The 71822-nt window shown below is 44.3% G+C and overlaps 3 protein-coding genes across 5 annotated transcripts in view; 1 reads left to right on the forward strand and 2 right to left on the reverse strand.

Annotated features, from left to right (window-relative positions):
- Positions 1 to 5291: 5291 nt before the first annotated feature.
- retreg3 (reticulophagy regulator family member 3) lies at positions 5292 to 21320 on the reverse strand. Its single transcript, XM_033034811.1, has 9 exons — positions 21102 to 21320; positions 20130 to 20236; positions 15518 to 15548; positions 13903 to 14029; positions 13602 to 13686; positions 10751 to 10888; positions 9551 to 9630; positions 9142 to 9274; positions 5292 to 8750 (listed from the first exon to the last, which is right to left on the reverse strand). The coding sequence occupies exons 1-9, from the start codon at positions 21281 to 21283 to the stop codon at positions 8233 to 8235; spliced, it is 1401 nt and encodes a 466-aa protein (XP_032890702.1). The 5' UTR covers positions 21284 to 21320; the 3' UTR covers positions 5292 to 8232.
- A 2254-nt stretch (positions 21321 to 23574) lies between these two features.
- Positions 23575 to 55948, forward strand: tubg1 (tubulin gamma 1). Of its 3 annotated transcripts, none has more exons than XM_033034815.1 (12): positions 23575 to 23591; positions 23731 to 23795; positions 28940 to 29052; positions 36939 to 37106; positions 39094 to 39162; positions 43504 to 43583; positions 44946 to 45072; positions 45171 to 45257; positions 46494 to 46643; positions 50085 to 50237; positions 53716 to 53877; positions 54623 to 55948. In XM_033034815.1, exons 2-12 carry the CDS (start codon positions 23747 to 23749, stop codon positions 54818 to 54820), a joined length of 1356 nt encoding a protein of 451 aa, XP_032890706.1. In that variant the 5' UTR covers positions 23575 to 23591; positions 23731 to 23746; the 3' UTR covers positions 54821 to 55948. The 3 variants fall into 3 exon arrangements, with proteins under 3 accessions (XP_032890706.1, XP_032890704.1, XP_032890703.1); XM_033034813.1 differs by lacking the exon at positions 23575 to 23591 and adding an exon at positions 23634 to 23655; XM_033034812.1 differs by lacking the exon at positions 23575 to 23591 and adding an exon at positions 23644 to 23698 and having other exon boundaries at positions 23735 to 23795.
- Positions 55949 to 62951: 7003 nt separating this feature from the next.
- The window catches only part of plekhh3 (pleckstrin homology, MyTH4 and FERM domain containing H3), a 32365-nt gene continuing 23494 nt past the window's right edge, over positions 62952 to 71822 (reverse strand). The window contains exons 8-11 of the mRNA XM_033034762.1: positions 71578 to 71695; positions 69058 to 69492; positions 65067 to 65255; positions 62952 to 64101 (exon numbers count right to left, since the gene is read on the reverse strand). Of these exons, the coding sequence (XP_032890653.1) occupies positions 63931 to 64101; positions 65067 to 65255; positions 69058 to 69492; positions 71578 to 71695 (913 nt within the window). The 3' untranslated portion in view covers positions 62952 to 63930. The remainder of the gene's footprint in view (positions 64102 to 65066; positions 65256 to 69057; positions 69493 to 71577; positions 71696 to 71822) is intronic.

The following is a 71822-nucleotide window of genomic DNA, read 5'->3' on the forward strand; positions in this document are numbered from 1 at the left end:
CTTAAACTGTGACCCCTTGTTCTGGACTTCCCCAACATCGGGAACAATCTTCCTGCATCTAGCCTGTCCAACCCCTTAAGAATTTTGTAAGTTTCTATAAGATCCCCCCTCAATCTTCGAAATTCTAGCGAGTACAAACCGAGTCTATCCAGTCTTTCCAGTCATGTTGTGCAGTGTTCGAGAGGCTTGTAATTGCTGGGAAGAAGCTGCTCTTAAACATGGAGGTCAGTTTCCCTGCTTCTGTTGGCTTTTCACACTGGTAGGGCGTTGTGGATCTTTGATATTAGCTGCCTTTTGCAGGTAGCATCTCCTGTAGATCCCTTTGATGGTGAAGAGATCATCACCTGTGATGGACTGAGCAGTTTCTGCGTAACACATGCCTAACACCAACATCGTCACATTGTACAAGAACAAGGGAGTGCACCAACTACAGGGACATCTGACTTCTGAGTGTTACAGGAAAGGCCTTTGCCAGAGTGATCCTGCAAAGACTGCACAGACTCGCTGACCTGAGGCACAATGCGGTTTCCATGGAGGTAGATCCACACTGGACATGATCTTCTCCCTGCGTCAAATACAAGTAAAATATCAAGAGCAGCAAACCCCATTGTTCATCGCCTTTGTGGATGTTACGAAAGCTTAGAGGTGGTCATAAGTTTTGTGTGTGATTGCATTGATATGCTGGACCCAGGACAGATCTTCAGAGACATGGACAACCAGGAACTTGCAACATAACATTCTCCACCGCTGTGCCATGAATGAAGACAAGTTTGTGGATCATCGGCTTTCCCCTCCTGAGGTCATCGACCATCTGTCATGTTTCCTGTGATTGACCAGAGGACAATATCTGACGAGACCGCCATGGACCAGGGCTGGTACGCAGAAGCTTCATCACACCTGACCCTGCTGTGTTACTGAGGAAAATCTGGTGTCCCTGGGAATGTGGAGCTGATCTTCTGTAAACTGCCCTCAATGAAAGACCATGATGGAGATGTGTTTTTAGAGCTCGGCTGTCAGCGAAGGTGGAGCAGAAAACTGCTGGAGGAACTCAGTGGGTCAGGCAGCATCTGTGGAGGGAATGGACAGACGATGTTTGGATCAGGACCCTTCAAGACTCCATTCTTGTCTCATTTACCAAGTTGGATTATGATGACAGGAAATGGCCAAGAATGATGATCACCGTGGACTGGAGTGACAGATGATTGAAGATCCTGAAGGCCCAATCTTGCTCCACGTTCTCTGTGACCATCCACACCTGGAGCTGGAGAAGTTGTTGAGGAACAACTTGATGGGACTTCTTGTCAACGCGGATCTCCTCCAGACAGTGTGAAGGGGAAAGCATGAAACATCTGCCGACTCATGTGGTCGCCAGCTGTTCGCAAGGAACTTTCCCTCCGAAGACTTGCAGGAAAATGCCACTGGGGCAGATGATGAATCAGAACTGGACGAGTTTGACAAATTTCTTAAACAGCGTGGATTCTCCTGTGCAACCCCAAGAGGGATTGGATAGCAAGCAACAAAAGAGATGTCAGGAACCCGAGTGCTGTTCGTGTAAAACCATCGGATTTGAAGCCACATCGGTGGGGACCGCACCGGAATTTCTCACTCCGTCCAACAAAGGCCCTTTTAAGAGCCACCAGAAAGAGCTACAACCGCTTCCCCGCCCGCGGGGGTCTCGTCTGCATTTGGGATTTCATCATCAACATTTCCCAGTGCAACTGACAGCGATCTGTTGCACGTGAGAATCAACGCCGTTTGAGAAATTTGTCAAACTCGTCTGGCTCTGACTCATCATCTGCCCCAGTAGCATTTTCCTGCAAGTCTTTGGGATCTTCAATGTTTTGCCATTCAAGTCCACAGTGATCATCGACCTCTGCCACGTTCCTGAAATTGACCAGAGGACAAGATCTGAAGAGACGTCCATGGACCAGGGGTGGCAAGCAGAAGCTTCATCACACCTAACCCTGCTGTGTTGCTGAAGGAACCTCCCGGTGAGCGCCGCGCAGCCGTGCTGGAGCCGACCCGGCAGTTGTTATTGTTTTTCCCCCAAAAAACCCCAAAAAACATTTTAAAAAAAGCAAAAAGAATAATGATAAACATAACAATGGTATTGATACATAGGGATCAGGATTACATTAATAACAGGTATAACCTAATATGAGACCAGTGTCAAAATACACAATGAATATAGACCTCCCGGCCTCTATGTAAATATAGTTAAATCTTTAAAAGGAAACTTATAAATGTAAAAAAACCCACAAAGATAAAAAGACAAAAAGAAAAAAGGAAAAACAAAACCCCCCTAAACTAAAGAAAAAAAAGAAAAATTGATAATAAAATAAAAATAAAAATAAAATAAATTTAAAAAAAAACCAAAGCAAAGCAAAACCGAATCTGAACTGAGAATTTCAACAATGTAAGTCTGTTTGTCGTCAAGTCCGTTCCACCCTATAGAGGTAAAATAATTTTTATAACGGTTAAAGAGGGAGCAATTTATGTTGTGTGAAAGTGTTCAATAAATTTTCCCCAAGTCTTATCAAATTTAACCAAGGGTTCAACAATGTCACTCCTGATTTTTTCTAAATTTAAACATGATATCGTTTCGGAGTACCACTGGAGTGTGGTCGGAGGGTTGGAGTCTTTCCATTTAAATAAAATAAATCTTCTGCTGATTAATGTGGTAAAAGCAATCAACCGATGGGCGGAGCGGGACAAATGAATAGAATCTAACATTGGCAGCCCAAAAATTGCAGTAATAGGATGAGGTTGTAAATCTATACATAAGACTACAGAAATAGTATCAAAAATTTCTTTCCAATACTTTTCCAAAAGAGGGCAGGACCAAAACATATGGGTCAATGAGGCCACTTCAGTGTTACATCTGTCACAGGTAAGATTTATATGACCATAAAAACGAGCTAACTTATCTTTTGACACATGAGCTCTGAACCACCTTGAATTGTATCAGAGCGTGTCTTGCACACATTGACGAGGTATTAACTAATTGAAGAATCCTCTCCCATTTCTCTATAGATAAAAACATTTGGAGTACTCTTTCCCAGTCATTCTTAATTTTATCAAATGTATCTATTTGTAATTTCAAAATCAACTCGTAAATATTATTGATCCTTTCTGATAAGGGTTCAACTGTAATTTTCCCCCCAAAATTTCAGATTGATGTGGTAGCGGAAAAAGGGGTAGAGTAGCCTTCAAAAAATGTCTAATTTGTAAATATCTAAAAAAGTGTGAATTAGGTAAATTATATTTATTGGAGAGTTATTCAAAAGACATAAAACAACCATCCAAAAACAAATCACGAAAAGCTACTAATCCCTTCTTCTTCCATAACAAAAAGACTTGATCAGTACTAAATGGTTGGAAGAGAAAATTGGGTAAAATAGGACTCGATAAGATAAAAGCATTTAGTCCAAAAACTTACGAAATTGAAACCATATTCGGAACGTACGTCTTATTATTGGGTTAGTCGTATATTTATTCAATCTCGTAATTGTAAAAGGTAATGAGGCCCCTAGAATAGAAGTCAATGATAGCCCTAGCATAGAATCACGTTCAAGATTTATCCATCCTGGGTATTGGGTATCTTCCCAATTGCTGTCATGGGTCAGGGCATTCCACTCCCCTCTGAAATTACCATAAACACCATTCCGTTGGAAAATGGCTTAAATTCACCAACCTAGGATCTACGGTGACTGACAGCCACTCTCTGGATGAGGAAACTAATTCACGTACAGTAAAACCACCTTCCTCTACAGCACCCACCTTCGGGAGGCTAAGCAAGCGGACATAGAAGATCAGGAAACTCAATGAAGACCAAGGTAACTGTCTACAACGCGTACGTGTTGAACACGTTACTGTACAGCAGTGAAGCTCGGGCAACTTACCTACATCAAGATCGGTAAATGAATGAGAGAGGACCAAGAGAGGACCCGGCAGTGGGCAGCCTAGGATGGGCCCGCGGTGGGTGTCGGAGGTCGGTCGAGGAGTGATGTGAAGAACAATATGGGACCCGCGTCGGAACCAGGACAGATCTTCAGAGATATGAACGCCCAGGAACTTGAAGCAGGATCTTGGAACATAACTTTCTCCGCCACTGTCCCATCAATGAAGTCGAGTTTGTGGATCTGCGGCTTTCTCCTGAGGTCAACAAATAGCTCTGTGGTCCTGCGGACATTGAGAACAAAACGTCTGCACTGGCAGCATTCCCTCAGATTATCAATCTCTCTCCTTACAATGATGGGTAACTCGTCATTACCCATCATTGTCCAACAACGGTGGTACCGTCGGTGAAATTTAAAGACAGCATTGGAATGGTCTGGTTGTGCAGTCCTGGTCATAGAGCAGGGGACTGAGCACACAGCCTTGAGCTAGTCCTGTGTTGGTTATAGAGGAGGGGGTGTTGTCAGTTTATGCTGAGCTGGAGGCCTTGCTCGAGACTGACTTTGAGCCCCACCGCAGGGCCGTGGACTTGCCATCGGAGTCTGCGATCCCTTTCCTGGGATCCACACTCCAACCGCAGCCTGCGGATTTCAACATCAAAGAGCTCGCAATCTCGGCTAGAGACTGATGTCGGGAAGGTCCAAAGCCGCAGGAGGTTCAACCAGCTCCAACCTGTGGTCTGATCGCCTGGCGCGGGGGGAGCTGAGATCCCCCCGATGCAGGAGCTTGATCGCCCCGATGCGGAGGGTCAGGACTCTGAACAACTGCAGTGGGACCTCCTTGCTCCTATACTCAAATCCTCTCGCTATGAAAGCCAACATGCCATTTGCTTTCTTCACTGCCTGCTGTATGTACCTGCATGGTTACTTTCAGTATCTGATGTACAAGGACACCCATGTCTCGTTGCACCTCCCTTTTTCCTAATGTTGTGTTACAGTTGTACAAGGCACGTGAACCAGCAGGCAGGCAGCGCAGCCTGTAGGGGGGAAGCTGCCAAGTCGGCTGCTGGCCATCCCCTGAAGATGAATGAACGGGAGAGAAGGGGGCTGCTGGTCATCCCCTGAAGATGAATGACGGGAGAGAAGGGAGCTGCTGGCCGTCCCCTGAAGATCAATGACTGGAGAGAATGGAGCTAATGTCTCTCCATACTCAGTTGTTCTCAACTTCATTCTTCCATGGAATATTATTTATTTAGTTATTTTAGAACTTTTTTTATTTGCAGCCAACAGCAAGACGCATTCAATACTCAAATTCTAAAATGACTAACATCAACTAGATAGCAATTAGATCATGTAAATACAGAAACATTTGAAAATCAAGCCCTCAGAATTCCATTGACATTTTTAGAAAATCACTTTAATGAATGGTTCAAAAATAAAGTGACTGTTCTACAAAAAGAAATCCAAATGGATCAAGTCAATTCGTCTTTGAAAATGAACAGGTTGAAATACTTTAAGTACACAAAGTGCTTTTGAAGATCAAATAACATTGAAAATACAGTACACACAGATGCTGCATATTCCACATAACAGTTCAATCCATTTTGTATTTACAGATATTTTAATTGCCTGGGCTCAGACAGTTACAGAAGTAAAAGAGCTGTCGGCTTTGCCTCAAATTCTCAAAGCTTAAGCTCACTAACTTTCAAACAAAACTTAATATTTACATAATTTCAAACCATTTTCTAGAGGTTTGCAGGATCAACCCCATTCTTTACAGCTTTTAATTTAGGAGCAGTTGGAATCTGCTGATTTTCAGTTCTCCTTCACAATTGCTAACAGCTACCATGGATGAAATTAAAAGTGGCTCTGCCAAAAAAACTACCAGACCCAGTGAATATCACATTAAATAAATCTTGTCTGAAAACTAATCACACTGCTCTAAGTTTTATATTCATCGCACACAAGGCCAGGACAATAGATTTGCAGGAAAGGTTTTATAAACTGTCATGCACAACCACAATTTCACATATACATTACACAACGTCACTGATCACAATACCTGTGCTGCCAGTTGCTAATCCTCCACAATTAATATTACTATTACGCAATCTTTCAACTTTAAAGTTTAACAAAACATTTAGTGTTGAAAGGTTGAAGCTGAAATATGAACCATGTTGTTGACCTACCAAATATTTACACTTTTATTCAGATAGCCAACACCCCACTAGAACTTGAGTTTTATGAAAACGCATCAGGTCAAACTATAGTCCAACAACAATAAAGTTCTGTAAGAAGTCAAAATAATGAACATTAAAATATATTAAGCATTTGTCATGCAGAACTTTTGATTCTGGCATTAAATCCCACAAAATATCATGGCTCAAAATCTAGTATTATATTTCATTAACATTTTTATTTGTTTCCTCTGATCAAATAGATGGAAGCCATTTATTTACTGCTGAAAAGCAATGCAATACTATGCTGAGATCACCACAGTTAGGTCTACCTTTTTGCTCAAGGGAAGCTGCCAGATGACTTGTATACAATAGCATTGTTCTACGACAGACAATAGTGAACCATTCCAACTTCATCTGCCACCATTTTCTGCTACAACATACGTCAGGAACTAGAGAGCCACTTCAAAGCTATGTTTGGAAATTGACAAGCAGTAAAAAAGCTGTCTTTGGAAGAAAGTCTCGGGAAAATAAAACTTTCCATACAAGCTCCCAGCAGTAATACTCCATTGCCTCAAGATCACAGGAGTCATTGAAATTAATAAGCAATTGTTTCAACTGACACATGCAACCATACTCTGTTAAATGTAATGCCCAGCCTTTTGTATTTTTAGCTTGCAGTAAAAAATAAGCTTACAGCTATTAAAAATACCTTTAATTTTGAAAATCCTGTTGGGGTGATAAATAAAAGTATGAGTCTGCAATTCTCTAGCCCCGAGCCCCTTTTCCCCAATGACAGTTTTTGTAATTTAAGTGTTTTTAGGTACAGAAATATTGTGTTACGTAGAACTACCTGTACTTGTTAGTCTGATTGCCCCTAAACCAGACCAGAGACTTGCTGTCACCTTTGTATTTCAACCAGAATCTTAGGTTTGTACAAACCCAATTAGACTCACAGCCACACCCATAAACTGCCATAACACAGCCTAGATTATATCAAACTGTCTTCAAACCTGGCCTGGTCATTTGATACTGAGACATCAGCAACAAAAAAAATCAGCTTCTCAGAACTGAACTTTTGCACCCAAATATACTAGATAGCAATAACTTTTAAACAATGCTGTTTAGATAGCCACTGCCACAGGAATGAACGCCACAAATTTCAGTAAGATCAACTTATTACTGCTTAAAGATGGATAGTAAGTGCCAGCATTGTCAGTGATGTCCATATCCTGCAAACAATTTAATTTTTAAATAATTGAAAGGAGTTTGCAAAATTTGAGGTAATACAATTGAAACAGGATTGACCAATCTATAGCTGCAGAACAGTCATGAGCAAAAAGAAACAAGGTGCAGATAGATCACAAAGAAATTCTGCAAAACTCTTCAAGGATTAAACATCCCATTAGTTGGAAAGTAACAATTCCTTGCTGGTTTGTGACTTGTTGGTGATGAAGTAGCAATGTTTGTAATGAAAGGTCTTCCCACAGCAGCCCCTCATTTGACTTTGCCTCTCGTACACTGGCCCTGGGCCTCACCGCAAGGTCACAGCCTGAACCTGTTATTCTATACAAACTGCAGCATGCCTACTTGTATTGCTTATGAGTAAACATGCTCCAGTTCGGACCATGTTGCTTCACTCTATAACTTTAATCCAGCTGTTCAACATTAAATGCATTATGATACATTTTCTGGATGTCATGAGATCATAATCTAAACAAATGAAGCCTGACTTTCCTACATCAACTTTTCACATTGCACAAAAGCACAGTTTTATTAAATATGCCTTATTTACTGTGGGTACCTCATGAATACTTGCATAAACTCTGTCTCTTAAATACATAACTATACCAAGTTCATTCTACAACACATTAGTAGGGTAATTGTTAATCCAAGGGTCGGGTGGCTTCATTTTTTTTTCTGGGAAGTCACTTCAAATCCAAGGAATCAGAAGGAACACTAAAAGTAGCAATGACAAAGAAATAAAACCTACATCTCACTGACCTGTTCAAATGTATTCATTGTGAGAAAATAACTACTGAGCAAATCAAGATAATAAACTATGCAGATGTCATCAAAGGGGGGACTTTGGCAACCCACTCCCCTGCTAAATTACTGGGCCAGTGTGGTGTTATCTGAAAACACCAGCACCCATAAACCTACTGCTTTCGAAGAAAGTTTGATAGGAACCCTGCCTTTAACTGTTGTCGATTGCCCCGATCATGACTGGCAAGATTCTCATATTGATTCAGTTCCGACTGATCCAACAGTTCAAAATCATCTCCCTCTGCATCAGTGTCCACCTCTATGCTTCCGTGTTCATGCACAGTCTGAAAAGCAATCCTCAAAGGATCAATCATCAATTGGGTCTCATGAGCAGTGTTTGACAATGCTGCTGCCATCATCTTGTTGGCAATCGTTCCTGCTAGAGAAAGGCCCTGGCTGCCTGTAAAACTCAGAGGTGATGGCAGACCACTTTGGGATATATCTTCATCAATATCCTCTTGATCAGAAGACAGGCTGACATTATCGTGAAGCAGAGGCTGGTAGGATGCAGTGGGAATACCCAGGCTGGTGTCATCATCATCATCCAATCCAGTTGCATCAGGGTTTATTGATGGGAATTCTGGTAGATCTCTTGCAAATGACTCCTCGGGGTCACTATGGCGATCAAGATCTAAACAAAATCTTAGGTCAGTGTTATATTTCATAATTTCTTGACATGCGAGTGTAGGAACCTGGTCTTCGTCAGATATACTACAACCATTGTAACCCAGCCAGAAACTTGCACTGTTAATCCATTTTCAAATATATAGGAAAAAGCCAAGATGAATCTCAAAAATACCCTAACCCTTTACCAACTTTCTGCATCCCAAATGGAGCAAGCCAACTGACCGAGCATAAAGGATGATTTTATCATGTGTGGCACGTCATCAGTGTGCCCACCACATACCTGACTCAATTTGATTCACAGTTCAACTAATGAAAACAATTCTACTGCAAATGTGATTTCTAATAGTTGTATTAGAAAGATGAAGTACTGTCTTCATTAAAACTCCAGAACGTACCTTCAGAACCATCTGTATTTGGGGTCTGTCCCCGAGACAAGTTGAAGGTTCCATTCTCTGTGTACGATACCTCTGCATCGGAATGCTCAACATCAGAAATTTCCAGTTCCTTAGCGAACATAGAATCATCGAGCTTCATTGAGCAAGAAACAAAGTTAAGATTTGCACTATCATTTAATTTGATACAGTATATACACCAAGAAAATAGTTTCCGTATTTAGAACGCGTTACATTTATAGCCATTAATGATTTAGTTTACATTCATTGTGCAAACAGCAGAGAGAACAGCATTTATTTTGGATGCATTAACAGAATGACAAGTATCCTCAGCAGAATAATTGAACCTTGACAGCTTCATTTGGGGCATGAGGAGACATGAATATACAGCAGAAGGATCAGAAAACACTACCTTGGGGCAGAATGCAGCTAGTTCAGCTTCACTGTCACTTCCGTCATCTGCAGCTCGGACAGTAGTTGCTTGGCCACGCACTGAAACAAACCAAAGATAGAAACAAATGTAGCATGTGATGAGAAGCTGCAGCCTTCAGGCAGTGCCTGGAATTTGTGGAGGTGCACACCTTTGCTTTGAAATATTGTCTGCCCCAAGCGTATGGGTTGAGCCAATTTTGGGTCATCTAGGAAGCTATTAATAATCGGTTCAACGGGCCATTTCCTCAATTAGATTGAAAATTGAGAAGACAAGAATGAAGAATAAATGCGAGGAGAGATAAATAAAATACATCAGTAAGAAAGATTGGATTGAGAGAAGTGTAACAATAGGAACTTTTTGAGGATGTTACAAGCAGAATAAATAAGGGAGACACAGTGGATGTGGTGTATCTGGATTTTCAAAAAGCCTTTGTCAAGGACCTACACAAGAGATTAATGTGCAAAATTAAAGCACATGGTATTGTATTTAGGGTATTGACTGGTTGGCCAGCAGGAAGCAAAGAGTAGGAATTAACGGGTTCGTTTCAGAATGGCAGGCAGTGACTAGTGGGATGCCACAAGGCTCAGTGCTGGGACCCCAGTTATTTACAATATATATTAGCGATTTAGACAAAGGAATTAAATGTAACATCTCTAAGTTTGCGGATGATACAAAGCTGGGTGGAAGTGTGAGCTGTGAGGATGCTATGCACTGACTTCATGAAGAGGTCTGGTCTTCATGCCTAAGTATAGGCGAGTCCAGCCAAGGCTCACCAGATTTAGTCCCAATACTGAAGGTTTGGCGATTTCTTTAAGGCGATTTCATTAAAATGTACAAATTTTGCATTGGGATTGACAGGATAGATGCAGAGTAATCTGAGTCTGAAGAAGGGTTTCAGCCCGAAACGTCGCCTATTTCCTTCGCTCCATAGATGCTGCTGCACCCGCTGAGTTTCCCCAGCAATTTTGTGTACCTTAGATGCAGAGATTATGTTTTTCCTGTGTGGGTGTATAGAACCAGCATAAGTGTCAAAACAAGGAATCAACCATGCAGGTCAGGAGAAGCTGACAGGATAGGTAGGACAGAAATGAACATCAATGTTAAGGAACTCTAGGGGAACTGGGAAGGAGCAGTTTCATGTTAATTTTCAAATTATTACTAAGTTATCTTGTTACTCACTCAGTCGCTCGCGCTGTTTTGTCAATACATATCCCTTCACGCTGAAATCCAGACGCTTAAGCAAGGGCTCAATTCTGGCATAAACCTTTCTCCACAGTTGGTGATAAATGACCAAAGGGCAGAGCAGTAAGCTGATTACTGCGGGAAAGGAAAAGATTAGTGAATAAACAAGTGGGAATGCAGAGAAGCCTTGTTCAGAGGTGTCTCAGCTCTACACAATGTAAACATTACAGTATCTGACAAAGAATAAGCAAAATTATTACATATTTTTGTATTTCATGACATTGCAACCTTGCACAGAACCCAGTGTGCAGGATGTGGTCTTCCCCAAATTCATAAAATCAGAGAAAACAATCTAAAGTATATTTGGACCATCATTTTAAATTGGAAGAAAAATGGCCCATTGAATCTTCTAGCGAGGTACAGGTACAAGTACAATGAACATAGATGCCACCTTCTTAAGGAAATGCCTCATGGATGCTTTCAATGGAGGGGAGGGCTGTGGCCATGATGGACCGGGCAGAGTCCACCATGTTCTGCAGTCTTACATTCCTGTGTGATGAAATTGCCATACCAGGCCAAGGTGCAACAGTCAGTACAACTGTACAAGTGTGGTGTGTTAGTGTAGTTGGAGACATACCGACATCTTTAAATTTCTAAGAAAGTAGAGGCACTGAAGAGTCTTCTTTGTGATTATATCGATAGGGTTATCAGGACCTGTGGGGCTTATTTAGTGCACTATTGTATTCCCTTTAAAAACATGCATAAAAGGTGTTCCACTCATCCAGGTGATGCATTATTGCCATTTACATGACCAGATCTTGCCTTGTAGGAGGTGATGGCATGCAAGCCCCTACCACATCTGTCGAGCTTCCATCTCTGACCAGCTTAGGCTGAAATAGTCTCTTTGCACTCTTGGTGACCTTCAGGAAGTCACTCATAGACTTCTTGTACGATACTGGATTACCAGTCCCAAATGCCACAACCTAGCCCTCAGAATATTACAATCCGGCTTCTGGTTGGGGAATTCTCAGACCATTTTGTCAGTGCACACTCCTCCACACATTTCTTTATGAAGTCAGTGATGACGGCGGTATATTCACTCCAGTCACTAACAAATCCTTGAATATGGCACAATCCACAATGTCACAACTCCTATGTTCTGTGCCCCAATCTGTGAAGACACTCGTATCAAATGCTTTCTTCACCAACCTATCAATCTGCGTTGCCACTTTCAGGGAACTAAGGACATGCACCCCTAGTTCTCTATTCATCAACATTTCTCAGCACACTACCATTTACAGTACATGGCCTACACCAACTCGACTTCCTAAAATGCATCATCTCATTTCTTGGGATTAAATTATATCTGTTAATGCACCTCCCAAATTTCCAACTGATCTATAACCCAGTACAGCCTTGGATATCCTTCTCGCTATCCACAATACCAACAATTTTCATGTCATCCACAAACTTACTGATCAAACCTCCATCATTCACATCCAAGTCGTTAATGTATTACAAACAGCAAAGGTCCTGCAACTGATCCAGTGTTGCACCACTAGTTACAATTTCCAACCAGGAAAACATCCTATGTGCACATGCCTTTGTGCGAGTGTCTGAGTGTGTGTGTGTGTCTGTGTGAGTGTGTCTGTGTCTGAGTGTGTGTGTGTGTGTCTCTGTGTCTGAGTGTGCGTGTCTGAGTGTGCGTCTGAGTGTGTGTGTGTGTGTTACAATTAGTGTGGATGGCCATCTCGAATGGGCATGGAGAGGTAGTGGGCTAAACCAGCAACCACAACACAAGAGCTCCCAAGCAGCCAAAAGTTTAAAATACCTTCACAACCCAACCGAATCATCACAAATTTGGAGATTTTGTAGAGGTGCATAGATGTTTTGTTTTTGCCCGTGATACCTTACACTTGGATAACATACACAAGTGTTTAGCCAGGAATATTTATTGGGAGAACCTTTACACCAGTATATTGAAGTCGTGATGCAGAACATGTCAACTACACAATTATGTTCTTAAATCAGTGACCTATTTTTTAGGGGACCTGTAAAAAGACTGAATTGTGCATGCAGGATGAAGGGTCTGTACAAAGTTGTACAATATGTTAGCTAGACTACACCTGGTGCATTGTGTGCAGTTCTGGCCACCCTCTTGTAGGATGGATGTGCTCAGCATGAGAAGGTGCAGAAAGGAATCACCAGGATGTCACTGGGGCTGGAGGGTTTGGGTTACATGGAGATTCTAAAAGAACTAGGACCGTTTCCCTGGGAAGATATCCAAAATAGTTTATAAAATCATGAAAGACACAGATAAGGTGGGTGGTCAGTGATTTTCCCCCAGAGTATGGGTGTCTAAAACTAGACATTCCCCCTTTAATGCAAGAGGAAAAAAGATTTAAAGAGAACCTGGGGAGCAAGTTTTCGCAGTGTTATGGGCATGTGGAACAAGCTGCAAGAGGAGTGTGGGAGGAGGGTACAATTACAATGTCTAAAAGACATTTGGACAGGGACATGGATAGGAAAGCTTTGGAGGGATATGGGCCAAATGCAGGGCTAAGGGGACAGGCTCAGGGAGGCACTTTGGTCGGCATTTAAGAAGTAAGCTACTGGCCTATTTCTGCACTATACAACTCAATGATAGTATAATATTAATAGCTAATCAAAAGTCAAGAGTGATTTATGGTCATATGGACCAAAATGGTACAAATTAATTGATCAGTACTTCCTTGCAAATCTTCACCTGCTGAACAGTGAAAGATGAATTTTAAAGCAGCCAAAAGCATTACTTTATTTCAGACAACTTATCTAGAATAAATCGAGTGAACAAAGGCAGCAGACTTACAGCAGATGTAGCACAGGAGAACACCTGGGATGTAACGCCCAATCACAGCCAGGAATGTGAACACGCCACAAACTAAAAGACAAAACTGAACAAAATAATCCTGGTCAATTCATATCTTACACACTATCTTAGACAGGGAGAATTCCTTGTCATTCTTCACTGATTCTTATATAAACTGAAATCTAAAAGCTACTGGAAAATAAAGAATACATTTTAAATGGACACTTAAATTATGGAAAACTTCAGAAAGCTCAAACTATTGAAATCTGAAACAAGTGTAAAAATGTAATAATGTTCTTACCTTACCAGGATTCTGCTTTTTAAATAGATGCAAACTCTTCAGGAATCTCTCTGCACTGACAGAGAGCTCTGCCATTCTGTGACACAGTTCAGGAACACTGACTAGTTTCGGGTGAACAAGGCCCCAGCTACACAGGAATACAGACGAGGGACTGCATTAAAGTCCAATTTAAAACAAATAACCACACTTAGAAAATCTGATGTTGGGAATAGCAAAAATCGCAGAACAGAGTTTAAATTTGGTTTTGAATGTCTGCAATATGACAATTTCAGACTTTTAATTATATCAATTTTTTTCCAGGCGGTAAACTTTCTGTATTCCCACAATGTCCTAGCCCATCAGCTGTAACTGGTCATGGAGTAAGCTCACTACATATTCATGGCACAAACACAGATACATTGCTCTGAGAATTATAGTGGAGCACAGCCACACACACACAGCAAAGATAGGAGACAGAGCACTCAAATATTGCAGGCCTATGAAATAAGAGCTGCAGCAATTAGGTTGTTTAGAGTACAGAGGGTTGGATACGTGGATAACTCTGAAAACTAGTAGGAAGGGGATCTCTTCTGCAGTTCGGCTACTTAAAATCCTTATGAATTACTTTGAAGATTGGAATGAGTAACCAAATTGCAAATGACAGAAAGATAGATGAGCTGTGAAATGCAAGGCCAGAGAATGGGATAGGATGTAGATGGAAATGGTGGAGGGAAAGAAGGGAAAAGGGGTGACAGTGCGAGAAATAGGTGTGCATCCAGGTAGGGCACACCCTGTCACTCATCCTCATCATACTGTAACCTCAGACTATCTTCCTCATTATTGACACCACCTATTGCTCTGCCATCAACAAAATTACTATTCATATACATTACGTTTTTATATTGTTAACTAACACAAGGATCGCAGCACCACTTCCGATGGTATAACACTGGCCACATTTCCAATCACAAATATACAGTTCAAATGTTGGCCTTAAGCTTGGCTAGGATAGGAAGAGATGGTAGTGAAGTAGAGCTCAGAGTTCTGGCAGCACCTCCAGCTATCTAGGCAACCCACATTTGGAAGAATGGAATGGGTTTAGGCAGAGATGCAATCAGATTAATTGCTATGATAATTGAGGCAAAGAGAGTTATATTATGGCAGGCTGTACAAACAAGGATTGTTAAAGATTAAGATGCAATCTGAATGAAATGGAAAAAGATAATTTAATAGTTTAGGTACTCAAATAATTTCCTTTTCTATCAGAACCCAAAACAAACTGGCCAAAACTAAAAATCAATGACAGGGCAGAGGTGGTGGTCAGGGTACAATTCATTCAATGTGCAGTTGGATCTGCAACTCTTAAAAACAGACTGCCAGTTGACTGAAAACGGTAAAGCTTAAAGATCGTTTCGGTGAGGATATCAGATGTGGTAAGAATCACAGTTGTTACGGTTGGGAAGGAAGTTTTTTATCCATCAAAAAATAATGGTCAAACTGTACCTGCAGAAAATACCAATATGCCCAACTATGAAGTCAAAACTCAACCCAAACAAATAATTATTCATTCAATAGAGATCACGGTTTAAGCACCAGATTAAACTTAGAAACATATGCAAGAAAGTGATTTCAATACCTCTCAGCATCATTGTCCTCCATTTGTGCCACTTAAAAAAAAAGAACAGATTATTAATTCACTAATGCTGAAAATAGCTCCCCATTTTCCAACTGAACCAAGCCACATAAACCAGAGCATTCGTGAATTAATTAAGAGATTGGATAAGATGTAAAACAAAGTTGCCCTTGAAAGTAAAGGTTTTCATAAAAACAGCTTGTAGTGTAAGAGAGAGAGAGAGAGAGAGAGATACCTCTCTCAACATGCCTAATATTGTAAACACAAAATGCTGGAATAACTCAGCGTGACTGGCAGCATCTCTGGAGAGAAGGAATGGGTGACGTTTCAGTTCGAGACCCTTCCTCAGACTGATCTATATTGTTATATCGTATATCTATACTGATCTACAATGTCCAATGTTGTTACTGGCCAGCCCATATGTCCATAAACCTGCTGGACATGGGCATGAAATAGAACTTTACCTTCTATAATACAAGTTCAAGTGAGTTTATTGTCATGTGTCCCTGTATAGGACAATGAAATTCTTGCTTTGCTTAAGCACACAGAAAATAGCAGGCATTTACTACAAAACAGATAAATGTGTCCATATACCATGATATAAATATATACACACATGAATAAATAAACTGATAAAGTGACAAACAAATATACTTAAAGATTTCCCATCAGTGTGAAGCTGTGTGAACACAATATGATCCACACAACAATTAAAATCTCCCATCTTATCAGCAACCAGAAAAGGATGACAAGTGTTTAAGAAGGAACTGCAGATGCTGGAAAATCGAAGGTACACAAAAAAGCTGGAGAAACTCAGCGGGTGCAGCAGCATCTATGGAGCGAAGGAAATAGGCAACGTTTCGGGCCGAAACCCTTCTTCAGAAGGATGACAAGTGATTTAGCTGCATAAAAGTGAAAGTGAACATGGGTAGATAAAGCTGTAATATGACAATGGGTGGTTTGGGTACACATTGCATGTACAAGGGGAGGAAAGCAATGGGACAGAAGCCAGAACTTCTGGGATAACAAAGGCGAGGCAGGAAGAAAAGGAAACGGTAGCATAGCATGTCACCAGTGAGAATAAACTGTTTTGTGGTAAGCATTGAGGATACATTTCCCAAGAAACCCACTCACTGGATCCGTCGCCTGGCCTTGTGGCAGAGGGCATGGATCCTTCCAAGGACTCTTTAGCTACCTCCAAATGAGAATGGGAGTCACTCATCCACTGCTTAGATGCCCTATCCAAGGTACACACTGCTTTTGTAGGTGTATACAAGGTTTTGGAATCAGAAGACAGACTACATAAAGCAAGATTTCTCTCCCTCCAACCAGAGTGGTTATACAACCTAGCAGTTTCATGACCACTATAACTGAAACATGCATCTTGTGGTATGACTATATACAATATCGCACAGCGAGGCCAATTCAGTGCTTTGTATAGAGTGCCTTCATGACATGTTTACTTTAATTTCATGTCCACAGTAAGCATCACAACGTTAACAACTGTCAGGCCTCTGCAAACTATTTGCACAATTATCCCAAAGCTGGTAGATTAATTACACCTTTGCGTAGGTAAGCGAGGTGGTAGAAGAATGGCTGTGGCTAATATTGGACCTCTTTAAGAAAGACTCCAAGGGATAGCCTGGTGAGCCTTACATTGGCCCACAAGATGGCGCGGGCAGCCCTGTCCAGTCGCAGTCCTCGCAACTCCGCGGAAACTGCGTTTTTTTAACTTGCATGTTCTTTTTTAATTTATTTCTATTCTGTTATGTCGTTTTTTTTTTGCACAATCCGCAAGCATTGCCACTTTTCATTGCACTGCACATCTCGTATGCATATGTGATGAATAAACTTGACATTAGTATTTTTTTCGGAAGAGACGGGGAGAGAGAGAGAATGAACTTGATGGGCTGAATGGCCTACTTCTGCTCCCATCACTTCTGACCAAATTAGGCACAAAATTGGTTTTAAGGAGGTTGGTGATAGGAACATAGAAAATAGGTGCAGAAGGTGGCCATTCCGCCCTTCGAGCTAGCACCGCCATTCATTGCGATCATGGCTGATCGTCCCCAATCAATAACCCGTGCCTGCCTCCTCCCCATATCCCTTGATTCCACTAGCCCCTAGAGCTCTATCTAACTCTCTTAAACCCATCCAGTGATTTGGCCTCCACTGCCCTCGGTGGCAGGGAATTCCACAAATTCACAATTCTCTGGGTGAAAAAGTTTTTTCTCACCTCAGTCTTAAATGGCCTCCCCTTTATTCTCAGACTGTGGCCCCTGGTTCTGGACTTGCCCAACATTGGAACATTTTTCCTGCATCTAGCTTGTCCAGTCCTTTTATAATTTAATGTTTCTATAAGATCCCCCCCTCATCCTTCTAAACTCCAGTGAATACAAGCCCAGTATTTTCAATCTTCCCTCATGACAGTCCCGCCATCCCAGGGATCAATCTTGTGAACCTACGCTGCACTGCTTCAATCACAAGGATGTCCTTCCTCAAATTAGGAGACCAAAACTGTAAGCAATACTCCAGATGTCCTATACAACTGCAGAAGAACCTCTCTACTCCTATACTGAAATCCTCTTGTTATGAAGGCCAACATTCCATTAGCTTTCTTCACTGCCTGCTGTACCTGCACGCCAACTTTGCATAAGAAGTTGGTGATGCCGCATTTAGTTGTTCAGTTCTGGGCACCATGTTATAGGAAAGATGTCATCAAACTTGAAAGGGTACAGTGAAGATTTACGAGGAAGTTTGCAGGACTAGAGAGCCAGAGCTATAGGGAGAGGTTGAGTAGGCTGGGACTCTATTACATGGAGCACAGGAGGATGAGGGGTGATCTAATAGAGGTGTATAACATCATGATTTGAATAGATCAGGTTGAGTCTTTTGCCCAGAGTAGGTGAATCGAGGAGCAGAGGACATAAGGTGAAGGGGAAAAGATTTAATAGGAATCTTGAGGGATATATTTTTCACACAAAGGGTGGTAGGTGTATGGCACAAGCTGCCAAAGCAGATAATTGAGGCAGGGACAATCACAACATTTAAGAAACAGTTAGATAGGTACGTGAGTAGGACAGGTTTGGAGGGATATGGATCAAACGTGGGCAGGTGGAACTAGTGTAGGTGGGACATGTTGGGCCGAAGAGCCTGTTTCCACACTGTAGCACTCTATAACTCTATTTTTCCCTCTCAAACTCGTTTTCCTGCCTTCTCCCCATTACCTCTGACACCCGTATCAATCAAGAATCTATCAATCTCCTCCTGAAAAATGTCCATTGACTTGGCCTCCACAGCTGTCTGTGGCAATGAATTCCACATTTCACCACCCTCTGACTTAAGAAATTCCTGCTCATCTCCTTCCTAAAGGAACGTCTTTTAATTCTGAGGCTGTGGCCACTGGTCCTAGATTCTCCCACTAGTGGAATCATCCTCTCCTCATCCATTCCATCCAGGCTGGGACAGGCTGTAACAGCTTCACACCATGTCCCAAAGCTTGTGTCCTGTCCTGCATCACCCGAGGCAGCATAGACGTTATAGGAGAGGGCAAGCACTGTCACAAAGTAGCTCACGATGGTTTGGGTAACATTCAGGAATGTCTATACATGTCACATCATGATTATTACTGAAGAAGGGTCTTGACCCGAAATATAATCTATACCTTTTCTCCAGAGATGCTGCCTGACCCGCTGAGTTAGTCCAGCACTCAGTGAAGTATCACCTATCCATATTCTCCGGAGATGCTGCCTGACCCACTGAGTTACTCCAGCACTCTGAAACGTCACCTATCCATGTTCCCCACAGATGCTGCCTGACCCACTGAGTTACTCCAGCACTTTTTGTCTATTTTCCCTTCACCCATCTGCCCAAGCCCACCCTCCCCCCTCCTTTCCTATGTTCCTTTCCACCCATAAACCTCTCTCTGCCTTTACATTTCACTACCCTTTCAAATCTGCTCTACTTATCTACATGCATTTTTCTTCTTAACTTTTTAGTCATAGAGTGATGCAGTGTGGAAACAGGCTCTTCAGCCCAACTTGCCCACACCGACCAACATGTCCCATCTACACTAGTCCCACTCACACGTATGTGGCCCATATCCATCTAACCCTGTCCTATCCATGTACGTATCCAAATGTTTCTTAAACATTAGGATAGTCCCAGCCTTAACTACCTCCTCAGGCAGCTCATTCCATGCATCCACCACCCTTTGTGTGAAAAAGCTGCCTCTCAGATTCCCGTTAATTTCTGAAATATTGGTCATAAATTTGGTGCAAAATTGCTCCAAAATAAGTCTCAGAATCAGAGAGCATCTAAAACCCCAGAGCTTCCAGGACCCTTTGGCGGGTCCTGGACCCTGGCATCGAGCGACTTTGCGCTCGTGATTTGCACAGCGCGCACTTTATTTCACATTAAAATTTTTGTAATCCTGTCATGCCACCCTCCTTTTTGAAAAGCTTTGTACAGGCCTGATATCTCTATTTCTGAACATGCTACCATTATCAAACTAGAAACTATTCTGAATCAGGTGATTTATTAATATCTGACACTGATTCTTGACAACATTTCCTCATAAAAGTTAGTTTCATTGGACTGAATAGCAGGTTCCTACCTTTGACCTCAGGCCAGATTCTGCTCTTACAAGTGTCCAGACACACAATAATAATCAGACCAAATGCAACAAGGAATACCAGTCTCAGCGACGTCAGTGCCAGAAACCTGCCATGAGACACAAAGCAATCACATTACTAACCAAGAGCTGAATACCAATCCCTTAACATCTCAAAATAACCAGCAAGTGGATAGCGTCATCACTGGAACTAATTACACAGGAACTGCCCAGACATTCCAGGAGATGACAGAACCAAATGTGGGAATCGGAGCATCTGTGGAGGATCTGGGAAGTGGGAGAAGGAAGACAGGTGTCCACGCCATAGAGGGAGGCTCCAGGTGGTGGGAACGGAGGGGTGGGGGAATGGATGTGGTCTCAGTTCAGCCAAGATGCTGGGTGCGGGTGAGTGGACTGACTGAGACAGGGAGACCATGGGTGTAGACCCTGCCTTTCCTGGCCTCCTATGGAGAGACCCATACCCCAAGGTCTCTGTTCTCATAACTCTCCAATGTTCGGTGTCGTGTATCCTCCAGCCAGATCACGGTCATATATACGGTGGTAGTTTAAAATAAACAGAGCAAAATGTGCCCCTCCCCGGGGCCAGACCCCCCACCTCCCCGGGGCCCGATCCCCACCTCCCCGGGGCCCGATCACCTCCTCCCCGGGGCCAGACCCCCCTCCTCCCCGGGGCCCGATCCCCACCTCCCCGGGGCCCGATCCCCCTCCTCCCCGGGGCCCGATCCCCACCTCCCCGGGGCCCGATCACCCACCTCCCCGGGGCCCGATCCCCCTCCTCCCCAGGGCCCGATCCCCCTCCTCCCCGGGGCCCGATCCCCCTCCTCCCCGGGGCCCGATCACCCACCTCCCCGGGGCCCGATCCCCCTCCTCCCCGGGGCCCGATCACCCACCTCCCCGGGGCCCGATCCCCCTCCTCCCCGGGGCCCGATCACCTCCTCCCCGCTTGCCACTGACCAGAAGCCGAGGTTGGCGCCCAGGTGCAACAACAGGCTGTGTAGAGGCCGCTCCCACACCAACACGCTCTGGCAGAAGGTGAGCTGCGGCTCATACTGCCCCAGGGAGCGGAGCAGCCGCTGCAGGCGAGCCCGGTGCTCTGGGCCTAGACCCGGGCCCCAGCCGCCGCCCGCCGCCGCCATCTTAACTCATCAATATTAATGAGGCGCCTCCTCAAGGTCAAGGGTCAAGTGTTAAATCTTCTGTCCCGTGTTCTAACTTTCAGCAGCACAACGGGTCCGTAAACACATGAACACATAATAAAGCAATGAGAACAATACTTGTGCAAAGAAAAAAAACGACCTGAGCTCGACCAAAGCCAGTTTATATCTCAAGAAGTGTCCCTGGTTTAACAACTGTGTGTGGCTTAGTGATGTTTAGAGAGAATTGAGTAGGGCATTAGACCGAGCACATCAGCCTTGCACAGCATTAGACCGAGCACATCAGCCTTGCACAGCATTAGACCGAGCACATCAGCCTTGCACAGCATCAGACCGAGCACATCAGCCTTGCACAGCATCAGACCGAGCACATCAGCAGCTCCTGTGCTGATGGTTATCGAGGAGGAAATGTTGTTGCCAATTCGCGCTGGGTTTTTCCAAAACTAATTTTATTCGTTTTTTATTACTTCAGTCTGAAGAACCCGAAGCGTCACCCATTCCTTCTCTGCAGAGATGCTGCCTGTCCCGCGGAGTTACTCCAGCTTTTTGTGTGTATCTTCGGTTTAAACCAGCATCTGCAGTTCATTCTTACACATTGGATGGGCTGAGATTGTTATCACTGGAGCACAAGAGGCTGAGGGGACCTGAAACGTCACCTATTCCTTTTCTCCAGAGATAGACAATAGGTGCAGGAGTAGCCCATTCAACTCAGTATCCTGTACCTGCCTTCTCTCCATACCTCCTGACCCCTTTCGCCACAAGGGCCACATCTAACTCCCTCTTAAATATAATCAATGAACTGGCCTCAACTACCTTCTGTGGCAGAGAATTCCAGAGATTCACCACTCTCTGTGTGAAAAATGTTTTCCTCATCTCGGTCCTAAAGGAATTCCCCATTAACCTTAAACTGTGACCCCTTGTTCTGGACCTCCCCAACATCGGGAACAATCTTCCTGCATCTAGCCTGTCCAACCCCTTAAGATTTTTGTAAGTTTCTATAAGATCCCCCCTCAATCTTCTAAATTCTAGCGAGTACAAGCCGAGTCCATCCAGTCTTTCTTCATATGAAAGTCCTGACATCCCAGGAATCAGTCTGGGGAACCTTCTCAGTACACCCTCTATGGCAAGAATGTCTTTCCACAGATTTGGAGACCAAAACTGTACGCAATACTCCAGGTGTGGTCTCACCAAAACCCTGTACAACTGCAGTAGAACCTCCCTGCTCCTATACTCAAATCCTTTTGCTATGAATTAGTACCCCGTTCCTGCCTCCTCTCCATATCCCCTGACTCTGCTATTTTTAAGAGCCCTATCTAGCTCTCTCTTGAAAGCATCCCGAGAACCTGCCTCCACCGCCCTCTGAGGCAGAGAATTCCACAGACTCACCACTCTCTGTGAGAAAAAGCGTTTCCTCGTCTCCGTTCTAAATGGCTTACTCCTTATTCTTAAACAGTGGCCCCTAGTTCTGGACTCCCCCAACATCGGGAACATGTTTCCTGCCTCTAGCGTGCCTTGAGTTACTCCAACATTTAATGTCCATCTTTGGTATAAACCAGCTTCTGTAGTTCCTTCGTTTAAGAAAGAACTGCAGATGCTGGAAAAATCGAAGGTAGACAAAACTGCTGGAACTCAACGGGTGAGGTAGCATCTATGGAGAGAAGGAATAGGTGACGTTTCGGGTCGAGACCCTTCTTCTGTAGTTCCTGCCGACACCAAAGAAAATGGCAATGAAATAGACATGCTTGTGTTCATTGGCCGAGGCATTAAGTTTACGTATATAAAATTATGAGGGGGCATAGATTGAGTGATTACACGTATTTTCTTCCCAAGGTAAGGCCGAAATCAAGAACAAAAGGGGCAAAGGTTTAAGGTGAGAGGGGAAAGATTTAATATGAATTCAGAGGATGGTGGGTATATGGATTGGTCTGTCTGTGGAAGAAGCTGAGGCAGCATTAGGGTTAGGAGTAGCAGCAATATAAGGGCACGGACAGGTACATGGTAGGATAGGATAGGATAGGATATGCTTGGCGGGCCGAGCTGCCTGGTTCCCCGTATTGTGTTTGTATGTGAAGTTCTGATGAAGATTAGACATCCTGACAACTGGAACTGTCCACGGGGTGGTGCGCGGTCACGAGCGGCGCGCACCCGCGGCGTTGGCGGGCACGAGCGGCGCGCACCCGCGGCGTTGGCGGGCACGAGCGGCGCGCACCCGCGGCGTTGGCGGGCACGAGCGGCGCGCACCCGCGGCGTTGGCGGGCACGAGCGGCGCGCACCCGCGGTGTTGGCGGGCACGAGCGGCGCGCACCCGCGGTGTTGACGGGCACGAGCGGCGCGCACCCGCGGTGTTGGCGGGCACGAGCGGCGCGCACCCGCGGTGTTGGCGGGCGGGAGCAAAGATTATAGAGGATTATATAAGATCTTTGGGCAGGAGCGGCGGCGGCGACGATGCCTCGGGAAATCATCACCATGCAGCTCGGCCAGTGCGGCAACCAGAGTAAGTGGCCGCGTCTCCCACCGCGGGGCCTGCGATGCGATGCGACGCGACGGTGCACAGTAGTCTGGGCCGCCGGATTGTTGGGCAGTAGGCCCCGCGGTGGAAGAGACCGGGACCGGGGGCTGGGACCGGGGGCTGGAGCTGGGGGTGAGGGGGCCGGGACCGGGGGCTGGAGCTGGGGCTGGGACCGGGGGTGAGGGGGCTGGAGCTGGGGCTGGGACCGGGGGTGAGGGCACCGGGGGATTCGGTTCATAGACAGTGGGAGAGTTTCTACTATCGTACCCGTCGCTTCTCCATCGCGTTTGATAGAAACATGGAAAATAGGTGCAGGAGTAGGCCATTCGGCCCTTCGCGCCTGCACCACTTTGCTCTTACTATATTTATGGAACTTCTTAGGATTCTCCTTCACTTTATCTGCCATAGCTATCTTATGACTTATCCCTGCCCTCCTGATTTCCATCCTTGGTGCACTATCGTTGTATATATGTATGTATACATATACATACTGAAAAGGGTCTCGACCCGAAACGTCACCCGTTCCTTCTATCCAGAGATGCTGCATGTTCCGCTGAGTTACTCCAGCATTTTGTGTCTATCTATATTCACATATACATACACAAACATATAACCATATAATATAACCATATAACAATTACAGCACGGAAACAGGCCATCTCGACCCTTCTAGTCCGTGCCGAACACGTATTCTCCCCTGGTCCCATATACCTGCGCTCAGACCATAACCCTCCATTCCTTTCCCGTCCATATAACTATCCAATTTATTTTTAAATGATAAAAACGAACCTGCCTCCACCACCTTCACTGGAAGCTCATTCCACACAGCCACCACTCTGAGTAAAGAAGTTCCCCCTCATGTTACCCCTAAACTTCTGTCCCTTAATTCTCAAGTCATGTCCCCTTGTTTGAATCTTCCCTACTCTCAGTGGGAAAAGCTTATCCACGTCAACTGTGTCTATCCCTCTCATCATTTTAAAGACCTCTATCAAGTCCCCCCTTAACCTTCTGCGCTCCAAAGAATAAAGCCCTAACTTGTTCAACCTTTCTCTGTAACTTAGTTTGCATCCCAGAGTACTCAAGGAGGTGGCCCTGGAAATCGTGGATGCATTGGTGATCATTTTCCAATGTTGTATAGACTCAGGATCAGTTCCTGTGGACTGGAGGATAGCTAATGTAACCGCATGATCATATTGAATGGCAGTGCTGGCTCAAAGAGCTGAATGGCCTACTCCTGCACCTATTTTGTATGTTTCTATATAACTCCAATTAACTTTAGTAAGTTCCTGTCTAGTATCAAAGTTGGCCTTGTCCCAATTCAGAATTTTAACTGTTCAAGAAGGAACTGCAGATGCTGGAAAATCGAAGGTACACAAAAAAGCTGAAGAAACTCAGCAGGTGCAGCAGCATCTATGGAGCGAAGGAAATAGGCAACGTTTCGGGCCGAAGCCCTTCTTCAGAGGAAGTTTCAGTCTGAAGAAGGGTTTTGGCCCGAAATGTTGCCTATTTCCTTCGCTCCATAGATGCTGCTGCACCCGCTGAGTTTCTCTAGCTTTTTTGTGTACCTTCAGAATTTTAACTTGTGGGCTTACCCCATTTGTATCTGTAACTATTTAAAAGTTAATAGAACAGTGGTTACTGGTTCCAAAGGGTTCACAAAGGGCATTGTGGTCACTTGCCTTCCAAATTATTGAAGAGTAGATTAAGCTTTCTTCTATCCCATGTGGGGCCCTCTACATATTGTCTGAGGAAACTTCCCTGAACACATTGAACATAGAGTAGACTTGATGGACTGAATGGCCTACGGTTTTTTTTCTTCTAAAATCTTTTTATTAGTTTTTTTCGAAAACAAAACAAAAAAAAAAGATGAACATAACAATGATATTGATACATAGGGATCAGGATTACATTAATAATAGGTATAACCTAAACATGAGTCCAGTGTAGCCTTCAAAAATGTCTAATTTGTAATTATCTAAAGAAATGTGAGTTAGCTAGATTATATTTATTGGAGAGTTATTCAAAAGACATAAAACAACCATCCAAAAACAAATCACGAAAAGCTGCTTCCATAACAGAAAGGCTTGATCATACTAGAAGGTTGGAAGAAAAAAATTAGATATGATAGGACTCGATAAGATAAAATCATTCAATCCAAACTTACGAAAGTGAAACCATATTCGGAATGTATGTCTTATTATTGGGTTAGTCGTATATTTATTCAATATCGTAATTGTAAAAGGTAACGAGGCCCATAGAATAGAAGCCAATGATAGCCCTTGCATAGAATCACATTCAAGATTTATCCATCCTGGGCATTGGGTATCTTCTAAATCATTTGTCCAAAACGTTAGACAGTGAGCATTACCAGCCCAATAGTAAAATCTAAGGTTCGGGAATGCCAAAGCACCGTCTTTTTTTGATTTCTGTAAGTATATTTTACTTAGTCTGGGATTTTTATTCTGCTATATATATGAAGACATTTTGGAGTCAATAATATCAAAGAAAGATTTAACAATAAAAATTGGTATTGCCTGAAATAAATACAAAAAATTAGGTAGGATAAACATTTTAATAGCATTAATTCGGCCGATTAAAGATAAGGACATTGGTGACCATTTAGTAAACTGTTGTTTGATATGGCCAATTAGAGGCTTAAAATTGGCTTTAAATAGATCCTTGTGTTTCTTGGTAATCTTAATGCCTAAATAAGTAAAATATTCGGTAGTTAATCTAAATGGAAACTGTCCATAATTTGAAATTGGATTGATTAATGGAAAAATCTCACTCTTACTAAGATTTAGTTTATAACCAGAAAAATGACTAATTTGATTAAGTAGTGCTACTATTGTCGGAATAGATTTCTCTGGGTTAGAGATGAATAATAACAGATCATCTGCATAGAGAGATAGCTTATGTGTCTTATTCTCATGGACAATACAAAAAATATTAGGGGATTCCCAAATAGCGGTGGCCAAAGGTTCCAAAGCGATATCAAACAGTAAAGGACTTAAAGGATACCTCTGTCTAGTACCTCGAAAGAGCCTGAAAAAAGAGGATCTCTGATTATTGGTAAGTATAGAAGCCTGAGGTATATGATATATCAGCTTGATCCAAGACATACATTTTGGACCAATCTTAAGTTTTTCACGTGTATTGAATAAGTATTCCCAGTCTACTCTATCAAATGCCTTCTCAGCATCAAGTGAAATTACACATTCTGGAGTTTTATTTTACGCTGTATATACGATATTCATTAATCACCTAACTTTAAAGTATGAGTAACGATTTTTAATAAAACCTGTCGGATCTTTAGAAATAATTTGCGGTGAAATATTTTCCAACCTCATAGCTAATATTTTTGAAAGAATTTTGGAATCTACATTTAACAATGATATAGGTCTATGTGATGTCACTTCAGTAGGGTCTTTATCTATTTTAAGAATTAAAAAATTAGATGCTTCATAAAAGAATTGTGGTAATATATTCATTAAAAAGGCTTCTTTAAGAACCTTGCATAGCCAGGGAGACAGTAAACTTGAGAAATACTTTAAAAATTCCACTGTAAACCCATCTAAACCGGGAGCTTTACCAGAATTAATCGAAAGGATTGCTTTCTGTATTTCTTCCTCCGTGATGGGTTCATCTAACAACAGAGACTCATTATGTGGTAAATTTGGCAAATTCAGTTTCTTTGAAAACTCATACATTATATTGGAATCAGTAGGAAATTCTGATTGGTATAGGGAGGTATAAAATTCCTGAAAGGATTTATTGATTTCATCATGGTCTACTGCCAATGTACCATCCTGTTTACTCATTTTAATAAATCAACATCCCCTTTGCATGATCATCCGCCTTACCCATCAGGTTTCTTGCATTAAAATAAATGCAATTTAATCCAATTGTCATTCTCCATTCCCTGCCATGCCTCTGCTTGTCCTCTGAACGTTCATCACTCTGTATATTGACTTTTAGCTTTTCACCCGCCTCAGTCAAGCATTGGATCCCACCCAGTCAATCTACATAAACCAAACCTTGTAGATCTAGTAAGCCTGCCTGCAAGAATATTGGTTCCCCTCCAGTTCTGGTGCAAAAAAATCACAGTTGTCCATGTCGCCTCTGTACCAGAACAGATACCAATGGTCCATAAATCTGAAACCCTGTCTCATGCACCAACTGCTCAGTCACACATTCATCTGTCCTGTCTTACTGTTCCTATCCTCACTAGCACGTGGCACCAGGAGTAATCCGGAGATCATTACGCTAGAGATCTGGATTTTTTACCTTTTACCTAATTCCCTATATTCATTTTGCAGGACCTCGTCCCTTTTCCTACCCATGTAATTTATGCAAATATGCACAATGACTTCTGGCTACTCACCTCCCCCCTTGAGAATGTAATGCAACCACTTAGAGATATCTTGGCACCAGGAACGCAACACACCACACTGAAGCATTGATTGCTGCCACAGAATCTCCTGCCTGTTTTAGAGATGCAACGCGGAAACATGCCCTTCAGCCCAGTATGTCCGCACCAACCAGAGATCCCCGCACCCTCACACTATCCGACACACAATAGGGACAATTTACAATTTTACCCAAGCCAATTAACCTACAAACCTGTACATCTTTGGAGTGTGGGATAGCAGGAGTTTATCTGACTTACCACATCCTGCAGGAGGAACATTGCTCCATTCTACCTGCCATTATTACTGCACTAAAACCAAGAGGAGAAAAAGCACTGCAATCACACACTGACAAGAAACAGCACACATACTTTTACCTCCCGTCCCCTCTGCTCAACCCTTGCTCAGCCTTCTTGCTGAAGGACTTACTCTCCACACAGCAGTTGAGCCCCTTAAGTCAAGGCCTCACATTTACCCTCCACCCTATAACTCCCCTCCCCATCGGCTACTACAATACAGCTTGCGTTTTTACTGTCAACTCAATTTTGATTACTCAGCCAATCCAACGGCTGCATTTTGAAATTTCATTTGTCAAATTATTATTGAAGTATTGTCAAGTACAAAAAAAATGTTTTAATGGGCAAAGAAAGACAACTTTAATCCAAGTGTAAATGTGGAATTTTGACAGCGTCTTTCATTATAATCTTTCTGTCTTCACAGTTGGTTTTGAATTCTGGAAACAGCTTTGTGCAGAACATGGTATCAGCCCTGAAGGAATTGTTGAAGAATTTGCCACCGAGGGAACCGACAGGAAGGATGTTTTCTTCTACCAGGTATGGACAACTGGTCATTTATCTGTTCTTCATACTATAAGCAACAAAGTGTTTTGGAAGTTCCTGCTTTTGTTTACTTGCTGTAGTCATTCACAAATGATGCATTGTTACAGTAATTATATTTATTTTGGAGCCCAATAGTCATACAGCAAGGAAATAGGCTCTTCGGTCCAACTTGTCCATGCTGACTAGATAATAATAATAATAATACATTTTATTTATGGGCGCCTTTCAAGAGTCTCAAGGACACCTTACAAAAATTTAGCAAGTAGAGGAAAAACATGTAAGCGGAATGAAATAAATAGTAGAGACATGACTAGTACACAAATTAAAGACATAATTCAATTCAAAACACAATATGAGGCAATTCAAGCACAGATGAAAAGGGAGGGGGACGTGGGGCTAAGGATAGGCAGAGGTGAAGAGATGGGTCTTGAGACGGGACTGGAAGATGGTGAGGGACACGGAATTGCGGATCTGTTGGGGGAGGGAGTTCCAGAGCCTGGGAGCTGCCCTGGAGAAGGCTCTGTCCCCAAAACTGTGGAGGTTGGATTTGTGGATGGAGAGGAGACCGGCTGATGTGGATCTGAGGGACCGTGAGGGTTGGTAGGGGGAGAGGAGGTCAGTGAGATATGGGGGGGGGGGGGGCAGATGGTGGAGGGCTTTGTAGGTGTGGACCAGGATTTTGTAGGTGATCCGGTGCGAGATGGGAAGCCAGTGAAGTTGTTTGAGGACTGGAGTGATGTGATGCCAGGATTTGGTGTGGGTGATGAGTCGGGCGGCTGCGTTCTGGACCAGTTGGAGTCGGTTGATGTAGGTGGAGCTGATGCCAAGGAGAAGTGAGTTGCAGTAGTCCAGTCGGGAGGAGATGAAGGCATGGATGAGTCTTTCAGCAGCGGGAGGTACTGCCTCATCTACACTAGTCCTAACTACCTGCTTTTGGCTCATGTCCCTCTAAACCTTTTCTATCAATGTCATGTCCAAATATCTTTAGTACCTGCCTTATCTACCTCCTCTGGCAACTCGTTCCTTATTCCCACAACCTCTGGAAAAAGTTGCCCCATAGCTTCTTATTAAATCTTTCCCCACTCATCTTAAACATATGTCCTCTGTTACTTGATTCCCCTACTCTGGATAAATGTGCATTTGCCATAATTATTCCACTCGTACTGTTATACACTTCTGTAAGATGACTTGTCAACCTGTACACCAAGGAATAGAGTGCTACCCAACCTCTCTCTATGGCTGAGGCCCTAAAGTCTTGGGAATTGGGTAGTGCAGTGGTCGAGTTGCTGCCTTACAGCACCAGAGACCCAGGTTCGATCCTGACTACAGGTGCTGTCTGTATGGCGTTTGTACATTCTCCCTGTGACCACGTGGGTTTTCTCCGGGTGTTCCAATTTCCTCCCATACTCTGAAGATGTACAGGCTTGTAGGTTAATTGGCTTCAGTAAAACAAATCGTAAATTGCCCCTAGTGTGTAGGATAGTGCTAGTGTATGGGGTGATCGCTGGTCTGTTTGGACTCTGTGGGCTGAAGGGCCTGTTTCCGTACTGTATCTCTAAAGTCTAAACATCCTCATGAATCATCTGTGCACTCTTTCGAACATCCTATTGTAGGACGTCCAAAATTAAACACAGCTCTCCAAACACAGTCTCACCAACGTCTTGTGTAACTGTAACATAACATCCCAATTTCTATACTCAACAGGCCTTTCACTTAACTTTTTTTCCCTGTTGCCAGCTGGGCAACCTCGGCAGCTTTTTAGGTTGCCAAATTACAGTTTAGGTGGTCATTTAAGATGGCTTGCATGACGCGTGCGATAATGTACTCGGACGAAGTGCGTAGTTACCAGACGGAATTATGCTCAATGAAGCATTCACATATTATTTCTGCTTCAAATAAAGTCACAAACTAAACATATTCACCAATCAAGACATGATATATACCACAATGACATGCAGCAAAATTACAATACAGTATCTCATCTCAATACAATACAATACAGTTTATTGTCATTTGAACCACAAATGAAGTTCAAACAAAATTTGGTTTCTGCAGTCATACAACAAGAAAAAAAAACCAAGACACACAATTAACACAATTCACAGAAACATCCATCACAGTGAATCTCCTCCTCACTGTGATGGAAGGCAAAATCATTGTCTCTCCCCTGTTTTCCATTCTTCTCCCGATGTTAAAGCTCCCGGCGGGCGATGGCAAGTCCCACGGCCGTTAAGGCCGCGCCGGCCGATGTAAGGCCCTGCTCTGGGTCTTGATGTTGGAGCCCCCGGCGGGCGATGGCAAGTCCAACGGCCGTTAAGGCCGCGCCGGCGATGTAAGGCCCTGCTCTGGGTCTTGATGTTGGAGCCCCCGGCGGGCGATGGCGTCCCGCGGCTGTTAAAGCCGCGCCGGGCGATCTAAGGCCCCGCTCCGGGTTGTTTTCAACCCTGCAAATCGGGCGGGAGAAGTTGCCGTTGCGGGAGTTCCGAAAAGCGGTCTCCCACCAGGGACCAGCCAACTCCTGATGTCACCGTCCATCGGGTCTGCGGCTGGAGCCTCCGAAGCTCCGAAGTCGGGCCGCAGCAGCGAGCCACCACAGCTCTCCAGGCTCCGAAGCCGGCCAGCTCCACGATAGTGAACCCGCAGGCTCCATGACTGGAGCCCCCAGGTCGTTCCGGTTGGAGGCCGCTCCACGGTGCTAGGCCCCAACGACAACGGAGACCCGACAGGGAAAAGGTCGGGTCCCCCGTACAGGGAAGAGATTTAAAAGTTTCCCCCCTGCCCCCCACATATACACAGTTAAAAACAATATATAAACTACCACCAAACTATACACTCAACAGGACAAAAATGAAAAAAAGACAGACGGACTGCAGAGGCCGCTGCCGTGAGGCGCCGCCATCTTTCTCTTTACACTTTGCAATGAATGCAATTTCTATTATTTCTTTCCACTTCCAAACAAAAATCTGGTTGGATTATTCAGCGTATGATCAACCTCGGTGAGACCAAGTGCAGGCTTGGCGATCGCTTCGCACAACACCTCCACTCAGTTCGCAATAACCAACCACTTTCTATTCCTTGGCTTTTGCCCCTGCATGAGACTTTGCTCTTGTTTTAGTGTTTCTATTATTGTTTTTTGTTGTTTTTACTGTCTTTTAATGTTTTTATTGTTTTGTTTTATGTTTATGATTAGTCATGTACAGCACTTTGTTGCAACAGTGGTTGTTTTTAAAGTGCTCTATAAATAAAGTTCAGTTCAGGAAATGCTAGACTTGTCGCTTTACCTCCCCCCTTGACTCCATTCAAGGACCCAAGCAGTCTTTCCAGGTGCGGCAGAAGTTCACCTGCACCTCCTCCAATCTCATCTATTGCATGCACCGCTCTAGGTGTCAGCTGCTCTACATCGGTGAGACCAAGCGTAAGCTTGGCGATCGCTTCGCCCAACACCTCCGCTCGGTTCGCAATAACCAACCTGATCTCCCGGTGGCTCAGCACTTCAACTCCCTCTCCCATTCCGAATCCAACCTTTCCGTCCTGGGCCTCCTCCATGGCCAGAGTGAGGCCCATCGTAAATTGGAGAAGCAGCATCTCATATTTTGCTTGGGCAGTTTACACCCCAGTGGTATGAATATTGACCTCCAATTTCAGGTAGTCCCTGCTTTCTCCTCCGCTTCCCAGCTCTCCCTCAGCCCACTGTCTCCACCTCTTCCTTTCTGCTTCCCGCCCCCCCCACCCTCACATCAGTCTGAAGAAGGGTCTCGACCCGAAACGTCGCCTATTTCCTTCGCTCCATAGATGCTGCCTCACCCGCTGAGTTTCTCCAGCATTTTTGTCTACCCATTCACACAAGTTCTGTTATCCCACTTTCCTCACCCACTCCCTATGCATTCGGGGCAATTTTACAGAGACAAGTTGACCTACAAAGCCAATGCGTCTTTGGGATGTGGGAGGAAATCCACACGCTTGAGGGAGAATGTGCAAATTCAACACAGTGCCCGAGGACAGGATCGAACACAGATCTCTGGCGTGTGAGGCAACAAGTCCACCAGCTGTGCCACTATATATATAGACTGAAGAAGGGTTTCGGCCCGAAACATCGCCTATTTCCTTCGCTCCATAGATGCTGCTGCACCCGCTGAGTTTCTCCATCATTTTTGTGTACCTTCGATCTTCCAGCATCTGCAGTTCCTTCTTGAACAATTGTTGTAGTTCGTCCATGCAGTCTTTAAATGCCTTCCATTGCATATCCACCGTCAACCCTTTAAGAATTAATTGCCAGTCAATCTTGGCCAATTTACGTCTCATATCCTCAAAGTTACCTTTCTTTAAGTTCAGAACCATTGTTTCTGAATTAACAATGTCATTCTCCATCCTAATGAAGAACTCAACCATATTATGGTCACCCAAGGGGCCACGCACAACAAGAGTGCTAACTAACCCTTCCTCATTACTCAATACCCAGTCTAGGATAGCCTGCTCTCTCGTTGGTTCCTCTACATGTTGGTTTAGAAAACTATCCCGCAAACATTCCAAGAAACCCTTTTCCTCAGCACCCCTGCCAATTTGATTCACCCAATCTATATGTAGATTGAAGTCACCCATTATAACTGTTTTACCTTTGTTGCACGCATTTCTAATTTCCTGTTTAATGCCATCCCCAACTCCACTACTACTGTTAGGTGGCCTGTACACAACACCCACTAGCGTTTTCTGCCCCTTAGTGTTTCGCAGCTCTACCCATATCGATTCCACATCCTCCAAGCTAATGTCCTTCCTTTCCATTGCGTTAATCTCCTCTCTAACCAGCAAAGCTACCCCAACTCCTTTTTCTTTCTGTCTATCCCTCCTGAAAATAATATACTATATTTCTATACAAAATCAGTAGGCCAGGCAGTATCTGGCCAGTTGAAGTTTCTGGTTGAGACACTATATCTGGACTGAAAAAGCTGAGGGGAGATGGCTAGTATAACAGGGCGGGATGGGGCAAGTGATGTGGATCCTGTGAGGAGGGGTTGATTAGCAGTGAAATTGGGTGTGCAGGAAGGGTGGGAGATGGTGATAGAGGCTGTGTGGAGACAACAAAGGGCTTCAGATGATTGACTCTGCCAAGAAAGGAATACAGGTGCACAACCTTTTATCCGAAAGCCTTGGGACCGGACACTTCTCGGATTTCGGAATTTTTCGGATTTCGGAATGGAAGATTTTTAGCGTAGATTAGGTGGGTAGCGCGGGCGGCTTGAAAAGTCTGGAGCGGCTGCCTCCTCCCCGGAGACCGGGGAATCATTGTAAATCATTGCTTAAATGTTAGTCAGTTAGTTTGGAGGGATTTTATGTGGTGGGGGGGGTGAAGGGGGAAACTTTAATTCTTAGTCCCCTACCTGGTCGGAGAGGCGGGGAGCGGGCAATGCCTTACCAGGTCGCCGTGCAGTAAGCTCCGGAGCGCTGTGGCCGCCGACTCCCAACATCGCGGAGCTGGGGGCCGCGGGCGCGGGCGGCGCCGGTTGGAGCTCCGACCCCGGCAACTCTACCCCTGGCTGCGCGGCGCTCCAAATCCAGCGCGGCCCGCGGCCGGACGCCTGGAGCCCCAGCTCCGCGATGTTGGGTGTTGGCGGCCACAGCGCTGGGATACCAGCGGGGAGCGGGCAATGCCTTACAGGGTCGCCGTGCAGTAAGCTCAGGAGCGCTGTGGCCGCCGACTCACAACATTGCGGAGCTGGGGCTGCGGGCGTCCGGCCGCGGGCGGCGCTGGATTTGGAGCGCCGCGCAGCCAGGGGTAGAGTTGCCGGGGTCGGAGCTACAACCGGCGCCGCCCGCAGCCGGACGCCCGCAGCCCCAGCTCCGCGATGTTGGGAGTCGGCGGCCACAGCGCTCCGGAGCTTACTGCACGGCGACCTGGTAAGGCATTGCCCGCTCCCCGCCTCTCCAGGGTGAGGAAGCAGCCGCTACAGTAGTACAGACCTGGGTTGACCGTGGGTCGTTTCGGGTCAGGTTTGGCACCAAACGCGAGCTTTGGTGTGCAGACGACATCCTGGAAAAAATGTCCGGTTTTCGGAGCTTTTCGGTTTCCGGAACACCGGATAAAAGGTTGTGCACCTGTAGTGGAACCAAATAAGGGAGGATGGGAATTGTAGGGGTAGGGGACCCTTTGGGAGGAGTAGGTGAGGAAAGAAAGTGGGTGTAAGGCCTCTAACCGCCGTTCAATCACTCCTCACATCATCCCACTGGTTCTCCTTTATGTGGTTACATCTGCATTGTCCTTCTACACGTGGCCTTGTGTTGACACGTTGCCATGGAATTCCTACAAAAACTGCTCTCGTTTGGAGGCACAGTGCCAGTAGCGTAGTATTTCACATTTGTGATCATCAGGAGGCTAGAATTGGAGGAGTAGTTGGAGCAGGTGAAGTGTCGAAAGAGTCAAGAGTGTTTAATTATCATAATCACCGAGAATAGAACAATAACATCCTTATTTGCTGCAGCTTTACTTTAATGCAGGCCCATTAAAACAATAACACAACAAATAAATATACAATACTAATTACATGTCAAGTCGAGTCAATTTTATTTCTATAGCACATTTAAAAACAACTTTTATTGACCAAAGTGCTTTACATCAGTGCAGGTACTAACGTTCTACAAACAATGGTACATAGATCTAACAATACATACATAAATACATACATACAGCGCTCCCTCAGAGGACCTCAAGAAATGCTTGTGAGTAGAAATAAGACTTAAAAGAGTTGATGGAGGGGGTAGTTCTGATGAGAAGAGGGATGCTGTTCGACAGTCTAGGTGCTGCAACCGCAAAAGCGCGGTTGCCCCTGAGCTTATGCCTGGACGCGGGATGGTCAGTAACCCCAAGTCGGCCGACCTGAGGGACCTGGAGGTAGTATGGTGGGTTAGCAAATTTTTGATGTAGGTGGGGTCAAGCCCGTTAAGGGCTTTGTATACATAAAGGAGGAGCTTGAAATTGATTCTGAAGCGCACTGGGAGCCAGTGGAGAGTGGCCAGAATCGGGGTGATGTGATCCCTTTTTCGGGTGCCCGTCAGAAGTCTCGCTGCGGCGTTTTGGACCAATTGCAGGCGGGACAGGGATGATTGGCTGATGCCAGTGTAAAGGGAGTTGCAGTAGTCAAGGCGGGAGGTGATAAATGAGTGGATGATCTTTTCAATGTCATCAAATTGGGGGAATGGTTTTATTTTAGCTATCATGCGAAGCTGGAAGAAGCTAGCTTTTACCACGTCATTGACTTGTTTGTCAAATTTCAACGCGGAGTCAAATATTACGCCAAGGTTTTCAACATGAGGTTTGAGTAAGGGGGTAAGGCTTCCAAGGCTGCCTGCTATCGTTTTGATGGAGTCCGAGGGGCTGAGTAGGATGACCTCAGACTTGCTCTCGTTTAGTTGGAGGAAATTCTGGGCCATCCAACACTTTATATCCTCGAGGCAGTGCATATGGCTGAATAGATTTGATCGGTTGTTGGGTTTCAGGGGGAGGTAGAGTTGTGTATCGTCTGCATAGCAGTGGAAGGAAATGCCGTGCCTTTGAATGACTTGGCCTAAGGGGAGCATATACAGGGAGAAGAGAATGGGGCCTAGGATGGAGCTTTGTGGAACCCCGCAGCAGAGGCTAGCTGGGGAGGAGAAGGAGTTGCCTATGTTAGTAGAGAAACTACTATCTTTGAGGTAGGAGATGAACCAGCTCAGGGCAGTGCCATGATAAATGATCAGTAACTGGACCATAATAGTGCAAAGCGAAGTATACGGTGCAACCAATACAAAGTCCATCGTTTATGGATTAAATGCCTGTGGTTAATTGAATTCTTCTGTTATAAAATCTCTGCTTTTCATTAAATATTTGACTTTAATGTATATTTATGTAGGCAGATGATGAGCATTATATACCAAGAGCTGTGCTGTTGGATTTGGAGCCTCGCGTGATTCATTCTATCCTGAATTCCCCTTATGCCAATTTGTACAATCCAGAGAACATCTATCTGTCGGAGCATGGGGGAGGTGCAGGTAATAACTGGGCCAGTGGCTACTCACAGGTGAGTATGGCTGACATAATTACAACCATACATGGGTTATTTGACAATTGAAGTCTGCATTGTGTTTAGTTTCACACAAGGAAACTCAAGGCTTTGTACCTGTTTGCTTGAAATATTCATGACGGTAGATGAGATCGTGGCACAAATTGAGATGGAAAGCCATGATCTGATAGCTGTTACAGAGTCATGCTTACAATACCAAAACAGAGAACTAAATATCCATGGATATGCAATCCTTAGTTTAATTTAGTTTATTGTCATGTGTACCGAGGTACAATTGATAATATGTGCAGGAGTAGGCTATTCGGCCCTTCGAGCCAGCACCGCCATTCAATATGATCATGGCTGATCATCCATAATCACTTCCCTGTTCCTGCCTTCTCGCCATATCCCCTGACTCCGCTATCTTTAAGAGCTCTATTTAACTCTCGCTTAAGCATCCAGAGAATTGGCCTCCACTGCCTTCTGAGGCAGAGAATTCCACAGATTCACAACTCTCTGGGTGAAAATGTTTTTCCTCATCTCCGTTCTAAACGGCTTACCCCTTAGTCTTAAACTGTGGCCCCTGGTTCTGGATTCCCCCAACATCGGGAACATGTTTCCTGCCTCTAGCTTTGCCAATCCCTTAATAATCTTATACGTTTCAATAACATTCCCTCTCATCCTTCTAAATTCCAGAGTATATAAGCTCAGCCACTCCATTCTATCAACATATGACAGTCCTGTCATCCTGGGAATTAACCTTGTGAACCTACGGTGCAGTCCCTCAATAGCAAGAATGTTCTTCCTCAAATTTGGAGACCAAAACTGCACACAATACTTCAGGTGTGGTCTCACTAGGGCCCTGTACAACTGTAGAAGGACCTCTTTGCTCCTACACTCAACTTCTCTTATGAAGGCCAACATGCTATTAGCTTTCCTCACTGCCTGCTGTACCTGCATGCTTACTTTCAGTGACTGATGAACAAGGACCCCCAGATCTCATTGTACTTCCCCTTTTCCCAACTTGACACCATTCAGATAATAATCTGCCTTCCTGTTTTTGCTGCCAAAGTGGATAACCTCATATTTATCCACGCTAAACTGCATCTGCCATACATTTGCCCACTCGCCCAACCTGTCTAAGTCACCCTGCGTCCTTATAGCACCCTCCTCATAGTTCACACTGCCACCCAGATTAGTGCCATTTGCAAATTTGCTAATGTTACTTTTAATCCCTTCATCAAAATCATTAATGTATGTTGTAAATAGCTGTGGTCCCAGCACTGAGCCTTGCGGTACCCCAGTAGTTACTGCCTGCCATTCTGAAAGGGACCCGTTAATCCCTACTCTTTGTTTCCTGTCTGCCAACCAATTTTTGATCCGTCAATACCCTTAGAATAGATGCTGTTGCACCCGCTGAGTTTCTCCAGCATTTTTGTATACCTACTGGTAGGAAGAGCATAGATTTCCAAACGATAGCCACGTTTTAAGGAGTTTGAGATGAGCATTGCAATATTTATGGCAGACTTTAATCATCATATAGATGAGGTTAATTACGTTTGAAAAGGTAAGTATAAGAATAAAATTAATGGAGCATTTGGGATAATTTCCAAGAGCATTGTGTTGTTTCGGCAAGTAAGGGAAACAATTGTTCAGGATCTGATTATGGGTAATAAGGCAGAGCTAAAAATGAGTTGAGAGTAAAAGATCTGGTTGGAAGTAATAACCACAGCATGGCAGAATGTTCTATCATCTTGAGTGCGTGAAGATGTGGTTGTAAATATGTGTTTAACATAAATAAGTGGAATAACAATGGAATGGGAATATTTGGCTAAAGGGGATTGGGTAAAATTTAGATTTTGGGTGCAACTCGTTCTTTAAATTGCATGCTTTATTGTCCTTGTGGCAGATCACCAGATAGTTGTTTTATTTGTCACGTTAGCTGCCATGAAAAGATGTCCTTTTTTTTTTTAAGAGCTATATGATCGTCATTTTTTCTGCATAGGGTGAAAAAATCCACGAGGATATTTTTGATATTATTGATCGAGAGGCTGATGGAAGTGACAGTTTGGAGGTGAGTCCACACTTGAAATGTATTCTTCCAATCATACAGTGCGGATAGGGGCCCTGCTGACCTGTCTGGTGCTATTGCCATTTGCCTGCAATTGGTCCGTGTCTCTCTACCTTTTCTGTTGCAAATTACTTTCCAAATGACCTTGAATCATTTTGATTAGATCTGCCCCTAATCTGTCAACCATCACCTTCTGTGGAAAAATGTTCTTCTCAGGCTTCCTTTAAATTTTGTACCTTAATCCTGTGCTCACTAGTTCTAGACTTCCCTATCCTGTGAAAATGACCAAGTATCTACCCTATCTATGCCTCTCATAAGTTTATATACCTCTGAGCGAACTTTTTTTTCGCCTTCCATCACAGTGAGGAATGTGAGGGAGTCACTGTGGTGGATGTTTGTGTTAAAATGTATTTCATCTATCTTGTTGTTCTTTATTGGTATGACTGTAAGGCAAATCAAATTCCTCGTATATTGCAAAACATACTTGGCTAATAAAGCATGATTATGATTATCATAGCAATATCCTTCTGCATGCTATGTACTGGTGAGAATAAAGCTAATCTAATCTGACTTCCTGTAACCAGAGACCTAGATTCCAGGCAACATCCTGGTAAATCTCTTCTGCATTTTCTAGTGCTACCACATTCTTCCTATAATATGACGACCAAAATTATACATAATACTCCAAGCAAGGTCTAACCATTGTTTTGTACAACTGCAACATAATGTCCCAATTCGTACACTCCATGCTTGACCTATGAGGTCAAGCAAGTCAAATACCTTGAGTCTGAAGAAGAGTCTCGACATAAAACGTCACCCATTCCTTCTCTCCAGAGATGCTGCCTGTCCCGCTGAGTTACTCCAGCATTTGTATCTATCTTAAGTCAAATACCTTTTTCACTACGCTCTCCACCTGCGTTGTCTTTTTCAGACAGCTGTGGAATGCATTCACAAGGTCTCTGTGTACAATAATGCTCTGCCATTTACTCTACATGCGCAACCGGAGTTTGATTTTACAAGGCATTTATTAATTTAACTCTATGCAGTGGTTCAAATAAGTATTGTAGTTCACCAGCAAACACTCAACAGGTCCTCCACAGGTTCAGCAATGTTCCATTCCTGAGAATTATTTGTAACCCAAATACTTAAGTGGAAATGCAGTCATGAATTAAGAAGGTCCCTGCAGCAGCCAGCAAATCAATCCCATTGCTCTCTCAAAAACATTCTGGCATTCATAAGATGGGGTGGACCTATACCTGTTAATTGTTGTATCATTTTATTAAAACACACAAATCTTGCTTACAACCCAATGATATGAACATGAATTGTGCAATGTTAGATAACTAACAACCCCACCATTCCCCACATCCCTCTCTTCTCTGTCACTTCGCTGGATGCACACCCATTTATTTTGCCCTCGCCTTCTCACTCCGTTCCCATCCACCGATACCCCTTCCTCTGGCTACACATTTTACGCCACTCCATTCCTTATTTCACAGTCTTTTGTCTAACCTTTGTCCATCTGCCCATCAAACCCACTTCACATATATTCACCTGTCACTTGCCTGGAAAAAACCCATGAGGTTCTGGAGCGGGTCAAGCAGCATCTCTGGAGAACATGGATGGATAGGTGGCCTTTCAGGTCAGGACCTTTCTTCATACTGATTGTGGTGATGGGGAGGAGGAAGAGGAGAAGGACAAAGCCTGGCGAGTGATAGGTGGATGCAGGTAACATAGGCAGATGGTTGGACAGTGGGCAGAGATGAAAAGAGAAAAGAAGATAGAACAGCACAACACAAGAACTGGCCCTTCAGCCACAATGTCTGTGCTGAACATGATGTCAATAGACAATAGGTGCAGGAGTAGGCCATTCTGTTGCTCTTTAAACATTACCCAATCCTCTTGCTTCCAGCTCATCTTTGCTACGTTGTACTTCTTCTCTTTTATTTTTATACTGCCCCTGACGTCCCTTGTCAGCCACGGTCACCCCTTACTCCACTTGGAATGAACTGATCCTGCTCCTTCTGTATTATTCCTAGACATACCTGCCATTGTTGTTCCACTGTCATCCCTGCTAGTGTATCTTTCCAGTCAGCTTTGGCCAGCTCTTCCCTCATGGCCCCATAGTCCCCTTTATTCAACTGTACCCTCCAATCTACCCTTCTCCCTCTCCAATTGTAGATTAAACCTGACCATACTGCCTCCTAGTGGCTCATTAACCTCAAGTTCCTTTTATCAAATCCAGTTCATTACATAACACTAAATCCAGAATTGCCTTCTCCCTGGTAGGCTCCAATACAAGCTGCTCTAAGAATCCATCACAAAGGCACTCTACAAAGTCCCTTTCTTGGGATCCAGTACCAACCTGATTTTCCCAGCCTACCAGCATGTTGAAATCTCCCATAACAACCACAGCATTACCATTGCTACATGCCAATTTTAACTCCTGATTCAACTTGCACCTTATGTCCAGGCTACTGTTTGGGGGCCTCTAGATAAGTCCCATTAAGGTCTTTTTACCCTTACAATTCCTTAGTTCTATCCATACTGACTCCACATCACCTGTTTCAATGTCACCTCTTGCAAAGGACTGAATTTCATTCCTCACCAACAGAACTATCCCACCCCCTCTGCCCACCTGTCTGTCTTTTTGATAGGTATACCATTGAATATTCAGTTCCCAGCCCTGGCCCTCTTGCAGCCATGTCTCTGTAATTCCCACAACATCATACTTGCCAATTTCTAACTGAGCTTCAAGCTCGTCCACTTTATTTCTTATACTTTGCGCATTCATATACAACACTCTGACCTCCGTATTCACGTCCCCCCTCGCACTGCTCGCAATTGGCCCTGACCTTACTTTTTTATCCCTTCTCGAACTTTCCTTCCCATTAATTCGGGAGTCTTTTGTAATTTTTCCTGTAGCCACTTCCCTTTCAACTCCATCTTTATACTCCCAATTTGTCAATCCCTCTCCCCCACTATTTAGTTTAAACCCACACGTGTAGCCCTAGCAAACCTGCCTGCCAGAATGTCAGTCCCCCTCCAGTTAAGGTGTAACCCGTCCCTTTTGTACAGGTCACCCCTACCCTAGAAGAGACCCCAGTGGTCTAAAATCTAAATCCTTGCTTCCTGCACCAGCCCCTCAGCCACACATTCAGATCCCCTATCTCCCTGTTCCTGTCCTCACTAGCACGTGGTACTGGAAGCAATCCAGAGATAATCACCCCAGAAGTCCGGCATTTCAGTCTTCTTCCCAACTCTCTGAACTCGTGTTGCAGAACCTCCTTCCTCTTCTTCCCAATGTCGTTTGTGCCTACGTGCACAACTACTGTCGGCTGTTCATCCTCTCTCTCTCTCGAGGATGTTCTGAATTCGGCTCGTGACATCCTGAACCCTGGCACCAGGGAGGCAACAGACCATCCTCGCATCTAGTCTGCTGCCACAGAATTTCCTGTCTGCTCCTCGGACAATGGAGTCACCCACCACTATGGATCTGCCCGACGTTGGTCTCGCTGGTCAAGTCCCATCTCTAGGATTGGAGCCACCGATGTGTCCGCCGCTCGGACTGGAAACATCGTCTCCCCCGACAGTTCCCAAGAGGGCGTAACTGTTTTCATTATGCACATCCACCTGGGTCTCCTGGACTCCACAATGACCACCCTTTCTCTCAGTCATCTCTCATCTACGTGCACATAATCCATATCCTTCCATTACCTGCATATTCATATGTCTATCCAAAAGTCTTATAAATCCCACTATAGTATCTGCCTCAACCACCAACCCCGGCAGCACGTTCGTAGCGTTTATCAGCCCTTGTGTAGAAAAAGTTGCCCCACACATCTTCTTTAAGCTTTATCTCTCTCACCTAAAGCTATGCCTTTGAGTATTTGATATTTCCATCCTGGAAAATGGTTCTGACTGTCTACCCTATCTATGCCTCTCATAATTTTGTATATTTCTATCAAGTCTCCCTACAGCCTCCAGCGTTCCAGAGGTAACAATCCAAGGCTGTCCAACCTCTCCCTGTAGCTAATACCTCCTAATCCAGGCATCATTCTGGTAAACATCCTCTACCTTTCCAAAGGCTCCACATCCTTCCAGAACTGAATGCAATACTCCAAATGCGGCCAAACCCAAGTCCTAGAAAGCTGCATCATGACTTCCTGACTCTTGTACTCAATGCCCTGAACTATAAACGTAAACATACCATATGCCTTTTTTACCATTCCATCTACTTGTGTTGCCACTTTCAGGGAGCTAGATTTCAACTTTGAATCAATTCCATGAAGCTACTTATTTAAATGAAGTTTCAATCATTTTTGATCCTGTTTTCATCCACAGGGTTTTGTTCTATGTCATTCAATTGCTGGTGGGACAGGTTCTGGTTTGGGTTCCTACCTCTTGGAGAAGTTAAATGACAGGTGAGTAACATGCACTTACTGTGAATATAAGTGACTGTTGTAGACTGAGATTGGAATTGGAAGGCTTGGAAGCAGTACACAAGTCTTAAGACATTGGTTTATTAAAGTAATGGTCACCATACTGCAGGAAGGATATAACTAAGCTGGATGCAAAATAATTCACAATGTTGTTGCTGGGACTGGAGTGCTTGAGTTATCCAGGCTGGATATGCTGGGACTGTTTCTCTTGTAGAGAAGGATGCTGAGGGGTGTATATATAGTCATGAGGGGCATAGATAAAGTGGGTGGGCACAGTCTAAAACTAGAGCGCATAGGTTTAAAGTGGGCGAGGAAAGATTTAATCAGGTCCTGAGAGGCAACTTTTCGTATAAAGGGTGGTGGTTATATGGAATGAGTTGCTCGAGGAAATGGCGGAAGCAGGTATAATTATGTTTAAAAAAATTTGAACAGGTTTATTGATCGTAAAGGTTTGGAGGGATATGGGACTAGCTCAGGAAGGCACCTTGGACAATAGGATGAGTTGGCTTGAAGGAACCGTCTCCATACTGCTTATCTGCAACATGATTTAACCTCCCTATCAATTCCACTCTCCCCTTTCACAACATTCCTTAATTCTACTCTGAATTGTATACTCAACAAATTATCATCTGCAGTCCTTGGAACAGAGGATTTCACAGCCTTGTTTGAAAAAATCTCTCCTGTCATCATTCCCAAATACTCTACCTCAAGTGTAGACTATGAGCTCTTTTAAAATATCATACATACCAGTTAGATAATCCCTTGTTTTATAATTCCAGAGATTAATCTGCTTTCTGATAGTTTGAATACAGCACACTAATTAAATGCTCTTATGCTGATAGTGACATACACAAAATGTAGCAGCTTTGCAAGCATAATTTCCTTTTCATAAATACATATTAACCAAGCCCAGTTTTGTTGTTGTTATTTTAAATGCCCTTCTACTACTTCATTAATAATAAATTATAGCCTTTTCCATGTTATTGAAGTCAGGTTAACTGGCCCGTAGTTCTCTTTTTTAATTCTCCCTTTTTATAAAATATTGAATTTACAGCAGCTGCCTTCCAGTCTGCAGCTTCTATGAAATTTGGAAAGATAACGACTAATACATCCTCTCTCCCCATCGCTGCCGCCATCAAAACGCTGCAATGTAGATCGACGGGTCTCGCACATTTATCACGTGAACCATATTTGTTTCTCGATAAGACTAATTTTTCACTAATAGTACTTTATTTGAGTATCTCATTCTCTACAAATGTTTAAGGAGGAAAACCAAAGTTTTTATCAGAATTTGAAAGTCTGACTGTTCTAAATTGCAAACCTATTCACATTATATCTCTGAAGGTACCCAAAGAAGTTGGTTCAGACTTACTCTGTGTTCCCTAATCAAGATGAGATGAGTGATGTCGTTGTGCAGCCTTATAATTCGCTGTTAACACTGAAGAGACTAACTCAAAATGCAGACTGTGTGGTGAGTAACTTCAAGTGGAATGTTTCAACTTGTGGCAAGCTGTGGAATGGTTTGCTGTTTTGAACTGAGCTCTGAGCTGCTGTTTTGTGTTTTCAAAGGTTGTTCTTGACAACACAGCACTAAACCGGATTGCAACAGACAGGCTTCATATTCAGAACCCTTCCTTTTCTCAGATCAACCAGTTGGTAAGTAAATAACTAGATCAGAGATCTACAAAGCATTGCTTATTGGACATAGATTTGGGAGGTTAATTGAAGAAAAAAGAAGAGGTGGTGTAAAAATAATTTAATCGGGGCAGGATGTTCATTTAAATATCAAAACTGACTATAGGAACTCATTCATGTTATTCCTGCAGACACATGATTCCTCTTGTCATAACAAGTAAACTACATGTGCTGATTTATACCAAAGAAAAACAAAATGCTGCATTAACTCAGTGAGCCAGGTAGCATACTCACACTGCTCTGATTTGTCCCTTTCATTTGCAGCATCAAAAGTCACCATCTCTTACAATGTAGCACGCCGTGACCTTTGGTGGTACTGCAGCCCTTGCACTGTCTGCCACTTCCCCCCAGTCCTGAATAGTCATTATGTCCCAGATAGAACAATGACATTCTTACTTGCTGCAGCACAACAGATTATATAAACATAGTACACTAAACAATATAATAAACGAGAGAAAAAAAAGTTCAGTGTGTGTATACGTACACATGTTCACAAATACATGCACACACACATATATACATATATATACACATATAGTGCCCTCCAAAATGTTTGGGACAAAGACCCATCATTTATTTATTTGCCTCTGTGCTCCACAATTTGAGATTTGTAATAGAAAAAATCACATGTGGTTAAAGTGCACATTGTCAGATTTTATTAAATGGTATTTTTATACATTTTCACCATGTAGAAATTACAGCTGTGTTTATACAATGTCCCTCCATGACAGGCGATGCTGGCTCGAAGAGCCGAATAAATGGCTTACTCCTGCACCTATTGTCTATTGTCTATTGCTATTGTTACTGCTGCCACCCACCGACTTTCCCAACTTAACGTTTCGGCTGCTGGCCTTTTGGGTCAGAAGAAAAAGTAATCGGAAGCACGGCTAACACATTAGTTCTTTGGCATTATGTGGGAAGCACAGCTCGGGGAAGGGGCTCTCATGGAGGGTAATCTAATGTTGAAATGCAGTTTTATGGGCAGCTGGAATTATCTTGCAGCCTTGATCTGATCAAGCTAATTCTTTTCTTGGGTTTGTACTGATGAATTATGCTTCCATTTATTGCTTCCCAGCACCAAAGCTTTGATCAGCTTCTGTTTAGGTTTATTCACCTAGTGTGTTGATGAGTTTTAATGATAGAGGATATATTGATTTTAGCTGCAGTATGACTTTGTTTTGTGATTTGTTTTCATAGGTATCCACAATCATGTCTGCAAGTACCACCACACTCCGGTACCCAGGCTATATGAATAATGATCTAATCGGACTGATTGCTTCCCTTATTCCCACTCCAAGGCTTCATTTTCTCATGACTGGCTATACTCCGCTTACGACAGATCAATCAGTACGTGGTGATTCGTGTTATGTCTTAAATTATGTTTTGATGTAACAACAATTAATTTGTTTGTCATGAAACATTGTAGTGGTTTGTATCTTCGAGGGCCAATGTGCTCCACTATTCTGAGAAGATCACTGGTTTAGAGTCGTAGAATCATACAGTGTGGAAACAAGCCCTTTGGCCCAACTTGTCCACACAAACCAACGTGTCCCATCTACACTAGTCCCACTTGCCTGCGTTTAGCCCACGTCCCTCTAAACCTGTCCTGTCCATGTGCCTGTCTAATTGCATCTTAAACATAGCAATAATCCCTGTCTCAACTACCTCCTCCAGAAGCTTGTTCCATACACCTACCTTTTGTGTGAAAAAGTGACCCCTCAGATTCCTATAAAATCTTTCCCCCTTCATCTTAAACCGATGAGAACATGCAAACTCCACACAGACAGCACCCGAGGTCAGGATCGACCTTGAATCACTAGTGCTGCGAGGCAGCTGTTTTACCAGCTGTGCCACTGAGCTGGACTATTTCTGTGCTCATCCTACTTCTGATTAAGATGGTGGTCAGAGGGGCTTGTGCATGCATTTATATAGGTTATGTTCAAGCAATCCTGATAGCAAATGGTAACCATGTAAGTTATGACAATATCAGACTAGTGAATGGTCCTCCCATAAGATAGGGTGCAGTACTGATCTTCCAACCTATCTCATTGTGGACCTTGGAAATGTCATTGTAACTCTAACACCTTAATGCATGTACTCTGGTATTTGTGTTGCCTGTTGTCCTTGTTTATGTCTTGCTAGTACTAATATGACTTGATCAGATAGTGCGCAAACATAGCATTCAACTGTATCTCAATATACAGTGCCCTCCATAATACATAGATACATAGAAAATAGGTGCAAGGAGTAGGCCATTCGGCCCTTCGAGCCTGCACCGCCATTCAATATGATCATGGCTGATCATCCAACTCAGTATCCCGTACCTGCCTTCTCTCCATACCCCCGATCCCTTTATCCACAAGGGCCACATCTAACTCCCTCTTAAATATAGCCAATGAACTGCCCTCAACTAAATGAACTGGCTTCAACTACCCTCTGTGGCAGAGAGTTCCAGAGATTCGCCACTCTCTGTGTGAAAAATGTTTTTCTCATCTCGGTCTTAAAGGATTTCCCCCTTATCCTTAAGCTGTGACCCCTTGTTCTGGACTTCCCCAACATCGGGAACAATCTTCCTGCATCTAGCCTGTCCAACCCCTTAAGAATTTTGTAAGTTTCTATAAGATCCCCCCTCAATCTCCTAAATTCTAACGAGTATAAGCCGAGTCTATCCAGTCTTTCTTCATATGAAAGTCCTGACATCCCAGGAATCAGTCTGGTGAACCTTCTCTGCACTCCCTCTATGGCAATAATGTCCTTCCTCAGATTTGGAGACCAAAACTGTACGCAATACTCCCAGTGTGGTCTCACCAAGACCCTGTACAACTGCAGTAGAACCTCCCTGCTCCTATACTCAAATCCTTTTGCTATGAATGCTAACATACCATTCGCTTTCTTCACTGCCTGCTGCACCTGCATGCCTACTTTCAATGACTGGTGTACCATGACACCCAGGTCTCGTTGCATCTCCCCTTTTCCTAATAATGTTTGGGATAAAGACCCATCATTTATTTATTTGCTCCTATACTCCACAATTTGAGATTTGTAATTGAAAATATCACATGTGGTTTAAGTGCACATTGTCAGATTTTAATAAAGGCCATTGTTATACATTTTGGTTTCACCATATAGAAATTACAGCAGTGTTTATACATAGTCCCCCCATTTCAGGGCACCATAATGTTTGGGACACAGCAATGTCATGTAAATGAAAGTAATCATGTTTAGTATTTTGTTGCATATCCTTTGCATGCAATGACTGCTTGAAGTCTGCGATACATGGACCACCAGTTGCTGGGTGTCTTCTCTGGTGATGCTCTGCCAGGCCTGTATTGCAGCCATCTTTAGCTCATACTTGTTTTGGGGGCTAGTACCCTTCAGTTTTCTCTTCAGCATATAAAAGGCATGCTCAATTGGGTTCAGATTAAAGGGTGATTGACGGCCACTCAAGAATTGACCATTTTTTAGCTTTGGAAAATTCCTTTGATGCTTTAGCAGTATGTTTGAGATCATTATCTTGCTGTAGAATGAACCGCCGCCCAATGAGTTTTGAGGCATTTGTTTGAACTTGAGCAGATAGGATGTGTCTATACACTTCAGAATTCATTATGCTACTACCATCAGTAGTTGTATCATCAATGAAGATAAGTGAGCCAGTACCTTCAGTAGCCAGTTTTCCCAGGCCATAACGCCCCCACCACCATGTTTCACAGATGAGGTGGTATGCTTTGGATCTTGGGCAGTTCCTTCTCTCCTCCATACTTCATTCTTGCCATCTCTCTGATAAGTTAATCTTCGTCTCATCTGTCCAGAATACCTTTTTCCAGAACTGTGATTGCTCTTTTAAGTACTTCTTGGCAAACTGTAACCTGGCCATCCTATTTTTGCGGCTAACCAGTGGTTTCATCTTGCAGTGTAGCCTCTGTATTTCTGTTCACGAAGTCTTCTGCGGACAGTGGTCATTGATAAATCCACACCTGACTCCTGAAGAGTGGTTCTGATCTGTCGGACAGGTGTTTGGGGATTTTTCTTAATTATATAGAGAATTAATCTGTCATTAGCTGTGGAGGTCTTCCTTGGCCTGCCAGTCCCTTTGCGATTAGTAAGCTCACCAGTGCTCTCTTTCTTCTTAATGATGTTTCAAATAGTTGATTTTGGTAAGCCTAAGGTTTGCTTGATGTCTCTAACAGTTGTATTCTTGTTTCTCAGTCTTATAATGGGTTATTTGACTTTCAGTGGTACAACTTTGGTCCTCATGTTGATAAACAGTAATAAAAGTTTCCAAATGTGATGGAAAGACTGGAGGAAAGACTCGGTGCTGAGAGCTCTCTACCTGCTTCAAGGAGGCATTTAAACACACCTGGGCAATCACAAACACCTGTGAAGCCTTGTGTCCCAAACATTATGGTGCCATGAAATGGGGGGACTATGTATAAACTCAGCTGTAATTTCTACATGGTGAAACCAAAATGTATAAAAATGGTCTTTTAATAAAATCTGACAATATGCATTTTAACCATGTGATTTTTTACTATTACAAATCTCAAATTGTGGTGTACAGAGGCAAATAAATAAATGATGGGTCTTTGTCCCAAACATTATGGAGGGCACTGTACATGACAATGATAAACCATCAAAAACCAATACCAGATATGTTTGCCTTATTTAATGAGAATCTAGTTAGTTTTGGCTCTAATTCTGTTCACTGATTCTATGCTACTTTTGTTCAAAGGGAGGGATAGATAATTACAACTCTCTAATTTTTAAAACTAGCGCATCTTTTGTCCTCAGGTGGCAAGTATACGTAAAACTACAGTCCTGGATGTCATGCGAAGACTGTTGCAACCAAAGAATGTGATGGTGTCCACTGGCAGAGACAGACAAACTAACCACTGTTACATTGCCATCCTCAACATTATCCAAGGAGAAGTGGACCCTACTCAGGTAAGAATATAGATTCAGGTTAGCACCACATTAAAAAAAGGATGAGTATGGAAACTCTCCACATCCATAAAGGCAACACTCAACCTCCTCTTGGCAAATGACTGAAATATCAGTGGGGGTACACTTTGAGAGCTGTGACCATAATTCTATTAATTTAAAAATAGTTGTGGAAAGAAGGTGCACTAATATATTAAATCTAAATTGGTGAAAGGCTGATTTTGATGGTATTAGACAGGAACTTGATTGATTGAGAAAGGCTGTTACCAGGTAAATGAAAGTAGGATCAGTTACTGAAATGTGCAAAGAAATGGCAGATACAGTTTACTCCAAGCAAGGTCTGATGAAGGGTCTCAATTCGAATCGTCACCTATTCCTTTTCTCCAGAGATGCAGCCTAACTGCCAGCATTTTGTGTGTATCATCATTTTTTGCAAGCAAGTTGGTTGAATGTAAAAGAAAAGAATACAGATAATGGCAACACCTTTAATAACATTGACGTGCAGGGATCTCTGGACCCAAATCCATAACCCCCGCACCAAAAGTGACACCATGAGAGGCTAGAGTGGTAAAGAAGGCATTGGTATGCTTGCCTTCATCGGTTCACAGATGACATGAAGATTGGTAGAGTTATTGAAGGTGTGAAAGCTAGTCGTGAGATATCGAAGGCGATGACATGGGCTGAAAATGGCATATAGTGTTTAATACAAATTAATATGGTTATGCAATTTGGGAGCACTAATGAGGTTAGGACACATACCATGAATAGGTCTTGGGGGTACTGAGGGACACGGAGACCTGAGAGTGGCAATGCAGGTGAGCGATGTCAATAGGAATGCATATGGGATACTGCCCTTCATCAGTCAACGCATTATATACGTCAGGAGGTGATGCTCTGATTTTACATCCAGTACTCCAGCTGAGATCTGATTAGTTCTGATCACCACACTATAGGAGGGTGCAGAGGAGATTCACCGGGATGTTACCTGGGGTAGTCGATCAGGGTGGGGGTCAATGCACCTTTTAGTGCTGACCGATTGCTGGGCTGTCAGAGTGGCGATACTGGTTCACAATTAGGAACAGTTTCAAGGTCGGTGGGGGCGCTGCAAGCCGGCAGCCCTGCCAGCAACGTGTTGGTTTTTTCAAAGTTTTTTTATTTTTAGTGTGTCCTAATGTGTGTTTTTGGTGTCTCTCTGTGTGTCTTGTGTGGGGGGGTAAGGGGGAAACCATTTCGGTCGCCTCCTCCACGGAGAGGCGACTTTTTCCATGTCGCCTCCCCCGTGGCCTAACATCGAGGATCAGTGCGGCCTTTCCCGGAGACGTGCCCGTGGCTTCAGCGGCGGGCGCAGCGCGGACTCTCGTCGAGGAGCGGGCGAGCCCTCACCGGGGCTTGCCAGAGGGGAGCGCTCCGTTTACTGGCCCGCGGCAGCCTGAAGCCGTGGTCTGCGGAGCTCCAGCTGGCGGGCCGTCCGCAGCCTGGGATCCCTCGTTGGGGACCCGGGAGGAGAAGAAGCTCCGACCGCTGGCCCGCGGCCTACTTCTACCGCGAGCGCGGCGGGGACTTACCATCAGGAGCGTGGTCCCTCGCCGGGGATCCCTGGAGTGGAGCTCTGACCGCCGGCCCTGCCGTCTGCGGTGCTTCTGGCTGCGGCACGGCGGGGACTTCAAATCTTCGACCGCCAGCCTGCAGCCTACACCAACCTGAAGCCGCTGTCTCCGGTGGGGAAGCACCGATTCAGGCCTTACCTGGACTTTATCTGGACTTTACCTTGTCTAAACCTCTGGACGCCCACAGCGGCGGCTGTGGAGGGTTGAGGTCCCGACCACGGGGGGGAAATGGAGGAGGACTGGCCAAATTTTATGCCTTCCACCACAGTGATGAATGCTGTGGTGGATGTTTGTGTTAAATTTTTTATTGTGTTTTTGTGTGTTCTTTTTTTTTATTGTACTGCTGTTGGCAAATTCATTTCACTTGCACTTTATGTGCAAGTGACGAATACAACTGATATTGATATTGAGGTAGTGGTGATCAATTAGTTTCCTTCCATGTAGAGGTAAAAACATCTGTAAAAAAGAGTAGGAATTTTTTCTGATGCCTAGGCAATAATCATCAACTAACAGCAACAAGATGTTTCTCATCGTCTCGTGTCTGGTATTTACTGCCCTGTAATTGCTTGTCACTAAGTAAGAGCACTCTAAAGAAAAGGGCGTAAGAAAGAACTGCAGATACTGGTTTAAATTGAAGGAGGACACAAAATGCTGGAGTAACTCAGCGGGTGAGCCAGCATCTCTGGAGAGAAGGAATGGGCGAAGATTCGAGTCGAGACCCTTCTTCAACAGATGCAAAAGGATGACACGAAGCTGGGGGGCAGTGTTAGCTGTGAGGGGGATGCTAGGAGGCTGCAAGGTGACTTGGATAGGTTGGGTGAGTGGGCAAATGCATGGCAGATGCAGTATAATGTGGATAAATGTGAGGTTATCCACTTTGGTGGCAAAAACAGGAAAGCAGACTATTATCTGAATGGTGGCCGATTAGGAAAAGGGGAGATGCAACGAGACCTGGGTGTCATGGTACACCAGTCATTGAAAGTAGGAATGCAGGTGCAGCAGGCAGTGAAGAAAGCGAATGGTATGTTAGCATTCATAGCAAAAGGATTTGAGTATAGGAGCAGGGAGGTTCTACTGCAGTTGTACAGGGTCTTGGTGAGACCACACCTGGAGTATTGTGTACAGTTTTGGTCTCCAAATCTGAGGAAAGACATTGATTGGATTCAATTTATTGTCATTGCACTTTTCAGTGCAACGAAATGGTTTAGCCTGCAGTCATAACATAGAATAAATTACAAACACACAACACAGTTTAAAGTCCCAAAGTCATTGTCTCTTCCCTCCTGGCTCTCACTCTGCGCTGAGGCAATCCAAGCCTCCGATGTTGTGACCCATTCTTGCCATAGAGGGAGTACAGAGAAGGTTCACCAGACTGATTCCTGGGATGGCAGGACTTTCATATGAAGAAAGACTGGATAGACTCGGCTTGTACTCGCTAGAATTTAGAAGATTGAGGAGGGATCTTATAGAAACTTACAAAATTCTTGAGGGGTTGGACAGGCTAGATGCAGGAAGATTATTCCCGATGTTGGGGAAGTCCAGAACTAGGGGTCACAGTTTAAGGATAAGACCGAGATCTTTTAGGACCGAGATGAGAAAATATTTTTTACAGAGAGTGGTGAATCTGTGGAATTCTCTGCCACAGAAGGTAGTTGAGGCCAGTTCATTGGCTATATTTAAGAGGGAGTTAGATGTGGCCCTTGTGGCTAAAGGGATCATGGGGTATGGAAAGAAGGCAGGGATGAGATACTGAGTTGGATGATCAGCCATGATCATATCGAATGGCGGTGCAGGCTCGAAGGGCCGAATGACCTACTCCTGCACCTATTTTCTATGTTTCTATGTTTTCACTCTAAGCCACGTTCTTTATATAGGTCCATAAAAGTCTGCAAAGAATACGAGAGCGAAAATTGGCCAACTTCATACCGTGGGGACCAGCCAGTATTCAGGTGGCATTGTCACGGAAGTCTCCATACCTGCCATCAGCTCACCGTGTCAGTGGGCTTATGATGGCCAATCATACCAGCATCTCCTCAGTAAGTATCAATATCTTTGTGGTTGACACATGACAGTTCTAATAGTTTGACTCTTATTGTCTGGCAATGAGTGTTTATATTTATGTGATTAAATTGTTGATGTGCAGTGAAAAGTGAAATAAATGACTTAGTGTAAAGAACACTTTATAAACAAATTCTGTTCAACAAGATAGTAGCTGTTGGACCCACTGGTGCATTGGCTGAACTTACTGGTCACTTGCTGTTGGCAGAGCACCATTCCTTGCAGTGTGCTGCCAGGGGTGAAAAGTCCCAACAAATCAGCCATTCTGGCTTGCTTGACTCGGAATGGCCTTGAAACCTTTGAGGCCCTATCCCCATACTGTACTTTATCATGTATGTATACATTCAAAACAATGTTGACAAGAGTTCTAATCCTGCTGCCTCGAATGAGGGATTTGGTCGTGTTGCTCTTTTCTGGGTATGTCTGTTTCAAGAGACCATGAATGGATTGGATGTACATTCCAGCCAACAAGATTAGAACTGTTGACAAAAGTTTTGGTTGAATGTCATAAAGCACCATATGAAACCTGCCCTGTATAAAATATTCAGTGTGAAAACACTGATTCATAGTATACCGGTCAAAGAATATTGAACATCCGAGAATTTAAAAAAGGAGTTTGACATTAAAGGGTTCCATACTAAAAAAACTGAAACCATTCTGCACCTTAATGTAACATGTGTTTGATTTTATGGGATTATTAAGGGTTTTCTCTTCATCCCACAGTTGTTTGAAAGAACCAGCAGACAGTATGATAAACTCAGAAAAAGAGAAGCATTCTTAGAACAATTTCGCAAAGAGGACATATTTAAGGAGAGTTTTGATGAACTGGATAATTCCCGGGAGATTGTCCAGCAGTTAATTGATGAATATCACGCTGCAACTCGCCCCGACTACATTTCCTGGGGTACACAGCAGCAGTGACACAGACTGCTGCTTGCTGAGGGTTTACCGCTGCACATTCCATCATTATATGCTGATAAGTCGACTCTATTAACATTTCTCTTTATCCTTTGTGAAGTGACTAACTGGAATATGGTGAATGTGCAGGATAGCCAGGCTTAGACCTGCAGGCTCCTGTGCGAAATGAACATCTTTGCTGAATATCTCCGCTCTGTTCCTTCCCTAGACATGTTTTAAGGAAGATTCCAGGTGACAACTAGTGATGGAGACATTGATCAGAAAGTTTAGTTGTATGACTGTTCGTTCAGGTCAGTGATTCACCAACATAACTGCACATTTGATTGTCATGTTGGTGTGAGCCTGGAGTCGCCCCAGTGAGTTAGTATATAGTGTGCAGTCAAACCCTTGTGGTAACAGGTCATTGACTATTCCCACAGTTCGGGAAATATTTCCACTCACAACAGTTTATTGTAAAATGAAGCATTTTTGGTAAAAGTCTTTCCCCTTCATTTTAATCCACAATTGGATAGTTTAATTTGTAAATGTACCATTTATTTTAATATGGGATTAGTTTTATAAATGTTGTGCAGTAGTAGTATCTGGCCTTGTACTGGTGGGTGAGCAAGGCATCCATTGCCTGCTATTGTAACTATTTGCCTGCTAGATCACTCGATCAGTAGATGTTGCTTCTCCTGCCATGTCCAACACCTGTCTGCTCACTTAACCAAGCACTCAGATTAGTAAATGCTTCAGGAAATTACAATTCTGCTCATTTAGGCTAACATTGGCTAGTGTTTTACTTTGGTCACCATTTTGTGGGTTTCCGGGTAGTGCTAAAATGTCTTCATCACGACACATACTAATGAAGGCAATTTTAAAGATGATTGGAAAAAAGTTTCAGAAATGTTTAGCTTGTGCTTTCAGTATTGTGTAGTAGCTGGGGACGTGATCTGAAGGTTGTAGAATGCACGATTAACAGACCTGTTTAACAGTTGCTAATAAAATAGTTTTTTTATTGAATGGTAGTTTTTGCATTCCCTATAAAATGCACATTATTGTCGTGAATTTCAGTTAGCATCTCACAATTTGTTAATGCTTATTTGATTTCATCTTTGTCCAGCAGCAATAAATGAAAGTTTACTTAAAGGACAGTTAATGTAGCTGATTAATGTTTAGTAATGTCTTAGCATCATAGTGTACCAGTGAGTTAGTTAGTGGGCAATTAGCAGGTGAGTTATACATGAGGGCAAATTGCTGAATCTGGGAGGCAGCTCCACAATTGTCGGCGCGTACCAGCTTTTCAGTCTTGAGGGTGGATACAGCAGGAGTGCAGGCCACATGCTCTGCTCTCTGAGATCCTATACACACCAGATATCTCCAGCCTCATCCAGACCACCTGACTCAGCACTTTGCAGGGATAGATGAGACTTGGAAAATGATCTGGTTCTGTACAAACAGAAATAGTGGATTGGAAATAGTGAATAGTGTACAAACAGAAATAGTGAATAGTCTGAAGAAGGGTTTCAGCCCGAAACGTTGCCTATTTCCTTCGCTCCATAGATGCTGCTGCACTCGGTGAGTTTCTCCAGCATTTTTGTATACCTAGTGGATTGGACTGTTCCTCTGTAAATTGCCCAACATGATATTGGGGAATTGCTGTGTACCTTCGATTTTCCAGCATCTGCAGTTCCTTTTTGAACAACATGATATTGGGGAATTGCTGTCTTACCTGAGTGGCCTTGTTGCCATAATCTAGATTTCTTCTATGACTCTAAATCATCTGACTTGAACACTGCTTCATACCCCTGGGTTGTTAGTTGCCCAAGCGAAACAAGAATGATCCCACTTCTGTATGCTATATGCTATATGCTAGGGACAATTTACAGTAGGCAGGTAACCCACAAACCTTCACCACTTAGGAATGTGGGAAGAAACCAGTGCACCCAGATAAAACCTACACGATCACAGAATGTGCAAACTCCACACAGACAGCACTGATCAAACCTGATCTCTGGCACTATGAGGCAGCAGCTCTACTACTGCACCTCTGTTTCTCAGGCAAAGCAACCTTGCCCTTACATCACCTTGTAGAAACTTACAAAATTCTTAAGGGAAGATTGTTCCCGATGTTGGGGAAGTCCAGGACAAGGGGTCACAGTTTAAGGATAAGGAGGAAGTCTTTTAGGACCGAGATGAGAAAAACATTTTTCACACAGAGAGTGGTGAAACTGTAGAATTCTCTGCCACAGAAGGTAGTTGAAGCCAGTTCATTGGCTATATTTAAGAGGGAGTTAGATGTGGCTCTTGTGGCTAAAGTGATCATGGGGTATGGAGAGAAGGCAGGTACAGGAAACTGAGTTGGATGATCAGCCATGATCATATTGAATGGCGGTGCAGGCTCGAAGGGCCTACTCCTGCACCTATTTTCGATGTTTCTATCATATTTTCAAGGGACTGTGCATTGAGCAGGAGGATAGCTGCGAGGGAGGGAGTGGGGTTGTATGATGCTTGATGCATACTGGGAGGCGGCCCAGTATGTTTCCAGGCACAGTCGACACCTCGCCACTACCTCCCGGTGGCCCACACGGACCCTGCGTGTCCTGGGGCCTTTGAGGAATATAAAGCAAAGAGGGAAGAACTCAGGCGGGCAATTAGAAGAGCCAGGGGAAGGTTTTGCTGTCAAATTAAAGAGAATCCCAAGGCTTTTTATACTGACATATAAAATAAGAAGGTAACTCGAGGATAAAGATATGAATTTGTGCTTGGTCTTGCGATGTAGGCGAGGCATTAAACATGCACTTTGCATCTGTTTTCACTAAGGAGCGGAACATGGAGGACAGTGTGGAGAACACTCGTATGCAAGGGCAATGTGAGTTTAAGAAAGCAGAGGTGTGGGGGATCTTGAAGAGCATTAACGTGGATGAATCATCAGGATGTGAGGCAATATCCCAGGTTATTGAGGCAAGAGAGGAGATTCTGGCAACCTTAACGAATACCGTTGCATCTTCTCTAGCCACAGCCAAGGTCTGGAGAGTAGCTAATGTTCCTTTATTTAAGTAGGTGCAGTAGAGTGAAACAATAGCCGGTGAGCCTCGCGTCAATGGTAGGGAGGATTCTACGGGATAGGATTTACTCTCACCTGGAAGGGAATGGGTTAATGAGAGACAGTCAGCTTGTCTTTGTATGCAGCATATAACCATTTAATAACCATATAACAATTACAGCACGGAAACAGGCCATCTCGACCCTTCTAGTCCGTGCCAAACACGTATTCTCCCCTAGTCCCATACACCTGCGTTCAGACCATAACCCTCCATTCCTTTCCCGTCCATATAACTATCCAATTTATTTTTAAATGATAAAAACGAACCTGCCTCCACCACCTTCACTGGAAGCTCATTCCACACAGCCACCCCTCTCTGAGTAAAGAAGTTCCCCCTCATGTTACCCCTAAACTTCTGTCCCTTAATTCTCAAGTCATGTCCCCTTGTTTGAATCTTCCCTACTCTCAGTGGGAAAAGCTTATCCACGTCAACTCTGTCTATCCCTCTCATCATTTTAAAGACCTCTATCAAGTCCCCCCTTAACCTTCTGCGCTCCAAAGAATAAAGCCCTAACTTGTTCAACCTTTCTCTGTAACTTAGTTGCTGAAACCCAGGCAACATTCTAGTAAATCTCCTCTGACTCTCTCTATTTTGTTGACATCCTTCCTATAATTAGGCGACCAAAATTGTACACCATACTCCAGAATTGGCCTCACCAATGCCTTGTACAATTTTAACATTACATCCCAACTTCTATACTCAATGCTCTGATTTATAAAGGCCAGCGCACCAAAAGCTTTCTTTACCACCCTATCTACATGAGATTCCACTTTCAGGGAACTGTGCACAGTTATTCCCAGATCCCTCTGTTCACCTGCATTCTTCAATTCCCTACCATTTACCATGTACGTCCTATTTTGATTTGTCCTGCCAAGATGTAGCACCTCACATTTATCAGCATTAAACTCCATCTGCCATCTTTCAGTCCACTCTTCCAACTGGCATAAATCTCTCTGTAGACTTTGAAAATCTACTTCATTATCCACAACACCACCTATTTTAGTATCATCTGCATACATACTAATCCAATTTACCACACCATCATCCAGATCATTGATGTACATGACAAACAACAGTGGACCCAATACAGATCCCTGTGGCACCCCACTAGTCACTGGCCTCCAACCTGACAAACAGCCATCCACCATTACTCTCTGGCATCTCCCATTCAGCCACTGTTGAATCCATCGTGCTACTCCACCATTAATACCCAACCATTGAACCTTCTTAACCAACCTTCCGTGAGGAACCTTGTCAAAGGCCTTACTGAAGTCCATATATACAACATCCACTGCTTTACCCTCATCAATTTCCCGAGTAACCTCTTCAAAAAATTCAAGAAGATTAGTCAAACATGACCTTCCAGGCACAAATCCATGTTGACTGTTCCTAATCAGACCCTGTTTATCCAGATGCTTATATATATTATCTCTAAGTATCCTCTCCATTAATTTGCCCACCACTGACGTCAAACTAACAGGTCTATAATTGCTAGGTTTACTCTTAGACCCCTTTTTAAACAATGGAACAACATGCGCAGTACGCCAATCCTCCGGCACTATTCCCGTTTTTAATGACATTTGAAATATTTCTGTCATAGCCCCTGCTATTTCTACACTAACTTCCCTCAATGTCCTAGGGAATATCCTGTCCGGACCTGGAGACTTATCCACTTTTATATTTCTCAAAAGTGTCAGTACTTCCTCTTCTTTGATCCTCATAGTTTCCATAGCTACTCTACTTGTTTCCCTTACCTCACATAATTCAATATCCTTCTCCTTGGTTAATACCGAAGAAAAGAAATTGTTCAATATCTCCCCCATCTCTTTTGGCTCTGCAGATAGCTGTCCACTCTGACTCTCTAATGGACCAATTTTATCCCTCGTTATCCTTTTGCTATTAATATAGCTGTAGAAACCCTTTGGATTTACTTTCACCTTACTTGCCAAAGCAACCTCATATCTTCTTTTAGCTTTTCTAATTTCTTTCTTAAGATTCTTTTTACATTCTTTATACTCCTCAAGCACCTCATTTACTCAATGCTGCCTATAATTATTGTAGATCTCTCTCTTTTTCCAAGCCAAGTGTCTAATTTCCCTTGAAAACCATGGCTCTTTCCAATTTTTACTATTTCCTTTCAACAGAACAGGGATATAAAGATTCTGTACTCTTAAAATTTCACCTTTAAATGTCCTCCATTTCTCTTCCACATCTTTCCCATAAAACAAACTGTCCCAATTTACTCCTTTTAAATCCTTTCGCATCTCCTCAAAGTTAGCCTTTCTCCAATCAAAAATCTCAACCCTATGTCCAGTTCTGACCCTCTCCATAATTATATTGAAACTAATGGTATTGTGATCACTGGTCCCGAACTGTTCCCCAACGCATACCTCTGCCACCTGACCCGTCTCATTTCCTAACAGGAGGTCCAGCACCGCCCCTTCTCTAGTAGGTACTTGTATGTATTGCTGCAAAAAACTATCCTGCACACATTTTACAAACTCCAACCCATCCAGCCCATTTACAGAATGTGTTTCCCAGTCTATGCGTGGAAAATTGAAATCTCCCACAATCACTACCTTGTGCTTACTACTAATATCTGCAATCTCCTTACATATTTGCTCTTCCAATTCTCGCTCCCCATTTGGCGGTCTATAATACACCCCTACAAGTGTTGCTACCCCTTTCCCATTTCTCAGTTCCACCCAAATAGCCTCCCTAGACGAGCCCTCTAATCTATCCTGCCAAAGCACTGCTGTAATATCTTCCCTGATAAGCAATGCAACACCTCCACCTCTTGCCCCTCCAATTCTATCACACCTGAAGCAATGAAATCCTGGAATATTTAGTTTCCAATCACAGCCCTCTTGCAACCATGTTTCACTGATCGCCACAACATCATACTTCCAGGTGTCTATCCAGACTCTAAGTTCATCCACCTTTCTTACAATGCTCCTAGCATTAAAATATACACATTTAAGAAACCCACCATATCTTATTCTCTGTTTATTGTCTTTTTCTTCTCTCTCCCCTACATTTTGGGTCAGAGTGCTACCATTCTCTGCCTCCTGCCTTACACACTGACTGCTAGCTTTCCCAATTCGAGCATGTCATGTCTTATTAACTTGATCAAGGATGTGATCGATGAGGGTAGAATGTGGATGGTAATGCATGATAAAGGTTCACATACTGAGCTGATCCAGAAGATTGAGATACATGGGGCTAACAATGACTTTGTTGTATAGATTCATAACTGGCTTACTGATAGAAGACAGAGGGTTGTGATGGAAATATCATGTTCAGGCTGGAGCTCTGACCAGTGGAGTTCCGCAGTGATCTGCTGGGACCTCTGCTGTTTGTGATATATATAAATGACGTGGACATAAACGCAGATGGGTTGGTTAGTAAATTTACAAATTACACCAAGATCTCTGGCGTCGCGGACTGTCTAGAAGGCTGTCAAATTATACCACGGCACATAGATCAGCTACAGAAATGGAGATATGTCCGATAGTCTAATCCGAGCAAGTGTTGCACTCTGGGAGGTCAAATGTAAGGGGAAATTATACAATTAATGGCAAGACTCTTAACAGCAATGATGAACAGAGAGATGGATAGACTTGGATTGTGTTCTCTGGAATGCCAGGGGTTTTATGCGAGACTTAATAGAAGTATATAAAATTATGAGAGGCATAGATAGGGGAGACAGAATTCTTTTCCCAGATTTGAAATACCAAATACAAAAGGGCATATCTTTAAGGTGAGAGGGGCAAAATTTAAAGGAGATATGCGGGGCAAGTATTTTTACACAGAGGGTGGTGAGTGAAGGCAAATACGATGGCAGCGTTTCAGAAACTTTTGGATATGCAGGGTACGATGGGACATGTATTAGGTACAGGCAGAAAAAGAGCTGCCATCATGTTCGGCACAGACATGGCAGGCCAAAGGACCTGTTCCTGTGCTGATCTGTTCTATTCCATGGGCAACACCTCTCCCATCAGGGAGAATGACCACTCACCTGCCCTTGCCATGGCTTACTGCATCTATATTCTGGGGTTATTAAAAACTTATCAGGTCCATCACACGAGTAGGAGTGGTTGACAAATAGGTTAGTGATTTGTGACAGTCCCAACTGTCTTGCCTCTGACCTTCCAAACTTTTCCACCATTAAATCGGCACGTCAGAATATGGGCAAGTAGTGGAACTCCACCAGTCAGCGCTGTGGGTGCATCTTCAACAGAATGACAGATAGCTCAATATTCTTCAGGAATGAGAATTGAATTCTAGCCTTGCCACAGATGTACACATTTCAAAAATAAATTTAATAATAATTAGATTCTGAATTTAAAAAGTTGCAAAAAATGAATGTAAACAATATTGTCAATACTTGCACATCCACCTTATCTGAGGTGAGATTGAACCTGAATTAAAAATATCACCAAGCATCTGCATATCTGCAGTATTTTGATCAATAAATCAGTGTTAATGATGAAAGTGCTTGACCCTGCTCAGCCCTGGTTCCTGAAGATGAACAAATGTATGCATGTACATTGGACTTGTCAATTGAATAATATTGTGGGGTCGTTTGTATCCGGTGTGTCCATACGTTGGATGTTTGTAACCCTGGAAGAGGCTGTTGATATGTCCACGCCCATAAATGTAATGCAACTAATTTTCTGGTAAAACAGTAAGTTGTTTTAATCTTGAAAGCCGTTACATAGTGCAATGGGACCGTGTACATGAAAGAGAAATGAAATGTAGAGAACTAAATTTAAAGAAGCTATTCTATTATAAAGCAAGTTTACAATTAGATGATGAGGTTGTCCCTGTAAAACGAAAGCTGCCAGCAGCTTGGGCTGAGAACTCCACACCTGAAGCTGTTCAGGTTTAGGCAAATTGGTGCAATATGTCACCAACTGCTCCTCCTTGTTTTATGTTGATTATTCAGCTTGTGCCACATCAAACAAGAAACGAGTTCCTGACTGATTCAGCTCCCTGACATCACTGATGCTTGAACTGCTTACACCACTGATGCTTGAACTGCTTACACCACTGATGCTTGAACTGCTTGCTTGTTGTTAATGTTGCACTGGGTTACAATGCTTCCGCTCGGAAGAGGAAGAAACATTCCCAGTCCTTTCCTTATCTCTGGCAGGGCACTAGTGACAATCTAGCCTCAGCCCAATTTATTATGAATGGCAACACATCACCTTGTCCAAAATTGACCGTCAGAGAAAGTAATTCCTTTGTAAACAATAAAACAAAAGTGCTGGAGGAACTCAGTGAGTCAGGCAGTCTCCCTACCCAAAATGTCTCCATTCTGTCCACAGATGCAGCCTGACACACTGAGTTCCTCTAGCATTTTTCTCTTTACTCACGATTGCAGCATCTGCGATTTCTTGTGTCACTAATTCCTTTATAATCTCTTAACTACTTTGCAGAGGTTTGGAGCTGGTAACTGTGGTGTTTACAGGTTTTGTTCTGCTGATGAGATATCAGACACACATGGTGACCAATGTAGGTGAGGGAATTTCTACTGTATCTTCCCATCCGGACTGGTTTGTGGATTAAACCGTGATTTCCCTTCCCCAAGGCTTCTATTTCAGTTCATGGTCGTCCAATAGTTGAGGGGCATTAGTTGGACACCTGAGAATTAGTGCTTTCGAGAATTGAACAACACATTTAAAAAGTTGTGCTGAATGTCAGATCATGTGACATGCCTGAATCTTCGAGCATCTGTTTACTGTGATCCAGAGAGATTTGAATGTTTGCACGTTGCATTGCAGAACATGGAGACTCCGAGGTCACCCTGAGTGAGCCCTGGACATTTGCAGTGGATATCCCTGAAAGGGCAACCCCCTGCAGCGACCCACACAGAAGCTGTGGGTATATATAATGGTTGGTAATAAGGCACTCTGAGGCAAGGCTTGCTGCATAGATATGGAGGCCTACTGATGCAGTAGTAATCAGAATTGACAAAAATCTTGCCAAAAATATCTCTCTTGTACTTTTGGTTTTCTGTGCCTGCTAAGGACCAGTCCGCTCTGTGTTGAAGCCCTTGTCAGGTGTGTAGTGGGGCCGGACCAGCCAGCTCACCGGCGAGGTGTGTTTTATCTGATAACCTCCGGTTCGGGTCCGTGTTCGGGTTCTGACCTGGTTGGCACTGTAGATCTTCATTACTTCAGCAATCTCTTGGACCTAAAGATTAAAAAACAGAGAGCATAGCAATAATTCACAGACTGCTGGGAGAGGCTGGAGACGGGTCTGTGGCCAAAGGAATTTGCAGATGACTCACAGGTTGGTGGTGTTGATGGTGAGGAGTCTTTATTCGGCAGGGCATAGAATAGATGAGCTGGGAGGCTGGGTGACCTTTATAAAACACTGTGTAGGAAGGAATTGATTTAAACCAAAGATAGACACAAAAGCTTAAATAACTCAGCGGGTCAGACAGCATCTCTGGAGTAAAGGAACAGGTAATGAAGGGTCTTGACCTGAAACGTCTGTCACCTGTTTTTTCTCCAGGAATGCTGTCTGACCCCCTGAGTTACTCCAGCTTTTTGTGTCTACCTTCTCTGTGTAAAACACTGGTTGGGCCACATGGGGAGCACTGTGACCAGTTCAGGTCAGTCGGCAGTGAAAGGGTTCCTGTGTCCCTTCCAGAACGAGTCACCGTTCTCCACGTGAGTGAACCAGTGTTTTATAAAGTTGACCTACCCTCCCTCCCAATGTGATTGGACAGATACAGAGGAATTTCTTTAGTCAGAGGGTGGTGAATCTGGAATTCATTGCCATAAAGGCTGTGGAGGCTGTCAATGGATATTTTTATGGTAGAGATAGATAGATTCTTGATGAGTATGGGAGTCAGGGGTTATGGGGAGAAGGCAGAAGAATTGGAGTTGAGGGGAATATAGATCAGCCATGATTGAATGACCTAGTAGACTTGATGAGCCGAATAGCCTAATTCTTCTCCTATCACTTATGAACTTATTACATTTATTCAAAACTCAGTTAGAGATTTGGATTAGGGGCGAGTCAAGGATTCACAGGTGTGAAGTGGATCCTGCAGCCTTGATGTTTTTGACTAAGAGTGGTGATTTGCCATGTGTGTTTCGGTGAAATCTGTCAGAATAGTTGCATTTGTAAATAGCAATTGGGCATAATACCTTACAAGATTCAAGCAAAAGGTGCCTTTTACAGAGAGTAATTTTGAATGTGTTCGTATCCATTGCTTCAAACGCTGACATCTGCTGGTAATCAAAACTCTCCACGGACTCGGTCTCTCCCTGTTTATACAGACACACACCCTTTGTTCCGATCGCTAGCCACCGAGGCTCTGGGCACCCAGCACAACTCTGCAAGCAGTTGGAGCAGAATATCACAATCTGTTCTGTTTCGTGAGCGTATTACTGCACCAACCCCATCCAGTAGAACATTAACAGCAGACCAAGGCCAACATTCTCATGGGGAATTCCTGCAAGTGCTATTCAAGCAGGTCTGGCTTGGAATCCAATTAAGGTCATAGTCATAATAATAATAAATTTTATTTATGGGCGCCTTTCAAGAGTCTCAAGGACACCTTACAAAAATTTAGCAAGTAGAGGAAAAACATGTAAGCGGAATGAAATAAATAGTAGAGACATGACTAGTACACAAATTAAAGACAGAATTCAATTCAAAACACAATATGAGGCAATTCAAGCACAGATGAAAAGGGAGGGGGACGTGGGGCTAAGGATAGGCAGAGGTGAAGAGATGGGTCTTGAGGCGGGACTGGAAGATGGTGAGGGACACGGAATTGCGGATCAGTTGGGGGAGGGAGTTCCAGAGCCTGGGAGCTGCCCTGGAGAAGGCTCTGTCCCCAAAACTGCAGAGGTTGGACTTGTGGATGGAGAGGAGACCGGCTGATGTGGATCTGAGGGACCGTGAGGGTTGGTAGGGGGAGAGGAGGTCAGTGAGATATGGGGGGGCCAAATGGTGGAGGGCTTTGTAGGTGAGGACCAGGATTTTGTAGGTGATCCGGTGGGAGATGGGAAGCCAGTGAAGTTGTTTGAGGACTGGAGTGATGTGATGCCAGGATTTGGTGTGGGTGATGAGTCGGGCGGCTGCATTCTGGACCAGTTGGAGTCGGTTGATGTAGGTGGAGCTGATGCCAAGGAGAAGTGAGTTGCAATAGTCCAGTCGGGAGGAGATGAAGGCATAGATGAGTCTTTCAGCAGCGGGAGGTGTGAGAGAGGGTCTGATTTTGGCAATGTTGCGGAGATGAAAGAAGGAGGTTTTAATGACATGGCGGATGTGAGGCTCAAGGGAGAGGGTGGAATCAAAGATCACGCCAAGTTTGCGGGCCTAGGGAGATGGGGAGACAGTGGTGCCGTCGATGGTGAGAGTGGGGTTATTGATTTTGCTGAGTGTGGATTTGGAGCCTATGAGGAGGAATTCTGTTTTATCGCTGTTGAGTTTGAGGAAGTTATGTTGCATCCAGGTTTTTATAGCTGACAAACAGGAGTTAATATGGGAGAGGGGGGGGTTTGTGGGGGGATTTGGTGCCGAGGTAGATCTGGGTGTCATCGGCGCAACAGTGGAAGTCCAGGTTGAAGTGGCGGAGTATCTGACCAAGGGGGAGGATGTAGATGATGAAGAGGAGGGGGCTGAGTACGGAGCCTTAGGGAACGCCTTGAGTGACTGTGGCTGTAGCAGAGGTGTGGTTATGGAGAGAGATGAAGCGGGATCTGTTGGAAAGGTAGGAACAGAACCAGCTGAGTGCAGAACCTTCAATGCCAATGAATTGCCAATGCCAATATAGCCAATGCCAATATAGCAATGACTTCAATGCTATAGTCATAGATTAATACAGCCTCAACGACCTCCTAGAAACAGAAAATAGGTACAGGAGTAGGCCATTCAGCCCTTCGAACCTGCACCGCCATTCAATATGATCATGGCTGATCATCCAACTTAGTATCCCGTACCTGCCTTCTCTCCATACCCCCTGATCCCTTTAGCCACAAGGGTCACATCTAACTCCCTCTTAAATACAGCCAATGAACTGGCCTCAACTACCTTCTGTGGCAGAGAATTCCACAGATTCACCACTCTCTGTGTGAAAAATGTTTTTCTCATCTCGGTCCTAAAAGATTTCCCCCTTATCCTTAAACTGTGACCCCTTGTTCTGGACTTCACCAACATCGGGAACAATCTTCCTGCATCTAGCCTGTCCAACCCCTTAAGAATTTTGTAAGTTTCTATAAGATCCCCCTCAATCTTCTAAATTCTAACGAGTACAAGCCGAGTCTATCCAGTCTTTCTTCATATGAAAGTCCTGACATCCCAGGAATCAGTCTGGTGAACCTTCTCTGTACTCCCTCTATGGCAAGCTTGTTCCATACACCCACCACCCTCTGCGTGCGAGGATTTAAGTGGATGATCAATGAGGAGAAAAACCAAGCAGGAAACACAAGTTAGAAAATTACTAAATAAATCAGCAAAGGTAAGGAGTAAACAATTAAAGTACAGGAAATTGTTAAAAGGACAAAATTAAAGATATATATATTGACATCACATTCACAACAAGGTAGAAAAATGAGTGGTGCTATGAATGCACCTGACAGTATGGTGGTGAGGTAGAGACTCACAATATTAGGAAATAGTCTCGGGTTGTACTGGGGACTTGGGATTTTGTTTAATATCAAATTGTACTGAAAAAATCTGTCAGTGGCTACAAGGAAAAATTAAAGATATGGAACGTAGATCAGTTTAACGATGTCATGTTCGGCACAAACATGGGCCACACGGACACCTTCACTACCTACCTGGGCATTGTGGGCCGAACATGACATCGAACAAACATGATCCATATCCCTCTATTCTGTGCACTTCCATGTGCCGATCTAAAAGCTTCTTAAACACCACTGAAATATCCGCCTCCACCACCCCTGGCAGCACATTCTATGAGGAGGAGGAGGAGGAGGAGGAGCCATCTTGGGGAACGACTGCTAACCAGCAGCCGTCCGTTTAATTCACTTTTTTTTTGTAGTTCTAGCGAGTCCTGTGTTTTGTTTGTGGGAGAAATAGACTTTTTAATGTGGGGGGGAAGGGGGTAACAATATTTCTAGGTCCCTACCTGGTCGGTGAGGCAGCTTTTTCTCCGGGCTGCCCCGTCGACCCGTCCTCGTGGCCTACCAGCGGGCTTGGAGCGCCGTTTCCTGGCGGGGACCGCCCAACACCTCGGCTTCGGTGGCGGCACAGCGCTGGAGCGCGGAGCGGGCGATGCCTTGCCTGGGCCGCCGCGCTGGATTGACGCGCTGGAGCTCCGGTGAGCTGTGACCGCCGTGTTCAACACCTCCGGGCTGCGGGTCTACGGAACGGAGCGGGCGGCGCCGACTTCAACATCGGGAGCCTGGGAGCTCCAAACCGGCGCGGCCTTGTCGGCTTCGGAAGCTGCGGTCCCAGTCAGGAAGCGGCCGTTCCAGGAGGCCCAGCCGCTGAAAGGACTCTCCCGACGCCGGGGCAACAGCACCCAGCGAGAACGGCCAGGAACATCGGGCCTCCGTAGAGGCAATAGGCCTGACTTTGGGAGAACTGGGGATGGGGACTGGACATTGTGCCTTCCCCCACAGTGGTGTCCATTGTGGGGGGATGATTTTTGTGTGTAAGTGATTATTTCAGTTTGTGTCCGGTTTAGCTGCCGCTGCTCTCTCTTCACATTGTGTTTTTGATTTTTTTGTCTTTGGATCAAATTCTGTCTTTAATTTGTGTATTGGTGATGTCTTTATTATTTATTTTACTCCGATTATATGTTTTTTTACTCTTGTTAAATTCTGTAAGGTGTCCTTGAGACTTTTGAAAGGCGCCCACAAATAAAATTTATTATTATTATTATTCTAGGTCTCCTCCACTCTGTAAAAAAACTTGCCCCGCACATCGCCATTAAACTTCCCCCCTCTCATCTTATACATTAGCTATGACCTCTATTGGTGAACATTTCCACCCTGGGAAAAATGGTTCTGTCTATCTCCCCTATCTGTGCCTCTATGCCCATATCTACGGCAGGAATTGGTGGTGGACCTGTCTGCCTGTAGCTCAGGCCCTCGAGTCCCGGTAAAGTTAACTCTGCAGTGTAGACATTAGTGAAGCTGAGGTATGAGGGGGTGAACTCACCGTGGTCGCCTTCACTTGGAAGATGGAGGCTCCGCAGCTTCCCCACTGGCGCACGATGCCCAGGTAGGTGGTGATGGCGTCCGTGCGGTTCATGCCTCTCAGCCGCTGCCAGCGCTCGGCAATGCTGGCCAGAGCCGATGCCGCCTCCTCTTCTCGCTGCCGCTGCAGTTTGTGGCCCGGCCCCGATCCCTGGGCCCTTGGCCATCGGGACCCCAGCCCCCGGGGCCACAGTGCAGGCAGCAGGCGGCTCCACTCTGGGCCCCGGGCTTCCGGCCGGAGTGCTGCGGGCAGAGTGCTGACTGGGAACATCTGGTGTAGTGCGGGCAGTGGTTGGAGGCTGAAGCTGCCAGCTGTGGCCTGGAGCCTCAGGGTGGCCAGTGTGAGCAATGTGTCAGTGGACGCAGGGAGGTAGCCACGAACAACCATCCGGTGGGCCTGAAGAGACAGAGCAAGAGTCCGGGTCAGCCGTCTGGGAGTCCAGCTAGTCTGGGTCAGCTCTCCCGGAGTCTGGGTCAGCGGTCCGGGAGTCTGGGTCAGCTCTCCCGGAGTCCGGGTCAGCGGTCTGGGAGTCCAGCTAGTCCGGGTCAGCGGTCTGGGAGCCCGGATCAGCGGTCTGGGAGTCCAGCTAATCTGGATCAGCCGTCTGTTGCCAGTGCATGGACCGCCGGGCTAAAGTGTAGCCATGCCCAGGCATCCTGTCACCGGGACCTGATCAAGAGCACCCTTGGGTGGGCAGAACTGGGGCACTGGGGGGAGAGGGGTGGCCTGGGGGCAGGCAGAGGGGGGAGGGGCGAGATGAATGATGTGTGGGTCACTCCTCTGTGTGAACAATCTGCCCCTCAGATCTCCCTCGTCACCTTAAACTCATGCCCTCAAGTTCTAGACTCCCCTGCCCAAGCAAGAAGAATTTGATGATCTATCCTAGAATTTTATAAACTATAAAATCACTCCTTGGCATCTTACACTCCAGTGAGAATAACCCCAGCCTATCCGATCTCTCTTTAGAACTACAGCACTCCATTCCAGAAATCTTCCCAGGGAATCTCATCTGCAGACTCCCTACATTACCTGGATTACATTCCATCTGCCACCACCTTGCCCAACTCTGATCCATGTCCCACTGCATTCCTCAACAAACTTCAGCACCACCATGGACAGTCTCCTGTATCAAGGATCCTACCTCTAGTCCACCAGTATGTACAGATTTCCAGTCAGAAGACAAACATCTGCCACTTCCCTCTGCCTCCAAATATCAAACCAAATCTGTTTCCAACCCACCTTGTATCCCAGGTAGACAAATGCTGGAGTAACTCAGCCGGACAGGCAGCATCTCTGGAGAGAAGGAATGGGTAACGTTTCAGGTCGAGGCCCTTCCTCAGATCTTGTATCCCATGTACTTTACCCTTCTGGAGCAGCCTATCAAGAGGGACCTTGTCTCATAACCGATTGAATTTTTTGAGGAGGTAACCAAGGAGATTGAGGAAGTCAGGACGGTAGATATTGTGTATACAGACTGTAGTAAGGCTTTTGACAAGATCCTGCACGGTAGATTGGTCCTCGGATAGATGGTCAGAGCTTTTTACACATGAAAAGGACCTGAAACCAGAGGGCGAGATGGGAGAAATTTACATGAGATTTAGAGGATAGGTTCACACAGTGGTGAATATTTGGATGGAGCTACCAAGGGAAGTGGGAGAGGTTTGTGTCGGATGGGACTGCAGATGCTGGTTTACATCGAAGATAGACACAAACTCCGCCTGCTTGGCCGGACAGGCAGCATCTGTGGAGAACATGGATAGGTGATGTTTCACAGAGTGCTGGAGTAACTCAGCGGGTCAGGCAGCATCTGTGGAGAACATGGATAGGTGATGTTTCACAGAGTGCTGGAGTAACTCAGCGGGTCAGGCAGCATCTGTGGAGAACATGAATAGGTGACGTTTCACAGAGTGCTGGAGTAACTCAGCGGGTCAGGCAGCATCTGTGGAGAACATGGATAGGTGACGTTTCACAGAGTGCTGGAGTAACTCAGCGGGTCAGGCGGCATCTCTGAAAGTTTTTTACAGATTCATGGACAGGAAATGTTGAGCAGATTGTGGGACAATGCAGGCAAATGGGACTAGCAGTGATGGGTTGGGCTGAAGGGCCTTCTCTGTGGTCTATACCTCCGTGACTTTCTATGATTGTAATGGCAATGCTCTTGCCCGTTGTTTTTGGCCGTTGCCAGGACCTTCCATGGCACAAGGATTATTTGCCAAGCACAAGCCCATGCCCGAGTGTTAGAGTAACAATCACTGGCATATTAAAGCTTCTGCTTCTGTTGTTCAGGCAAGGCCACTCTTGTTCACCTGCATTTAATGTCATGTTCGTCTGGACTTGTGTCACGTACACTATGGACATAGGAATACCATTTGGCCTGTTGATATTCCGTTGTAAGGAATGAGTATGGAGAAGCAGGGAGTTGGGAACAGACTCTGGTCAGTTAACTCGTGGTGGGATGGGCAGAGGGATGGGATGACCAACCTGCTCAAAGACAAGGCTGAGCTCGATGTTGCTCTGGGGAGCATCGGGATCCAGGATACAGAGGATTCTGAAGCAAAGTCTCCACTGAGAGTCTGGTTCACCCACAGACACAGAGAATCTGGAAAACAAACAAACGTCACTTCAAAGGTACACAAAATTGCTGGGGAAACTCAGCGGGTGCAGCAGCATCTATGGAGCGAAGGAAATAGGCGACGTTTCGCAAATCACTTCAAACTCAGCCATGT

This window comes from Amblyraja radiata, chromosome 16 (assembly GCF_010909765.2).
Source record: "Amblyraja radiata isolate CabotCenter1 chromosome 16, sAmbRad1.1.pri, whole genome shotgun sequence".
Classification (NCBI taxonomy): Eukaryota; Metazoa; Chordata; class Chondrichthyes; order Rajiformes; family Rajidae; genus Amblyraja; species Amblyraja radiata.

Excerpts from the sequence above, each read along its gene's own strand:
- retreg3 (XM_033034811.1), bottom strand. The coding sequence starts at position 21,283 with ATGGCGGCGGCGGGCGGCGGCTGGGGCCCGGGTCTAGGCCCAGAGCAC. Across the intron at positions 15,549-20,129 it reads AATCTGGCCTGAGGTCAAAG|TGGCACAAATGGAGGACAAT; the intron begins GTAGGAACCTGC and ends TTTTTTTTTAAG. Across the intron at positions 10,889-13,601 it reads TCTCCTGTGCTACATCTGCT|TAATCAGCTTACTGCTCTGC; the intron begins GTAAGTCTGCTG and ends CCTTTCCCGCAG.
- tubg1 (XM_033034815.1), top strand. The coding sequence starts at position 23,747 with ATGCCTCGGGAAATCATCACCATGCAGCTCGGCCAGTGCGGCAACCAG. Across the intron at positions 45,258-46,493 it reads TTTCTCAGATCAACCAGTTG|GTATCCACAATCATGTCTGC; the intron begins GTAAGTAAATAA and ends TTGTTTTCATAG. Across the intron at positions 50,238-53,715 it reads GAGAAGTGGACCCTACTCAG|GTCCATAAAAGTCTGCAAAG; the intron begins GTAAGAATATAG and ends TTCTTTATATAG.